This window comes from Aulostomus chinensis, chromosome 4 (assembly GCF_037954235.1).
Source record: "Aulostomus chinensis isolate RoL2024-O1b breed Wild chromosome 4, RoL_Achi_v1.0, whole genome shotgun sequence".
Classification (NCBI taxonomy): Eukaryota; Metazoa; Chordata; class Actinopteri; order Syngnathiformes; family Aulostomidae; genus Aulostomus; species Aulostomus chinensis.
The window spans coordinates 23,165,746-23,237,834 of record NC_141323.1 but is presented as its reverse complement, the minus strand read 5'-3'; the positions used below and the strand labels follow the sequence as shown (position 1 = coordinate 23,237,834).

Genomic DNA, 72,089 nt, shown 5'->3' with positions numbered 1-72,089 from the left:
CTTGACACTTCAAAAGCACGAAAAAAAAAAAAAAAACCTGCCTTGTAGCCTTTCGATTGATGGATGTTGACTGTTAAAACTCTATGACAAGCAGTGTGCCTAAATCAACTCCAGCAGACCTACTACACCTTGTCGGTCACACTGACACCCTCATTGAGATTCAAATGGAATCTACCATGACCAATAGGTTGCCCATTAGCTCGTCTGTATGCCGAGAGCCGTCTACACGTTCCAAAGGGTGCTCAGGGACATCGTGGGACCCTTTGAATGATGTCCGCTGGTCATTTAATCGTAACGCTGATGCATGTTCTTTTTCTTTACCATATGATGTCCCATGAGAGACCTGAAAACAACAGCATTTTTCATAAAGGCATACACACACACACACACACACACACACACACGTCTCTCATGACAGTCCCAGGCATCAGCCATGGCAGGCTCCTGTTATCTCCTCAGCAATGGCGTTCCAGAGCATTAGCTAGCTCGCAAGGCACACATCTTCCGTGCTATTTATGCACTTGGAAGTGTTTGTGAATTCAAGTGAGGGATTGCATACGGAGTGCAACAAGAGCCGCTGTGTACTACACAACATCAGAGGGAGCGCCGGCATTAAAGTGTGAGAGCGCCTGCTATAGACCCTTCTTTCAAAGGCCATGAAATAATAATGGGTTGTGGTTAGAGAGGTATCTGTGAGTCACACTGGCTGCTTTTCATAAAGTGGAGTTATTTACAGTGCGATGAATAAAAGAAAGGGTAGTTGGTGATGCAAGCCTTTTCCACATGAATGATGGGGGAAAGAGGACCCTCTAATATACTGTGGCAGTGAGGTATGGGACTGGGGGAGAGAGAATGTGCTGGAATAGGAGTCGATTTTTGAAAAGGCAATTCTCATTGAAACAGTTGTTGAAGCTTCAAAAGTGTTATATGTAAGTATTTTAGTTGAAAATGTTCAAAAGTTAAAGGGAAGATTTAGAATATGGCGAAGAAGTATTTAACTTCTCTGTAGCCAGCATCGCACGATAGTATTTTCAAAAGTACTTTCAGTCTGAGCTGTATGTAAAAAGTTTTTTTTTTGGGGGGGGGGGGGGGGGGGCTCCGACGGCACCATGGGCTCTTCTCCGTTATCAGAATCTGCCTAGGAAGGCAACAAGCCACTTTGGATCCTGTCAGCTTTCCACCATCCGTATGAAAGGGAGTGCCACTTTTTCTCTGTTGTCTTTGGTCATGCAGGACCAGTTTTAAAAAAACGAAATTAAAAACAACCTGTATGGACAGTGCAGTTTTACAGAAAACTTTTAATAAAAAAATAAAAATAGGTTTCCCTCGTACTTGTACTTCAGGAAGTCTCACAATAACAGACACCAGAAATCTCCAAATACCCAAAAATCTGGAAGTTCTAAAGACTTTGGATTGGTTCAGAGTTCAACCAATGAGATAACAGCTAGGTAACCAGATGAGACGTGGACTTGGTAGTGCTTCGTAAATAAGAGACTTTAAGTTTGGGACATTTTGTGGTTGTAATGCCATGGTCTCGGTTTTGATCTCTGCATTATCAACGTGACCTGCTTTTTTTTTTTTTTTTTGGAACTCCTGCCTGTTCGCTGTACTTCCTATCATTGTCTGTTTTCCCACTTTGTCAGTCACCTGTGTCTCAGCCGTTCATCGCTCTTGTCCATCCATAGTCCTCTTCCCAGTGTCTCTTATCCGATCAGCTCCTTCCCTCATGTTCTCCGACCTGATTGTTGTTGCGTAACAAGTTCGGCTGTATTTTGTCATTTTTCGTCATATGGTGGAATCTTTTGCTTCCATCTGTTGTTTCAGCTCCAGTTGTGTCCTTACTTGTATTTATTAATGTATTTTGTAGTTGAACAAATAATCATCCAGTCACTCAAACCCAGGGGTTAATTTGATCCTGCCGGATCAAGATCCGGCACCTCTGAATTTTGGCCTCCCTGTGTTCCGGTACTTATTTGGGCACCTCTTGTATTAAAAGAAAATATGAAAACGTTTTAAAAATGTTTAAAATACAACAATAATGTGCATAGATAAATTTACAGACCAAATCCTTAGAATTTCATGTTGTTCATTAAGATTCAACGTCATTTGAAAGAGTCGGAGATCCGTCGATGCACTGACGCCAACAAACCACGCCCCTGACACAAACAAATCACCTTTCGAATTTCGCCGCCTCTGAGGAGCAAGCAGAGAGGAAATAAACAGCTGCAATTTCAACGCCAACATGTCAAAAAGACAGTTAAATTTGCTGTTTTTTTTCAAAAAGAAGGAAGAGTCGCATGACGCTTAAAACGAGTCAGAAAAGCCTCCACAAGCGGCGACGAGGGCAGCTGCAGCGGTCATGTTGACGATCAAAAGCGGCTGCAGCAGGAGGCTAGCGCCGCCACAGCTAGCCTGGCTCACCTCCAGCTCGCCAGGTTCACCTCCAGCTAGCCAAGCTCACCTCCAGCTAGCCTGGCTCACCTCCAGCTAGCCAAGCCGGGTCTAACGTGATGTGGGGTGTCTAGAACAACTAAATGGTGAGCATACCGTCTAATAATAGGCCGCCGTGCCAATCTTTAAATACCGTAATAATAATAATGGATGATTTGTGTGATTTATTGTGAGCTCTTTTTTGTTTTACAAGTTAGACCTGTTGAGAATCGAATTGCTGACTGTCGACTCCAAGTCCCACCTGTGGTGATGTGGGCATTCACCTGTGCTGCGCAGAGGAGGCGAAATAACTGTGAATTATTGTCATAACATTGATACCATGGATATTATTTGAAATGGAGGCTTGTAAGTCCCACATCATGCCAAGTGGGCATTTGTATGTTGTTTTCTGTGTAGGATCCGGGACCTGTGCCCCTCTCTCACCCCTGAGCCGTCATATGTACTTAGCGTTCCGGTACCTTATCATTTACAAATTAAGCATTGCTCAAATCCTGACTGTTTTTGGGTCCACGTACTTCCTCCTCCCAGCATGACAGATATCTTGTGTGATGATTCCCTAATTTTAACACCACCACATTAAAAATCACAGGAAAAATGATCGCTTTCACAACAGGAACAGCAACAAATGGTAAACGTCTGCAACCGTGTCATAAAACCTCCTCCTGCTTTGTGACTCACGAATCTTTTACAAACTTGTCTAAATCTGACGATAAAGTTATCGTAGCCGTTCATTAATTCATCTTATTTTTTTGTTTGTGTTTTTTTTGCCTAGGAACCTACGTAGCATTTGATGGTATAACTTCCGCTTTGCCTCTGCACCACCGTGTCCTGCACCCTACCTCTGGGTGAGTAAAGAACAAATCTTTTGAATCTTGTGAAGTCTGTATCTCTGTCTCTCCATTCTGCTCTCAGAGCAACATGAGAGGAAGCAGTGCTGCCCGAGTTTCATTCTACGCAGCAAATTCATCTGGTAGACTGACATTGTTTGGATTCCTGCAAAAGGAAGTCGTGAAGGAGAAAACCGTCGCGATGCTAAAAAACCGTAGATTAAAGATCGTATGTGAAGATTGCCAGCCGTTTGTGCTGTCTTGACCAGCTCTTTGAGTTTCAGCAGTTGGGACAAATATTGTGTAGGGCAGGGGTGGGCAACCACGTGCCATGGAGGGCCGTGCGTATGCAGGTTTTCCTTCCAACCAAACACTTTAACGGGTGATTCCGCTGTTTAACACTCTTCTGTGGCTGAAGGTGTGTTAATCAGTGGAATCACCTGTTAAAGTGTTTGGTTGGAAGGAAAACCTGCATACGCACGGCCCTCCATGGCACGTGGTTGCCCACCCCTGGTGTAGGGTATCGTCGTGATTAGTTGGTGGATTTGTTTATGGAAGAAAAATGGAGACACAAAATTACACGGAATATATCTGAAGGACTCCATAGCTATTTAGGAAAGGCATTTAATTAACTTTTAAAAAACAGGACTTTAAGTTATCAGCAGTAGATAACTAGCATAGCTGTCAAAAGGGGAAATAGCTCAGGTATAGCCAGCCAAGGAATGGATCATACAACTTCTTCTAAAATCATGTTGTTGTTGTTGTTTTTGTTGTTTTTGTCTCGTCTCTGTCCTTTATTTTAAGGGAAGCGAAACAGCTGCTAGCTCCTTTCGCTTCCGATTCACTGTACCTACATGAGTACGGCGTCAATCTACTTGGCGAGACAATGAAGAAACTTTTAAATGTTGCACCATTTCTCTTTGACATTGAGCAGATCTCTGTGTAATGGTATGAGGCCAAGCGCTTTACGTTCCACCTCTCTCAATTATATGCCACGTCCTCATATCATCCATTTCATCTTCAACACTGACCAATTAGGTCAGTTTATGAACCATTGCCTTGCGGGATTGAGACGGTAAATAGTCTCACAGTTTATTGATTAAAAGTGCAGACTTTCTCTCTCTGTCTCTCTCTCCATCCCCTCCTGACCTGACGATGCGTGTCAGCTCCTTAGACCCTCGCCCCCAGGCTGCAAAATTGCCTGCTAAATAGTCCGAGGCAATGGCAACGCTAATTGAGATCATCATTATTATAATTGCGAGCCCTGAAAAGCGCGTCTTAAATAATTTGCATTGCTCTCAAGTTGATTTTGGACTCAGTGCAAAAATAATTGCATAGCTTGGAGGCATGACACTCGGTTTGGTGGCAAGCAAAGAGACTCTTGTATCCCATTCCCCACCCAAGTCCTCTAACTGGTTTGGGTGCCATCATAAAATCTGCTGGCCCGCATTTTTGTCGAAACATCCCTTGTTTAGCCTTTTCAGTCAGCAATTTTTCACCTTGACCGAATAAAATCCCATTGAGGTCAGACTTTTAATTCTGCCTTCCACTGGCCGCTGCAGCTTAACAGAAACCCAAACCTAAACTCACCTGCCCCGTCGCCACACATCTGAATTTCCACTGTGCTGAAGGCACTGTGCTGCTGAGACAGGCAAAAAGGGGGGGAAAAAAAAAACAAAAAAAACCCTGTGACCTGGATACATGAAACTTCACTCATCATTACATCAGAGTGTCTTAACGTAAAGGTACTTTTCACTTTGTGTGGATGCGATTTGCAGGAACCGGTGTAATGTATGCAAGAGCAATGTCTATTTCTGCAACTGAAACACGGGATTAACCCAACAAAATGGTGAGAAACTGCTGATATTCATGAATTCTAGCCTGTGGCATTATCTACCACACACACACACACACACACACACATTCCCATCCTATCAGCCTCTCTGTCTCTCACACACACAAGCCCAGAGGGACTTGACAATAGCCCTAATGAATACGATATGGTAACTTGATACAGTTTATTTGTTGACACTAACAACAACAACAACCTTTCTAAGCTGCGGGTAAATCTTGCGAAAACGAGCGGATCAAACAGGAACGATCAGATTAACGAAATCCTCTTAGAAACAACACTCCCCTGAACACACATGCTCACAGACCTGTGCGCGCGCGCACACACACACACACACAAACACTTATCAGCTGTGTTTCCTCTCATTTTCACACATTTCATCCCTCTTCCAAAAGAACTCTCCTCCTTTACACGTTATTGTGATAAATCAAGCTGTTGGAGCAGTTAGCTGAAGAGGTGATGCTTGAAAAAAAAAAAAATCATCTTTAATCCATAGTAATCACATGTGGCCTTAATCACTAATTCATAATGGAATTTATAATGGAAGGATTTCAATTACCTGCCACCACCGGCACAAACTTCTGCAATTAAATTACGACAATGCAATTCTACGTCTTTGTCTCAAACCTCAACATGTTTAAGGAGTCTGGTGCTTTCTTTTTTTTTTGTTTGTGGAACTTTTAAAAGAGAAGTTTGGCCTCCTGGAAAAGAATATTTTTAATAAAGAAAAGAAAAACCAAGGGAGATCATCATATTGGGTTGGGGGGGGGGAAGCAAAGGGGGGGGGGAAGAAAATCTAGCATTAGTGAGGAATGGTGGGTTAAATCACTTACTGAAGATTTTTAATGACATTTCAGTGTTCCTCGTATAATTACTCTTCATCCGAGATGGGCCGTAATGCTGTTGGACAGTTGCGGTTCAGGCTCGCTAGCTCGCTTCATTAGCGTGTCATTCCTATTTCACATCAGAGGCTTTAATTGTAATGCTGAATATGCACAGCTCTCCACAGAAGCCTAATCAAAGTGGATCCACTTGTATTATTAATATCAGAAATCAGCCCGCTTGCTATTTTTTTTAATAAATAAAAGAATACAGACGCATAAATCAGCTGTCATTTATTAGCATGGCCCTGGCATATCCGCCAGACATGCAAGAAGAACAAACCCCACCTCATCTCCGTTCCTCCCCTCATCACTCATCAAGATTTAAAAAGAGGAAAAGACAGAGAGGAGGAGAAGAAGAAGAAAAGGCTGCATTAAATATACATACTAATTCTGCTGTGAAGAAATCCGATTGCAAAGCAGGTGACGCCAAGCGCAAAACATTCAGATGGATGGCAATAACAACGGGATGGAGATGTTCTCGTAGAGGGAAAATAATGGAGGGATGGATGAAAAAAAGGTTTTATATTCAAAATGCCACAATATAAAGGGACTAGAAGAGTGTTTGATGGGTCAGGATGAAGACCGAGGAGAGTGGCCCTGCATAGGTTGTGCTGACCAGCCATAAAATCCAGCTGTGTTTTGGATTTTGCGAGAGTCAAAGTGCAGCATACCGCTAATCCACATCAGTGATGGGCCTCTATGCTGATGCAGATGACACACACACACACACACACACACACACACCTGGGCTGAGTAGCAACTGGATACCTGCTTTGTTTCTGAAAAGGAGATACTGGAGCTCTGGAATATTAACCTTTACTCTGCAGAGGAGGGAGAAGTGTATTTCTTTTGATGTGTCTGGATATTTTTCAAAGTTGCAGATGTGCAGTGAGGTGCAATTTGCTGGTGGCTTTTTTGTGTTTTGCATAAATGAATAAGTTGATTTAAAGAATATGTGGAGGGGAAAGGAGAAAGAAATTGGTCCTCATCACTTCAAATAGGAAATGTTCTCTCTGCCACAAAGGGAACCGTCCAGCCCTCTCGGGTCATCTGAGACCGGAGGTAGGCAGTAGTGAAGTACAAACACTTTGTTATTGAAGAAGAGTTTTCATTTATCAGATCAGATATTCAGCATTTTGATGATTGAAATAAAAACAAAAGCATTACTCCGTGAGCACTGTTGCTCCCTGTGTTCCGCCCACACTCCCATCTGTCACAGGTAATAGCCAATCAGTGTGGAAGGCTACTGTGCTGCAATCACACAGGAAGAACCTGCTACGTTTTCGTAGATTTGACAACACGATTTTCATTTCGTTTTTCATTTTTCTTTTCTTTTCAACTGTCAACTCCAAATAAGGTCAATGTCAAAATGAAAACTACCCCTGAGGGGAAAAAAACAACAACAACAATACGCTAGTTGACCTGTACATTCCATGATTTCAAATTTTCGTGACAATTATTTCCCCCAAATTTAACACAAATATACGTACGCTCTACAGCTCACGATTTCAAAACCGGCTCATTAGTCGGAAAGCATTCGGGTCGATTTTATACGTATATATGATCATCCAACAGTATCCAAATCCACCCTTACCTGCCCACATCTGCATGCACGTTCACTCCACCTATTTTACATTTAAATCATGCTGTGAAGAATACAAGTCCAACCTGTTCGGTGAAGCGAAGTAAACTCGGTGTAAAAACAGTTTTCAGAGCTGCCCTTCAAATGCTCACTTTCTAAATTCTAGCGTAGTTCCAGAACGGTGTTACAGGTTGGTGGTCCTTGGGTGGTTTATTTCAGTCAGCATTCCCCATCCATTACACGTGCAACTTCCTGCCGCTACATAAAGCGACCACATCTGTGCTAGCGAGCTAGTAGCAACCTACACACCGAAAATGGGACGACCCGACAAAGGTTTGCATCGTAAAAAAAATCCCAAATCCATTCAAAAACCCGCCCCCTACTACAGCGCTAACAGAATGGCAGGTGTCATTAGTCAGACATCTTTTTTTTTCCTTCACAAAAACAGCCTGTCGGAATATCCTTGAAACGCTAACTTTGCATGTTTATTTTTTTGCGCACATTCCAGAGCCTGTACTTTTTCCGCTCTTACCTGAGTAAAGACATTGAATGAGTAAATTTAGGAGGTGAGTGTTTGCTCAACTACCCGTTCCTTCAAAATAAGGTCACTGATTTAGATCAAAGTTGGGATGATCTGCTCAAGTGCTATACTACTTCATTATCCCTTCACTCTTCTTACTGGGTCAGGAAATATGTCAGACAATAAGAAAATAAGAGAAAACTATCGTCAACAAATTGATAGTTTGGGAGTTCCAGAATTGCACAGTAGAAATGCACGCATTACTGCAAAAAATCGTAAAAAAAAAAAAAAAAAAAAAAAAAATCCATAAAATGTTGATTTTAAATCTGTTTTCTTTTAGCAGTGCGAGACAGCAGCCAACAACAAAAGTCTTCTGCTGCAAGACAATACTGTCACATCTGATGTTCGAATACAAGGAAAGTTATGACAGCGGCAGGTGGATGAGACAGACATGAATTATTAATTAGACATTAATGGGGAGACAGACATTAATTAGGCATTAATGTGAAGAGTCTACCCTCACCTTCTTCCCCTCTGTTTCTATCTATAGCTCGCCCTTCCCAGTGCCCACACTCCTCCACCCCTTGCATGTTCCTCCTCATCTGTGTATATAGAGACAGATGTGAACGATGCTGCTATTTAGACTGAGGGACGAGATTTAACATCTTTTATTTGCTCTGGCAAATTTTGGGATGATTCCATTTGCTCGCCGTGTCTCGCCAAACAAAATCAAACACCACTCGAATATATCAAACATTTAAGCTGGCAAAGTTCTGTGTTTACCAGACACACATTACAACGCTGGTTGTTGTTTCAGATCAGGGGGAATTTGGAAGGGAGTTTGTGTCCGTGTAAGCTGCGCATGAAATGAAAAGGAATTATAAACAGAGAGGGTAAATTACTTTGTGGTACTGTACATGCTGTAATTCCGAGAGAAGGCAGGCGGGGAAATGATAGTGGCAGTGGGGGGCAGTGTTCAAGTACAGGTCAGCTCCATTACCTGGTCCAGCATGTCTCTGTCACATCCTCAACATACATATATAACCCCAGTTTGATGATATTCTCTCCCAATCTCGCTAGTTTCCATTCCAAACCTCTTTGATCTGTCATTTGCATTTTAGGGCCCACAGGCTGAAAATTATGTGGATGAGATTTTTTTTTTCTCCTCTCCCTCACTCCTTTCTTTTCTGCATCTTCTCACTCACCCATTCACTGTACCTGAGGCTTGTAAACTCATCCCTGCCTCCCAAGCTCCCTCTGTCCCCCACCCCCTCCGCCGTGCTGCTCAGGATCTTTTAATATCAGCCGTGGCCCCAGAACGAAACAAACAAATTAGCTGACGGGAAGGGAGCGTGTTTCAATCTTGGTTCGCTACCTGCATGTGATCCTTGGGGTGAACGAGTCCCCCACTCAGGAGGAGATGTGTTAAATGTTGGCGTTGGCAGAGGTGGGACGTAAATAATTACTTTTATTTAAGCGCTGTTGCTCAGAACAATACTATTGATGCTTACTGCTCGAATTATTTGGCCTGCAGTAAAGCCGTTGTGTCACAGAAATGAAGAACTCCTCGTTGTTAAACTGTTTACAAAGTTTTTCAGCTATCTCTTTATCTTTTAGTACAAATTGGCCCTAACAGGTTACAGAACAAACATCAAATGCTGCCCTTAGACTCTTAATTGTTTCTCCGAGTTCAGTGTCCTGAGTACTTCTCTGCATCCAGTTTGCACTCACAGACCGATGACGGTAACCAAGTTGAAAATCGGTCGATACTGAAACAAGACAGTGAAATTGGTGCATCACCGGACAGAAAAATTTCACTCTGTACCCCACTGTCTTTGTCCGATAGTCACTTTTCAGATTGTACTTAGAAATGCTACAAGTTATTAAATATTAAGGATTCAGTCAGTTTGCTGAGATCCACCAAATACAAATTTTCCTTCTGAACTTCCCAGATGACTCAGTTTAAATAACTTTGGCCTGCAGATGTTAAAAAAAAAAAACCAAGATCCACTATTTTACTGAAATAAGTAAGTTTCCATCTTCCCACAGCTCGTCGGATTCATCAAAATATCTTGACTTTCTGAAAAACTCGCAAGAGCAAACCTCTGCCAAAAAAAAAAAAAAATACATTGAGACATATCAACACGTCAAAATTTGTTCATAAGGGAATTTGTTCAACCTCTAAATGCATCACCAATGTGAACAAATTCAGTATTTGACAATTAAAGTCTCCCCCCTTAGCTCATGAATCCCGGTGGACGTTTGCGCTAAATTTGAAGATATCTTCTCCCGACATGTGAGGAGAAAACTGACCTTGACCTTCAACCCCCCCCCCCCAAAAAAATCCAGTCTGTGCCAAATGAGACGATTTCGCATTGTCCTTTGGTATCAGCAGACGTTTGTGTCGAATTGGAGGTTGAATTTTGAAGATACAGCTTTGCTCTTACATAACATCGGGACTTTTATTTGTTACAGGTGCCATAATGGATTCGAAACAGCCAAATAAATAAGGCACATCTACCAAAAGTGCGCACACACACACACACACACACACACACTTCCATTACAGTGAGACTTGTACCTTCTGTTGATGTCTTTAAATAGTTTATATTTGTCATCACATCAAAGAGGAGGCATGCATAGACCCTCTCCTGCTACATTCCTTATTCCATTTAATCTTTTTTTTTTTCTTTCTTGGGACTAATGTCACTAACAGCTCCCGCTAATAAAATGCTTGTTAGAGCCTGTGCCGTTGCCTCGGAGCACCTGCTTTGATACATTGTCAGGCTGTTCGCCGGTGTTTCCTGATTACCCCGCCACCGACCGCATGTTTATTGATTTAGAGTTAATAAAGCAAGGACCCTCCACTTATTTCGCCTTTGCTTCCTTCGCGAAAGGTGAGGCTCCCTTTGATGTGGAGGCGATAGATTGTCTGGCAACATAAATGCATGTGCTGTAATGTCAGCCCCCCCCCTCATTTGTGCACCGTGTGTGCTTTTCACTTTGAGCTGTGACTGTTATTGTCATTGTTGGGAATGAATTAAAGGTGTTAGCAAAAACAAATGACACCGATTACCTGCAGGCAGGAGGTGACTTTATTTTGCTATCTGTAATGCTGACTTCTCCACTAATCTTTGCATCTCTTTTTGTGTTCAAGCTTCTCTGTGCCAAACTGTCACAGTGAGCCCCCCCCCCACCCACCGTACGCACACGCACCACTTCCTCCACCCCTCACACTTTCTTTACATCTGCATGACAATATGGTGTCTCCATCCTTTGTCTTTTGTCCAGCATCTCCCGCCGCTCTTTATCTAGTACCTTCCTCAGCTCTCTGTGAATTCCTGTCTCCTCCTCGTGAACCCCTTCGCCACCACCTTTGCGAGCACCATTGAGCCCGCAGTCATGTCAAATCAAAATAACATCTTTAAAAATTCTGTAAAAAATTACCCCTACAAACAGCAAGGACCTCCTTGTTGGCTATTCATGTATTCAGGTGTACATTGTATCATTGTGGAGATGCGCTGGCCGCGCAGGGGAGTCCGACATGGCAATTCCATCAAAATGTGATGTTTTTATTCATAGTCACTAGTAAACTCTGTTTGTTTGCAGATAACTGGGATGTTTACCAGGGGCTGGGTGGACAGGGTAGAAGACAGGCACATGCAGATCAGTTTCTTATCTGACAAGTGGCAGCCCTGCACCTGGCGGCCATGTAACCCCTGCTAGGTCCCCAGCGGAAAACAGACCCGAGTTACATGAATATGCCCTGCTTTTCCCAGCTTATCACAATGCTTCCCTACCAGCCTGCTGCCTGACTGTCTCGATGTATTTCCGTGTGCAGACCTGCGACAAACACCAGCGCAGTCCCTTGCTCCTGATATTCTCCTGCTTCAGTTCTCACAATATTTACATCCTTGTTTAGTATCATATTTTGAGGGTCAAACCAAAGTGCCATAGCCTCAGGCCAGCTCCCAGGCTTGTGTATCATTGTTTGCTGATGGCTTCACTGCAATGCCTACAGGGGTCAAGCACTTTCCCATCTATATCTATATCTATCTATCTATATCTATATCTATATATATAGACTTTTTTTTTTTTTTTTTTTTTTACCCAGCGGTGCTTGTACACATGCAGCTTGATCACAAATAATATGTAAGGCTCTCGACTTCAGCTTATGAATGCAACCCCTGATTTTTCCCACCGCCCGCTGCTTCTCCTCCTCTCTATCTCCGACTCTTTCCTTGGAAGCGTCCCAAAATCTAATCGTGTCAAACTGCATTATGAACATCAAAACATTTCTGTTTACAACATCGCAGCCGTGTCAATTAAATCTGATAAATTATTCAAACATTTATCTTCCCCCACCAAGCCTGGGGAATTTTTAATCAAGCTTCCTATTTGCTTTAAATTAGCACTGTCAAGTGTGCATTTGTGTAAAATCCCTAGTATCATTAAAGATTTATCAATTGGAAATCTGTTTGGGTTGATTTTACTGTTAATTGGCTAGGAGGCGTGCTGTGGCTTCACACACACCTGCAACAAGTGCTGCTGAGTTAGGGATTTCCATCAGCTAGAGATTAGCAGCTGCAGAGGGACCGAGAGGGCAGAAAGACTTGCACTCTACATTTTTACATGAACATTTCTCATTAACATAAGCTTGAGAGTTTCCCCGAATTTAAAGTAAAACAGATCTTTGGCAGATTCTGTCATTAGTTTGTGTGAACTGCTCGTCAGATAGAAATATGCTGTAGAAAGGAAGTTGTGTGAAGGACGTTTTCTTGAAACGCTGAGTTGTTGTTGTTTGTTTTCTTTGAAGGTTCAAGGGAAGCCGTTTTGATCCAAGATGTTCTCGGCCTGTAACCAGATGGTTTGTTTCACAGGACCGTCGGAGAAGTAGTTTTCAGAAAATACTTGGCAGGTTCTATCGAGGGCGAAATCGAACCAATCAGATCAACCAACTGACACACAAGCGGAAGCCGGTCGGTAGAGGAGTGAAAATATCATCTGTGACGTTCTTTGCACTACTTTCATGGAGGACCTACGCCTCAGCTCTGAATAAATGATGCCATAGCGTCACGTATGCTGATGTCTTCAGGAGCAGCCGTAGTTTTTGTTTAGTTTTTGTTATTTTTTATGAAGGTTCTCACTGACCGCACTCACCATCTTTAAACCTGACAAGATTGTTTCTTGTGACACTAAGATCCAGCAGAAGCAGCTGCCTACAAGATGTTCAGGGAACCTTTATGGAACATTTTAGGGGAGTGCATATGTGTTCCCTGCAGGTCTCCTATAGAAAGTTTCTCTTGTGCAAACATTCTTGTAAGCTCTACATGGGACCAGAGAAGAACATTTGGTCCCACTCGTGAAATTATTTTTTTTTTTAAATGCACATACCTGTTCCTACACGCTACAGAACTTTTTCAGCCCCCAATTTGAGTAAAAATAGATATCAAAATCAAGGAGTTACAAACAGGCGTCAGGCTGGGCTTCCTCTTCGTCCGTCAGACAGAACTGAGAATAAGACCTGTTATTGTTTGGTCCACTGGAGTTTCCTGTAAAACCGTTTAGGAGCCAAAAAAAAAAAAAAAAAAAAAATAGACTCTCATGAATTTAAATCAAATCATCTGCAAATAAATATGAGTCACTTGAAAACATTTTTTGCATCTGAGATATTGTCATTATCAGAGAAACTAAACCCACCGAGAGGTAAATTAGCCTTAGCAGCACGTTCCACGTTTACGAATGAATCAGCTGGTATAATAACATGGTAAGCCGAGCCAGATGGCAACCACATGTCTGTCTAGAGGTTCGACTAAGGTCAAAGAGCAGGTCTGTGATCGTCACGCAACCCCACTCCCCTTCTTTCACTCCCCCCATCCATTTCCCACTTTCTTTTATCCCTGTTTTGTCTTTCTTTCATCACATCCTCACACTCATTGTCTCCAACTTTCTCTACTTCTGTCTTTATTTAGATTTCAGATATCAGCAAGAGTTTAACGCTCTATTGTACTCCTATATTTGAGTTTCGGGGCATGTTTGAAGCCATATTAAAGATGACATGTTTTCTGCATATTTTCAAACACTTTCCTTTTGTAATGCAAATGGTCATGACTCTGTCAACAACTAGAAAGGCAGATGCATGCTGACTGGAAAGCCCGTGACTTTGTCGGTGCAGAGTTTTGACTGAGAAGGATTGTAATGTTAACCGTTTGTGATGGGGGGGTTGTTTTAGCGCTTCACTGACTTGACTCAGCTACACTCACACATGATTTACAAACACTCACATCTTGTGTGTTCTCTCATCCGCTGCTTCCATCACCCCAAACACGCACGCAGGCCTCCTCATCGTCCAAAGAACCTGCAGCACAGCTGTCTCCACTGCATCCCCTTCCTGCTCCTCTAACCGTGGCCAGGTGTGAGCCCATAGCCCCACTTCTACATCTCAGCGCTGATGTAATCGCTCTCTCCTCTGATCCGTGAAAACAGATAGAGAGAGAGAGAGAGAAAGAGACGGTCTGTGTAGTAAAGTCAGAACTCTAGGTTAGGATGTGGTGAGAGAGGATTTATGTGTGGGTGTCCCTGTGTGTGTATATGTACGCTAGACCATTTATAGAGGGTGGAGTGTGTATGTTTATGAGAGGGTTAAGGAAAAGTTGGGCGCTGCAAAGTTGTAATATTGCGTCCAGGTGTGTATGGAGTCATCTGCACACACACACACAAGATCTCCCATGAGAGTTCCACAGCTCCACAGTGGGAGCGTGGCGTGCTTTTAGGGATGTGTTATGAGGCCGGTGTCAATTAATGTATTCATGATATTTATATATTTAAATATATTTATAAGGGCTTAAACCCATCGGGGAGGTGGCTTTCAATTTTCCTAATGACATGCAAATGGAGTCCTAATGTTTTTGTTCTCTCTCAAGCCCATTCAAACCAGTTCTGGTGCGATGTGGGAATTAACCACAGTCAAAGAAGGATCGACACGTCACTGACTTCCCGATATCATCAATAAATTTGAGGCCTGATTAAAATAATACAGACAACAAGCTTTATTCATCTTAGCAGTTCATGGCAGATGTTTTTCTTAAATGTGGCATGATAAACAACAACATTAAACTGTGCTCCACTTCAAATAATACCAGATCAAATATAAAAAAAAATCAAATTTTTGTTCATCCAGTGACACACACACACACACACACACAGCACCACAGTCTCTACATTGCATCAGTCAATTGTCAGATTTCCCGCTCCGCAAATTCACTCAAGTAAAGCATATTTGTTCCATCCTGAAACAAACAACACAAATTTAATAGTCAGCGACTGCAACAGTTAGCACAGATCCCCTGGAGTTTTGAATTAAGTGTTAGATTAGATTAATGTGTCCTCCCTATGAGGCTAACCTGCGGCACAGTGATGAGACGATACTGTATCAAATTAGAGAATCAGAGGGGAAAAAAGCTCCCGCTGTTAAAAGATCTAATTATTGCAAACACAATAAACAGCTTGATTGTTTTTAATGTCTGCCGCTGTGCCCTTCCCCCTCCTCGCAGCCTTGAGCTTGACTGAAGTCTGAAAGCACACGTTTCATTGCGCGCTGGGTTTTTTAAAAAAAAAAAATTATTTTGCTTTAAGAGAAGATGATCTTTTGTTGATGAATAAAATACAACAAACATTATCCGTTGATATAAATTGTTTTTGAGTTATTAACAGCCAGTGTTATTTGAAAAAAAAAATCCAGACAACAAATTTGATACGGACATAATTTTACTCAATGCTTTTCAAAACTTAAGGTCAATTTAGGGTAATTTACCGATCATGATTTTTTGATTTTTTTTTTTTTTTTTGACCGCAACCTGAAGTTTCACCGTTGGAGCCTCAGAAATGCTTTGACATCAACACAAACGCACACCGCCACACCACACCCTGACACTTGTTTGCTGCCTTTTAGCATGAATTTCAACAAAACGTAATCATTTCATTCCACGAAATTTGCAATGAATTCAAAGATCCCTCAAGCTAGAAAAATTTCAAAATCGTACAGTTCTTACTAAGATCAACCTTTAGTGGCTAATAACAGGAAACGGAGTTGTGCTTAAAAAGCCAGGATGTACAACATGAATGGTAGAATGATTTCGCTTAGCCTTGAGTTAAAGTTGTTTTCTGCTCTATACCTTAGTGTAAACAGGCTCCTGCTAATAGAAAAAAAGAATTATATGAGCAACAACATACAAAAGATAATGTTTTAGTATTGGGCTAAGGTAATTCCAAACGCAGCTTTTCTTTTTGTCAAGTCCAAGCTAAGTTAAGCTTAACTAGCTTAGCAGCTGGAATTGTACTATATACTGCAAAGTAATTGCTCATAACATTCTGCAAGAAACATTAATTGTATAGTTCAAGCTGTTTATTTCCCTTAAGAATACTCGGTTGAAGCACTAACTTCTATGACATCAGCATGTGGCTTCAATGCTGTAGCTTATTTTGAACACATGCTTTGTCATAGTATTTGTAGAGGGGGAAGGAGACATATGTGTCTATTCATTTTTCTAATTTGGCTGTCACTGCACAGATGGCATAGTTCTCTTTCTGTAACAAAACTTAATTTCCATGAATGCGGTGGAAATCTGTGCTGATTCAGCATAAGAAAATATTTATCTAGCAACAAATTGATTCTTGATTCATGTGTTCACTCTTGAAATGTGCCCAGCGACTTAAGCCGGCCTCTTTTGTACGTCCAACTTTAATTAATTAATGTCGTTACTCTCATTTTAGGTCCAGCTGATTGGTGGGTTCATCATTTACAGTACTCATTCCAAATCTCATCCTCTCCAGCAACGCTGACATTTGGAGAATTCTTGATTAACATAATTAGACAACTTTGATGGGAGATTTACAAAATCCCCCTTTTCTCCCATCATGACTTGTTTCCATGCACGTCTCACAATCCTCACGTTAATACTGTGAGTCCGTGGATTAGATGTGACATTTATAAGGGCATATCTAACCAAATGACGTACAGAAAATATTCTTAAAGAATAAATGCAGATGAGTTAGTGTTTTTCTTACGCCTGATCTTTTTTTTTTTATTATTATTATTTTGGAGGGGAGGAGAAGGGTTTATATAAAAACAAAAGGCTAAAAGAGGAGCGAGGGTTTAAAAAAAAAAAAAAGAGATAGAAGCCAGATAGACTCTGGCGTGCTGTTATTTCTTTGTGAAGGAGACCACAGAGAGCTCCAGCAGTGATTTTATTGATTTTCTGAACTGCTCTGCTCTCATTGTTTTCCCAGGGTGCTGAGCACTGTTCATTGGACACACGCGGCACCTGAGGCTGTGATCCCTGTTTGAGAAACCCCTGCTCTCGCAACAGGTCCTTCCCACAGCAGACAACCCCGCGCCCCATTCATGCCTATAGGTCTCTAAAGTTTCCACTGTGGATGTAGCAAGAAACCATATGGGGGCGAAGTGCACTGAGGCTCCCTTTGACATCTCTTATGTCTTTTGTGTTGTGCAGGGGAAAATGGGGAATTGACTCTTTTTCCAGATGAGATAATTAGAGATTCCACTGAGTCACGTCAGGCGGGGGTGTGTTGGTGGAGGTGAAAGGTTCAGATCAACAAAGCAGACACGTTTATTTCAGTTTCCTGCGCTGATTTATTCTCACTCTCGCCTTCGGATGAGCAGGTATTCTGACATTTGGACATGCTCGGTGAAAATAAATGCTAAATCACACAAAGCCCAAAAGAAAGTAACACATCAAAGCAATTTAGTGTCCACGATCAGCCTGTTCAAACCATCTGGGTGCCATTGTGAAGTGATGTCATGGCTGCTGCTCACCTTTTTTTCGGTTTGTCTTTAATTATTGTCAGGGAGGAACACACAGCCCAGCTCATCAACTGGATAAATATTTGACCGCTGTTCCATAAATTGGCACTGGGGGTTCATTTTAATGACGCATTCTGTCCGAGCTAGACATCTTGCACCGAGCGATGCTCAGTGAATTGGCTCTCGGCAGGTGACCACAGCCTGTCTCTGCGTGAGGTAAATTAAAACTCACATTGCTGTTCAGGAAATAAGAGATTTCATATATTTCTTGAATTTGTCTTAATTATAACCAATGTCAAAGCCTAATCTAGGTAGGGCATCAAATTAATCAAGAAACAGGTATGTTTTTGAACTGAAGGAAGAGTGTGTATGTATGCATGCGAGAGATAAATGCAGAGAGATGCAGCACGAACACGGTTGCAAATGTGATTTTTTTTTGTTTTTTTTTTGTTGTTGTGTACCATTTGGATACATGTATATGTGGGTGTCTACACATGCTTGTGGGAAAATTTTGATCTGCCTCAACCCGGGGGGTTTCACTAACAGGACTCAGGGGTATGTGCCAGCACCATGTAAGAAAGCTCCTAGCAGGACACACAAGCTATGAGGCGTCACGCCTTAACAAATAAGGATCCCACTGTGATTTTAGCCAGTGTCGCTTTAGCTTGGCTTATGGTTTATGCTAATCGCAAATCTGTGAAGGATCACAGAAATCCAAACAGTCTGACATTTTTGATTATCATTCCATGGACAACAAAGGCAGCAAAGGACGAAGGAGACATGAAAGTTTCAGGAAGAAAAGCTTAACATTTAAAGATATTAAAGTAATTTACTAACAGTACTATATAACTGGGGTTGCAAAGCGGGCAATGATTAAAGTGTGTGTGTGTGTGTGTGTGTGTGTGTGTGTGTGTGTGTGTGTGTGTGTGTGTGAGATCACATAAGCAGCTACAAATCAACTGTCAAAAACTTGTACCATTGCATCCGTTGTCACAATATGGTGTCATAAACCACTGTTTCTCTAAGCTTGAGTGGCATGTATGTGCTGTAAAGTAGCATGTCATAACTCCTACAGAGTGAAATGTCATATTGGGAGATGTGTTATGATGCTGGAGACATGACGGGGTGGGTAATAAGATATAGTGCTGGCATGCATGGTAGTATATTTTGTTCCTTACATAAAGAGCATTTAAACCAGATTCTACATATTATTTTCAGTAATTGAAACATCGCCATATGGGAGTGCAATGAGCCTGCATGATGGGTCAAGCACACTCCTGGTGGCTTTGGATGATTGTCAATAAAGTTAGATTAATCACAGATGGGTGTCAACTTTGATCCCATATTTCCAGGAGCTGCTGGAAGCCATTTTGAATCCTCTGAAGCTGGAGTGCAGGCTTCATCGTCACTTGCATTTTCTGGCCCCAGTTATTGTGATAACCTGCTGAGTGAGCTCTTTTGTTTTTAATGTCAGTATTAATCATCAGTCACCTGCTATTGTTTCTCTTCTCATATTTTTGAAGTCTGCTGCTTTTGTGTGGAAATTTGTAACTGATTATGGTCACTCTTCTCTCTCCAAGCTTTCCAGATGTGCAGCTACATGTGCAGAAAGTCATTATTCAATCCCTTGTTCCTTGAGGGATAGGTTGTTTATTTGCATTCAAAACCTAATCAATCGCAGTAACATGTCTCATTTTGATCAGAGAGATATTTTTCTTTAATGAGTCCATCAGTTGATGTCTGTTCTCCAGTCAGGCACAAGCTGTCAAGCACAAAGCCTGCCTCCTTTGACAGTTGGACCAATAAAATGTTTTGATCAGACAGCCTCAAACAGGCCTTGACTTGGAGGTAAAAAGGACTTATGGTAATGTTGTTAATCGTGTGAGGGCGTCAGGGTTCAGCTGATGTCATGGTCAGCTTCAAAAAGCCTTACTTATTAAATTCCACTCATTCTGCGTGGATGTGTGTAAAAAAGAAAAATCTTTGTAGATCTGAGCATGTACAGGTGCCAATTCTTGCTGTTCAAAGTGACACCTCAACTCTTTGGCCCAGCCATTAAAGACGTGGGCCAATTTTTGCATTTCTATGAGAATAACAGTTGGACAAGAAATGAGCTCATTAGGTACAGATCCTGCAGCCATGTTCTCTTTTTCAGCTCAGTTTATGAAAAATGCTCTGTAACAAATGCGGTTAGCAAGAAACTCGTGATAAGAGGGTTGTACTAGTTAAAAGAGACCGACAAACTAACTGTAATCAAACTCTTTGGATTCTTTATGCTGAGCTGTTATGGCAACAGGTTCCCACGATTATTTTCTATATGAATACGAAGGTGGGACAGATGTTTTACCAGAAAGACTCAAGTTGCCATAACTGCTAATCTGAATAGAACTGAATAGGATAATCTGTTACAGGATGGCAAGTGAGTTTACCCATTTTGTGCAGACCCCTAACTGCAATCCAGCAACGCTAGACTCAGATCCAGCTGGAACGAAAATCCTACCCCAGACAGGGATCAACTGGTGTCATGGGGGTTACCCCTTTGCCCTCCTGTAAGTAAGTTACACACTGTTAGACAAGCTTTTTTATGCAGCCAATTGACATAAAATCCTCTGATTAATTCCATCTAGCCAGTTAATAGTTTTGGTGCTTGTGCTATCACCGTTGTTGTACTACTTTCCCAGCATTCAGGTATTATTCTCCTTTTTCTTTTCTTTTGCTAGTTTGCTCGTATTAGCATGTTGCATTAGCACAGTGTGGTGGCAGGAAATTAAGGAGAAATTAAGTCATTTCAATATGCTGTGCCATTCATAGTGACAGTAATTTCACATTAAAAGCCTTCATGATGTCTGATTGTTATGAAGTGGAAGTGGGAGTGTTCCTCGTCAGGGGATGTTTCTTTGGCAACTATGGAAATGCACTTGTAGAGGCCCAGATACATATTTAATGATGATATTTATGTGTTAACATGTTATGTGGAATCTCTTTTGTATGAATCTTGTGTATGTTGATCGATATGTTTGAACAAACTGGTTTGTCTCATAAGGGGGGCTGCTGGTATAATTATACCCGTAATACCCCTATGGGCTGGTCCCCTGGTCCCACAGGGGTCATGCCCTTGTTTTAGCTTGACATAAATTTCCTTAGGTCAGTTTAAAGAGTTTTCAAATTTCGACTCTGACTTTGACTCGCCCCCCCCCCCCCCCCCCCCCATATTACTTAAATTACATTTGTTCAACTGCAGTTAGCACATGTGCATACAAGAAGTACCAGGTGAAAATGTGATGCCAAGCCTCCATTTTCTACAAGAATGAATGTGTCTCCCTGCGTATCAAACTACAGTTTTGGGCATATCTGTGTGTTATTCTGTTTACTTTTCAAGACGAGCAGCAAACACTGTGTTAGGAGAGGTTTACAGATGAAGTGTGTGTCTGTATGTGTGTGTGTTTGTGTATGCCAGGGAAAAGCCAGAAACAGAGATGCATGTTTGTTTTGGGCCAGATTCCTTTTTGTTCTTTCATGTTTTTTTTGTTTTGTTTTGTTTTTTTCTGAACAAGGATTAGGCTTGTCGGTAGTGTGTGAGCCAACTGAGCCACTGCACACTCCAGTAATCAGGCAGCTTGCCAAACAAACAGATGAAGTCAACAGAGAGACATTCCTTGAGTCTTCTGAGATGTGACTATAACAGATGCAACGCTGACACCGACGCTTGACACAGTGTGACAGCCTAGTGTGTCTACACAGTCGGCTCCACTTTGACTTATTTTGAAGAGAAAGAAGTGTGTGTGTGTGTGTGTTGGGGGGGGCTATGCACATGATCACACACAAGATAATGTTTGTCAGCAGCAACAGCGCTGTCACTATGTAAGAGAGACAATGGGGGAGATTTCACGGTATAGTCATGTTGCATGTACAGTCCTCTGAAGACTTCCATACGTGTGGGAGCCCACACAGTCTTTTCTTTTCTTTTTTTTGAGGTGCAGTCTTTGATTTGTTCTTTGCATGATTTAATGTCTGAGGTGAACCATGGCCATTACACAGCACAAGGTCAAAATCCCATTACTTAAATGCAATTTATCCATGATTTTTTTTTGGTTATAGGCCACATGTCTCAAATATATCTACGCATGGCCACCCAGATAGGCAGAGTGAAAGCACTGCATGCTGGTTAACGGAGTTCTTGGCTTTGAGCAGCTCTAGGGGATGGAGTGAGGGAGTATCTGTATCCAGGTAATTACAGTCTGAGAGGGCACAGAGGTCCTCTGTGATTACACATCAGCCCTGTAATGGATTCAACACTTATAGACGGAGAGAGCGCTGCATTCCTTACCTTCCCATTGCAAAGGCAAGGGACGGTGGGGCGAGAGCTGGCAAGGTGGGGCGGGGTAGCTAGGTATATCTGCAAGATGGATTACGTGGGGTTTGCCGAGTTCAACATTGACACAGATTCATCGTAAATCATTATGCTGGGGACCTGGAGTGATTTCTGCATTAGGAGCAGAAAATGGAGTTCAGCCAGTCAATGAGGGAGGGCATATTTCACATCAATCACCTCCACACTCTCATGTTACCAAGGCTTAAATCTCACTTATACTGTTACCAATAGGGTTCAATGGCTATGATGGCAATCAGCAAGACACTGACTGCACTAACAATACCCTACTGACTCTGCAGAGGACACAGCATGGAGCTCCCTTACCATTTATTTAAAGTGAATTATATATTAAATGAAATGGAAGGAAATTAAGAGTTCATGGTGGATTTTTAAATTACAGTTTGCAGAAAACTTTTAACTCAAGTTGGCTAACATTCACGCTTACTTCCCACAGCAGAGATAACAAGACTCCAACTAACCAAAACTTTGATACGGAAAAGTTCTGCACTCACTTCTATGTGGTGTCAGTTTGAGACTGACCTCTACTCAATAATGTTAAACAGAATAACAACCATCTTTGTTGACATATTTATTTTTTTGTGACCCAAACCCTTAAATGTAGAACACATGATAGAACGTATGATTTAACCAACGTCACATAATATGCCATTGTTAAGAACTGTTTCATCAGTTATGAATGAACAAGCTGTAAATACATTTGTTCCCTGACAATAATTTTTTTTATATCAAGTTCCGTTACATATTGTAACGTCCCTCATTGACTGACACGGAGACGTTAGCCAAGTTAGTGACGGTTTATTGTCAGGATTTACACCGGCTACTGAGGGCCGTGACCAACGGCACAAAAACAAACTGCTTACAACACCAACAGTAACAACCGCTGCACGACACGCATCCAGAAGCTGCCAACTCTCCCTGAGCCCCTGAGGCGTTCACTGGCCCTCTGGGAAAAACAACACTCAACTCACAGAACAGACGGCAATATTAACAGTTTGTTACAATATGTTCCTCCATAGTACTTCTATCCATCCAGTCAGCTGCAGGGCCATCAGGAGCGATGAGGGGTTCAGTATCTTGTTCAAGGATACTTTGACATGGTCACCAGGGGAAGTGAGGCTCGAACCAGCGACCCTTTGGTTGCTAGACGGCCACTCTAACAGTTCTTACATTTGGGTTCAAATATACCTGTGGTCTGCCAAACTTAAACCTTGATGAATGTTGTATATTGACAAAACCAAAATCAAATATACTTTTTTTTTAAGGGGCCACTGCATAAAACATGCTGTCAGCAGCACTCACTGATGCTCTCTGAGACCTTTGATTCAGGAGTGATTTTCTCTAGAAGATCTTGGGAACATTATCAGATTTGAATTAGGTTTCAATGCAATTTTCATGAAATCAAACAGTCTGAGCAGACTCAGACATTGGTCAGCACTGTTGCCTCACAGCAAGAAGGTTCCGGGTTCAAGTCCCGGCTCGGGTACGGGATCTTTCTGTGTGGAGTCTGCATGTTCTCCCTGTTCCTGCGTGGGTTCTCTCTGGTACTCCATCTTCCTCCCACAGTCCAAAGTCATCAAGAGAGGACGAGGCTGATTGATACTCTAAATTGACCGTAGGTGTGACTGTGAGTGTGAATGGTTGTCTGTCTCTATGTGTTGGCCCTGCGATGGACTGGTGACCTGTCCAGGATGAACCCCGCCTCTCGCCCGAAAGCCACTGCGATAGGCTCCAGCCCCCCTGCGACCCTTAACAGGAATAAGTAGAGGAAAATGGATGGATGGAAACAGTCCTTAAAAATACAGTTGATAAATCAGCTATTAAAGCTGACCCAGGGTCTGAAGTACCCTGACATTAGGTTTACTTCATCATGTCACTTTAAAATCCACAATATTTCTTTCTCAGTCAAATTACATTTGGAGCTATCCAGCAATGAGATTACATCTTTTGTTGCCAACCCAGAACGCCGCCTCCGTTTTGATCTCACCTCTACACCTGTTATGTTTCCTTTCTTCAGATTCAATAACTTTATTGTACTCGTGTAAGCACTAAAAAAAAAAAAAAACTTAAATGTTACATTACAATGATAAAAAGTTGTGGGCCAGGTGTGTAAAGTTCTCTACTTCTTAGCACTATCAGTGGCTTGGCTAACGCAAGTAATTCTTCAATCAGACATGGCACTGCATGGAGGCTGCAGGGCACATGGGTTTCTGTCCGGTGGAACTCTTCAGCCGATGAATTGTATCCACTGACAGTTTCTTTTTTTTGTTCCCATGGTTGTGGGAGAAAACCATTTTTTCATCTTCGAGCAAGTTAGGAAACGTATTGTGTGTTCAAGGGACTTCATTTTCTCACCTCAGAGGAAATGGACATAGGCCTACTGGTTACTATTCCCAGAGGACCCGCCCATGACCCCACTCTGCCTCTGATGGCCTTGTTTTTGGTGCCTATAAGCTTGTGGGGTGGGGCACATCAGAGTCTTAACCAATCAGAGACAGAGCAGGAGCCAGCCTTTGCAGAATGCTGGTAGAAAAGAAAAAAAAACTTCTTAATTTTTGACGGCGGATTCCGACAGGATACAACTTTTTTTTTCTTTTTCCTTCAGGTAACCCCTGATGTTAACTTTGCGTACCCCTGGAGTGCATAATTTAGTCTGGGCATCAAGGACATAAATTTGTAGTCATTTACGAGAGAGTTCTGCAAACACTTATCCACACGTCTTCAATCCTGACTTTTATCAATTGACCAAAAATAAACAATCAGCAATCACACACTGGGGTAACCTCTTTTTGTCTCCTAATGTACAAGTTGACACCAGTTCCATCCACAGACTGACAGGGGGAAGCAGCTTACCCCGCCCTCATTACCAACATCAGTGTGCCCTTGAGCAAGGCCCTAACCCTCATTCTATTCCTCTAGGTGTGTAAAAGAGAATATCATTCTTAAGGAACTACCCTCCAATAAATTCAAGAGATAAACAAAAGGGTAGTGGTCTTAGGTCTGATTTGTGGAGAACATACGACATGACTTTATATCAGAGGGCCCAAGTATGTCCCCCTGAGAGCCAGTGTCAATAGCAGACACATATTTTATCGTTCAAATTCCTATTGTGTCGGTGCCACTGCTTCTGCAACTTTTTTTTCTTCTTTTTCTTTTTTTTCTTACTTCATTCACATCAAAAAGCTTGTGTGTGCAAAGTGTAACTCTAGCAAGTTCTTTAAAAAAAAAAAAAAGAAAGAAAGAAAATGCATCCTGCATATATAAAAGGCACTTTTACCTATAAACAAACTCAAATAGCATTAACAGTGATATTCATTGTTTTGAATTATCCTGTCTCATCTTTGTCATCATTAGTGTATGTATGTATGTATGTATGTATTTATTTATTTTTTAACATATGATAGGCCAAATTGTACCTCATGGTGGGCCAGATTTGGCCCCTGGACCAGCTGTGTTTTATATCACTGATTTTCTTAGTATCAAAAGTAAGATATGTACACGAATGCATTATAGACACAAGTTTTCCTAGCAGTATTATATTATACTGTATGACACTCCAATGTACCAACTAAGTTTTATGTTGCTACATGACTGTACAAAGTCATGGCTTTAAGCATGTTTTGCGTCAGGACTATGACATTATGACATTATCTAACTTCACGTTCAATTTCGTGTTTTATGGACTTTATTATGGAGCAAACATGTTCAGTGAGGATTTTGTTCGCTTTTGTGCCGCCAAAGGAAGCAGAGGCAGGCACGGAGAGCCGTGTGTGGCTGCAGGAATCCGGATATGATGAAAAGCTTTCAGACAATCCTCAGAAAACTTGCGCTGCGGAACGTTGGGACCAAAACTACATCTACTCGAACCAATACTTGGACACACTGGCAACTTACCTATAACTTTTTGGATGCTTAGTTACTAACTTTATTGTCCTGAAAGAGAGAGACATAGAGAGAGAGAGAGGAAGGAAGGATGAGGATACGTCAGATTTGAAGTGAGGGAGTTGACATGTTGGAGAGGTAAGTTATGCTTTCTAAACAATGTGTCCGTTTCTGCTATAAACAGCACTTAGGAAGCGGCCGTCGCTTCCCGGGCAAAGACAGACGAGTGTTAGAACAAATGAGTTACATGTGGAGCAAGTTTATGAAAGAAAAAAAAAAAGCGAGAGAAGGGAAATTTCCACTAAGTTTTACAGCTTTTCGACGTCACTTTTCTCTGCGTGTGAATAAGCAGACGACTCTCAGCAGCTTGAGTAATGAGCTGCTGCTCCCGCGCCGTGTTGGTTTGTTTCTTCACCCTGATGATTGGTTTTCTCAGCACCGACGAGGACTGAGGGAAGACTTCTGCTTTGTGTGTCCCAAGAAGACGACTGTCTGATGTCCACGGAGACTGTCCTTCCTCCGGGTGGGCCGGCAGGGCAAGACAGGGGCTGTCAGCAAGATACAAGTCCCTTATTGTCTGCCACACACGGTAAGGTCACCCAGGACGAGTCAGACGGTATTAGCATGCTAAAAAAAAAAAAAGTGATATTCAGGTTGTCAAATTGAGGTCAGAGGCTTCATGAAAGGTGTGTTAACTTTCTATGAAATTAAAAGGTGCATAGAGATGTGAACCACAGGAGAAGCGCAATACCTAAATGTTTGGATTCCACAAACCAAAAATTTGCAATTATACTTGCTAGCAAACTTGCTAAACAGAGCTTATGTACATGAAATTCCCTGCTGTGAATGTTTATGGAGTGTTTTTCTTCTCTCCATGCTGTCAGTGCCCTGAAACTAATCTAACAATGACATAATCTGACAAGCATGTTGCCTGCATGGGCAAGGCCAATTTATAAAATGCACTTCTAGTGGGTTATTCTTAAACCCATATCTGTTTGAGTGTAAGGATGCATCGACTGATGGTGATAGCTGATGCCGATATTTTGTTTTTGTAAGTCTTTTATTTCCCTTTCTGCGTCAGGGAAACAAATATCATCAATAAATAAATCATAAAAACGGATATTTCACGGCTTTATCACTCCGTCTCAGAGAACAAATTGAATCTAAAACGTACTCCTCACACCAACGCATAATATTTGCCGCCACCATCTGTGAATGCCATCATATTTGCTGATGGTAGTTAAAATGGCTGAGACGTAACGGTAGTTTGTGCATAAATAAAACAAACAAATTAACGAAAACACAAGCTGGTTGGTAGAGGCAAATGTAGAAAGCGGGTAAGTGTGAATCAGTGGTGTATATCAGCTCTTATCAGTCTACTTTGGACAATACCAGCTGTGTCCTTCCGAAATATATGTGATCTTTTTTCTTTTTTTTTTTTGAATGTGCATCAGTATCTGTACTCCACAGTTAAGCCTTGATAATGTTTTTGCTTTTTCTCACTCAATAAAGTCTGAAGAAATGCCCTGGTGACTATTAAAAGTAACCACAGCCAATTATAGTTTTTAATTAACTTTCTAGTTACCCCTAAGATTATCACATGTAAAATAAGCTTACCCCCACACCCCCTTTTTTCATTTTTCTTCAAACAAGCAATGAACCGTTAACCGTCCTATTTATACCAAGCATCATTATGGCGCTGTCAAAAAATAGCAAAGTAGGACAAAGTAAGCAATCACTGGGGCTGCTGGATTGCGAATGGATTTTCGCTGGACCTTCAAAGGCGCTTGCAGTTAAGACTGGATTTTCCCTCTCAGGGGGCTGTAGATGTACTGAGAATAGAGCGATTCATTTCTAACTGAGATCACTAAATACTGTGATGCATCACACAGAAGTGCTGCTTACTCAACTGCTGCCATCTCTATCTAGGGCTGCTGGCCATCCATTCCATTCCCTCATCCATCACTGCTTACAAACATAGATAGCTGGCACAAACAGACCAATACCTGCTTTGTAAACATTGTTGTTATGTTTTGCTGAATCATTCTTCAATGTTTTTACTTCAGGTTCGCAGTAAAATTCTGATGAAAACTTGCAGGCTATGAGCAGTCATCTGGCACCAAACCAGTTCATAAAGTCATTGGTTTATTTATTGAACAAAGCAGCAGTGTGCAAAGTGTCAGAGAGTCCCGAAGACAAGCAGCCAAAGAACATGGGTTAGAGAGATGAAACTGTCTTTTGTGCAGCTATCAGGTTTGTGCCGACATACTTTTTCCAATTTAGATGAATGCTGCCTTTATGGCAGTAAAAAAGCAGCTTGGCTGGTAGTGCACACCCGGGAGCAGAAGGAGAGAAAATGAGATCCAGAGCTCTGGCAAGGCCTTACCTGAACCGCCCCACCATGTTGTGCAACCATTTGCCAGGAGCCTGTGTTTTTGCTGGCACAAATCGGCAGAGCGGCCTCTAAAGCCCTGGCTTGTCCAGCTGTCCCTCATATTTTGTCCACAGTGGCTGACCTTGCAGTAAAAGTTTACATCTGTTTTTGCAGGAATAGCCATAATTCCTGTTAATTTAGGACAGTTGAGCTCATAATAGGATAACGTTAACTTAAACAACCAGAGCCCTTGCCGTGAGTCACTGCAAAGCATAATATTTTGTTGTTGAACTTTCTCTGCAACAGGTTTTCCTTCGCCAGCCATGTGTAATGATAAATGCTTGTGACCATAGATGCTTGTGACACCGAATCATCTGGAAGAACATCGTCTCCCAGGAAACCAGCCAGTGAAGGACAAACTCACGTGACCCGGGAGAAGTCTAATTATTGCGAGCCTGTGAGAAGTAAGTTTTAACGAGTGGGAAAGGTGTGGGCGGACAGCAGGATCTCTTCGTGTTATATTTAATGATAAACAACAATCAGCCTTTTAATTGAAGCGACTTCAAGCCATTCACATATAGTCCCCACATTCAGGGTGGAGCAGAATTGCAGTAGGTGTCAAGCAGTGGTTTATTGAACTTCTCAAAAATGTTACCCTTTTTTTCATGAGCTTTGTCAGGCTGTCAATAGCAGTTTTGGTTGGGACATTTGCACAGTGTCAAAGCATGAGGCAGGGTTGGTCGGCCAACCAATTAAAAGGATATCAGGATGGCACCGAGGTCTCTTGGCAGTTGAGCGGTAACACGTCTGCACTCCCATTCTGCCATCGTGACCATGACTTGGCTGGCTTCTTCATTTTGCTTTTCCTTCCAACCCTCAGTCTAGTGTTTTGGAAGTTTGGGAAATCCTGCTTTGTGGTTCTGGCATTGACTGTCTCAACACACTGATTGCATGTTAGCCACAATGTTTTATCCTGTACCAAACATTTATCTATTTAAGGAGAACTGTACCAGCTGCTAGAGGCAGGAGTCTTTTGAACAGTGACAGAGGTCCGCAGCGTAGTCGTAGCACAAGAAAACATAGCACAGTTTTATTGCTTGTGCCGTACATCAATTCTAGTTTTATTAATTATTACGTTTGCCCGCATTTTTAATTTTTATTTTCAGGTCAATAATCATTTGCAAGGTTTCGATCCAAATAATAGCAACTTTTATTGGAATCTTGTGAAGCCTCATCTAAGAAATGTAAATTCATATGTTTGTGTCCACCACTCTGATGTCTTTAGAAAGTTAATCCCCCAAATATTTTTTCTATGTAACTGCTATCTTATGGTGGCTTTTTGGAAAGAAAAAAAAAACAAACGCTGATACTTTGGAGATGACCAGTGGATTGCAATCTGAGCAAGCGTGCAGTCGAGAGAGATTTTTGCTCTACCCCTCAGTTTTTTACATTTGCAAGTTGGGGTGGGGCGGTCAAAATTCTTCTAAGATGGATAGAAGAGCTGTCTACCCTCAAGTTTCATAATGTATCATCTTAGTGCCATGTTTTATTATGTATTAGGGGCCATTTGTTCAAAAAAGCATAAACAAATGCAAAAAAAAAAAAAAAAAACCCCAAAAAAACCTCTTGCAAGTCTCTAGTGATTATGTGTCTGGGGTTTTTCAGTGTTGTAAAGTTCTTCAGGGAAATATTTGGACAACCTCCCTTTGTAGTTCCGTTCCGTGGGGCAAATCATGGAAGCTGGGGCCGTTCAAAAATGATGGGTGAAAAAGAAGGGATCGGGCCTGTGTGCTTTTATATGAAATTGACGTACGAACCGAGAAACTGTGGAGGTGGCTGTTCTCCCTCATCTGAGATCGGTTGGGATGATTTTACTGTCCTCCTCCATATCTCCACCCTAGAAATGGTATTGCTAAAGTGCTAAAATGTGCAGGGGAGGTTGCACAAAGCAACATTTTGGCAATCAGCTGCTTGTGGTGTTTGCAGATCGAATAAGCTGCTAAGCAACAGATTGCAGGTAACAAAAGGAAACAATCTACTTTAAAAGCATCATGTTTGTGTTATTATCAGAAGAGTGAGATATGTCAGGAGAGGTTAATAGCAGCTGATGGCTTCCATCCATGGAGGTGCTTCACTATAACATTGTGTTTGACACAACAGTTCTTTTGTTTCTTGGTTGTTAACTTTTCCAGGGCGTTTTTTTTTTTTTTTTTTCCTGCCTTCTTTTGGTATTAAGTTTAATGACTTGCCAGTGGCTTGTTTACCGAAGCAGCAAGGGGAAAGAGATTTGGTTGCAAAAAAGAAAAAAGAAAAGAAAGAAAAGATTTTCTGTCAAGAGGTCTTTCTAGCTTGGCAGGTGTGTGGAGTATTGCACTTCTGGAGGGAGGCATGCTTTTCTTTCATCTCAGCAGATAAGCCCCTGTGACAACAGTTTTGCGTTGTAATTGATGTTGCCCCCCCCCCCCCCACTTCACACACTTCTCGCTCACACACACACACACACACACACACACACACACACACACACACGCAGTCTTAGAATGGAAATTTTAAGGGAACATACGCTACCTCTCTTCTGATAGAGGACATTAAATATGTAAAATAAAGACCAAACCCCTAAATTCATGCTATGATCATCTTTGTGACACACATTTAGGGCAGCTCATGTTAACCTATTTGTGTCATAGACCCTCACGGCCTCACGGCCTGGATTTGTGTGTCAAGGCGACCAATCAGACTGTTGCTAGCAAGGGTAATTGAGAGCCCTCTTCACTGCAGAAACAGGAAATCAATAAGAAATCATCTGCCTGGCTACATCCTGCCCCCCCCCCCCCCCCCCATCCCTGCTGGATTTAAAGCTTGTGTACAGTTTGTAGACTGTGACTTTTCACAGCAAGAGGAAGCCTATTGTATTGTTGTAATAACAACACAGATCCAATTTCAGTAATGAAATCATTGTTTTGACAAGTTGTCCTTTTAAGCAGCAGGCTCTTTTAAAACAGGAAAGCAAACATGTCAGCTGTTTGGTATTAATTTAAAACTGATCTTCACCAAGCACAACATGCATTTGCTTGAGAGTCCTGTAAGCTCTAATTGAATCATACCAAGTAACTGCAGATGAGTCATCATTTTGTGAGCTAAAAAGGCTTAAATGATCAGTTAGAAGTGAAGTTTTCAAAAATACACAAAGTAGATAGTTATTGTAGGGCTGGTCAACCACTGAAGCGATTTCTCCCCTTTGCCAGTGAACGGTTCCTCTGTGGTTCCACCATCCTGAGGGGAGGAGGAGAATCTTGTAGGGGGAGACAGACATTCCTCACGAGACCGTTCTGGGTTTTTCAAGCAGCTGATATCTCTTGCAAACAGGGCCTCGGCTTTCCAGCTTCCCCTTGAAATAAATTGCTACCAACCGGCACCAGTTTCAGGAGTTTAATCGTCACATTATTCACCGGATTGTCAAATACTTTTTTTAATGCTTCTGTGGTTGATAAAGATGACCTTACTAGCTGCTGAAGAACAGGTCGTATTTTTTTTTTTTTTTTTTATCTCCAGCAAGTCTGTAGTGAGGAAGGAATGTCAAATAACATGACTCTCCATTTTAGAGAAAGACATTAGTCTGGCCTTTGTGTGAATCACTGATTGGGCTCTTTAGTGGCACACCTTCAAGGTTATTACCTGTGTGCACAATTGACCTTTGTAGAAGTGAATTTGTGACCCTTAATAAATGGATTTCTTAACAGACGAAGAAATACGACAAAAGAATCTTTCACAGCGCAACAATTAAGATTTACACGGAAAAATACGACGTGTTTTGGTACTAACAAGTTGAATTCAAATGGGTCCTGAATCAGCATTCACAACCTGTCACTGTGCCCCCTTATGTATATTCCAAAGTTACTTTTAAGACTTTTTAACCTCATGTCTGTTTTTTTTTTTCTCCCCAGATTATTTTTTCCAGCTGTAGGAATGCATGATGATTGTTGTTATGCAAGATTCATATCTTTATTGTAATCCTCCGAGGCTTGTCTATGCAGAAATAATGTGTCTGAAGCCTAAGACCTATTATAAACTGAACTGTTATTTTCAAGTGATTACTTACCAGTGGGTCATGGAATCAAAAACTGAATAAATAGGGTGAAATGCTAGTGTAGGGGTTGATTAAAATGGCCATTGTAATTCTACCTCTGTTGTAATTATTTTCTCATTGTCTTGCTGGAGATAGATTTCATATGGGAAATTTCAAGTGTGTTAATTAGCATATTTTACCCGAAGTGCCCGAGCATATTCACTGTTAATTTTTTTCTTTTTTAAGGATATTCAAAATACTTGAGCCAATGATTAGATATCCATACCTCTGTTCAAGAACGGCAGACTTTTGAGTTCTTATGTTTGATACAAGGCTATACGGATTTTGATTGTGGAGGAAGAGCATGTTTTTTTGTTGTTGTTGTTGGGGGTTTTTTGGTTTTTTTTTTTTTTCTAATCATCGCAGATAGTGTGGGTGTTGAGAGCTCTCTTTCCAAGATGGTTTAACACCAGTTGACCTATGTGTTAAAAAGCCTCTTATGCAGCCCATTACCACCGAGTGAAGAGGTAGGGATTAAAAAAGGACCATTATTTTATTGCATTTTGTAAGAATTTTTGCTTGTAACATCCATAATACTAGTGTTGTGGATGCTGCTATTTGAGATTGGTGTTGGGTTTACAGTAGGTTAGTAAGGGTTAGGGCAGTCGGACAGATACGTCGCTCGCAATGCATCATATGTTGTTACTGTAAATTCTTAATCAGCAAAGTAGTTGTAACTATAGTTAAATGATAATATTACGATAAAATACTATTGTGACAATCATTATATTGCAATTTCAGGATCAGGCAATTCACCTTCGGTAAGTCACAGCATCTCCGTAAAGAGAAGGAGACAAAAAAATGTAAGGGAGGGAGGAGTCTTCCTATTTGTATTTTTTTTTTTTTTTTTTGCAATTTTCTGTCATAGTTCTCTTGGAGCGTACAGAAAATGTTGATAGTTTTGAAATGTGTATTTTGCAACCTACAACACACATGGTGTGACACTTGCTAATATTTCCGGAATTGCGCGTCATTGTTTTTGTGTCGTGTCTTCATTTTTTCATGCCTGTGCTTTCACTCAGGCATTCTTCATACTGGAATCTGTGCTGTTATAGGTGTTGGCACAGATTGTTGGGTTTGCCGCGGGAGATAGCAACTTTTAACTTTTCAAGTTTCGCTCAACACATCTTTACATTTAATGCAACCATCTAATTATCGCCATTTAACAAAGGTTTTTTAATTATTATTTTTTAGCAATGAGTTCAACATCATGCTCCTGCTCATCAGTTTTCATGTTGATCACTCAGCGGTCTTCACAGGAAGTCATGTGACCATGCACACATATTAACAGACTCTACACATTCAGAGGATAGTTTGTCACTCTCAGAGACACACATACATTTTACTTAAATTAGATCCTAAATTCCAGCATGTAATCACACAGGCTGATGTCACAATTGCAAGTAGACGAATTGCGCGCCACGCTGAACGAACATGAACACTGAATGAATGAAGTGGGAAACAAATTAACATTTATGGCTGTTAATGAATATTTTAAACATAGATATCAAAGCAGGCATGGCTTGAAAAAAAAAAAACAGAGCAACTATCTTAAAAAAATGGAGAAAATCATTTCTGGCATTGCTTGCAAACCGTTTTTTTTTTTTTTTTTCCCAATCATGCCATGTGAAAAGTAGTTAATTAATGCACATTGGGGAAAGTAGAATGGTTACAAAAAACAACTTGTACTTGTGGTGACAAGGCAAATAAGTTTGTAGTTATGTCTGTTGTATTATAAATATTCATGTTTATGTATAGATCATTTATCTCGTGTAAAAGAATACAATTTTAATTGTGTTAAGAATAGGAGACTAATTATGTGTTACTCTCAAGAATAATTGTCATTTCTTGTTTGTTTGTTTTTTTTACCCCCAGCTCAATGGTGGTCTTGTAAATTTTGTTATTTTATCTGTTTGACAACTTCAGTTTACATACTTAGTGCATTGGACAGTTAGTAAATAAATCTGACTTTCCTCACCTTTTTAAACCAAGCCAGAAAGGTGGACTGCTGGCTCATGTTTGCTGCTTCCCTTACCAATGCAGCTGTAAGTGCTTCTCCAAAGCTACTCACCGAGGGAGGGAAAAAAAAAAAAATCAGCCAGTTCAAATGAGAGCAGCGCAGAGGGGATTACTTGGCCTCTAACAGGGTTTTGGCTCCAACATTAAGGTTAAAACCCTTTTCTATTACTAAGATCTCTGCTGATGTTGCCCCCCTCATGTTTGCAGGTTCAGTGCCTCCCTGGTAGGTCATTCTGTCAGGCCCCCTGATCAGTAGAGGGTGACTGGGGACCAGGGGATGGCTCCCGTCCAGACACACAGACAGCCAGAGCAGACTCTGGCCCAGGCTAGTGCAATCACCTCCCACCCACCTCCTCTCTTTCAGGCTGGAGCTAAAATCGATACGGGCGTCTCCGTGTTTTAAAAGCCATTCAGAGGCAGACGAGCACCTCTGGCCTAAAGGCTGATCTCTCTGCTTAAGGCCTTGATTGGCATCCCGAAGATGTGAGGCAGTGACCCACAGCTGTCCCATTAGCAGAGGGTTAATGCTGAGATTGATACTGAGCAAATAAAGGAACTGGGTGTGAGGGTGTTTTGATAGACTGCCTATCCTCCCTCTGACTGAAAGATAGTACATCAGCTGTACTTTGGCTTTTAGGCAGTAGTAATGCTTTTACTGGCAGATCCCCATCCCTTCGACCCTTTATTGGCTTTGTTGGTGTCACAAACATATTTGCTTGTCTGTCTTTTTTTTTTGCATGTAGTACGGTGTGTACACATATGAGTGCGCATGTGCATGTCTCCGCGCCTACAGTTGAATTTCAAACAAGTGAGCTTCCTGTGGAACTTCTCCTTCAGCAAGGAGATTTTGAGGCTGGTGGAATATTCGAGTCATCCATGTAACTGAAACTGAACCCCCAACCCCCCTTTTTTTGCCTCCCGTTCATTCCTGCTCTGTTTCTCAGTTTTTGTTTTGAGTCGTGAGTGAGGAGAGGGTGGAGCAATGTTTTTGGAGTATGGAGTCTGGCAGCTCCCTCAGGCCCTCTCTGAGTCATGTCATAATTGATCTTTCTAGAAATTGTGGTAGCTAGCTGTGTAAATCCTAAATCCATGCAAGATGTGCAGCTTTTTTAAGATACTCTACTTTCAGCTGTCTTCATACTGCTCTCTTTTTCCTCTCTTGGATGGTAAGAAACAAATGAGGGGGAATGAATGGCATTTGACAAAGCTTAATACAGAAACACGCTGGTATAAATTCATCTCAAAAATGAGGAAAGGGAGAGTATAAGGTACCAGTTAGTGTCTCTCACAGCAACCAGGTTGTAAAGCTTTGAACGCTCCTTGATGTTGGCTGTATTAGTAGCACTCAAATTAGCACTATGCCAAATTCCACAACACAGTGAAGAGACTTCAGTGGCCAGAGCTTGGGGGTGGGAGATGGAGGGGTTGTGCTGAGTGTGAATGACTTCCTCCTCAATGTGATTCATGTAAGAGAAAATGGCACCTCATTGGGAGTTTCAATGATTTAGATTGCAGTCAGACATATTAATCTGAGAAAATGTTCCGTTTTGAAATCAAAGGATAATTGATGACCCCCTCCCTCACCAACCACCTCTCAAGCACGCACACACACACACACACACACACCACAGCTAGTCATGTTCGCTGAGAGGTTCATGTTGTCAAGTCAAGCTCTTGTCTTTCAAGTTGCCGTCGCTACTGTAAAAAGTAATTAAGCAGAACAAGGTCCGAGGGGTTATTTTTTTCCCCATTCTATCAGCCGCAAAATTTGAAATTAGTAAATCCCTAACACTGTGCTTCTCTCTTTGTTGGTTGGAGGCGATGGTGATAGTGGGGTGGGGTGGGGGGGGGGGGTATTGGAAACAATATTAAGAGCTGTCTTCAAGTGTCACTTCCCCTTCAGGAGGCTGGAGAAAACCAAATTTGAATGACACCACATGGGGGGGGGGCAAAAAAGAGGGTCACCACTGAAGACTGTCGCAGATTGGCAAAAAATCTTTGGGTGGGGTTGGGTGGGATTTGGGGGCTGTGGAGGAAGAATTGAAAACCAGACAAAAAAAGGTGATGTTTTCAGCATAAATGAGATGCTACACCATGTGATCTGCCTTGACAGGTGAGGACAGCTAATAGAGTTCTAATGCAGGGTGCCATAACACCCACACATCCACATGAAAAGCATGACACTTCCCAATATCAGAGTTCCTCAGCAGCCATCATTATCTTCCTTCATCATCATTATTTTATCTTGGATAAATACACAATATGATATTTCTTGACTGGCAAGGTTTTGCTTTGTGATGTCACATTTCTACCTCATTTGATGGAAAAACTGCTACTGCTACTTTTCTTTTTTTAATCTATTTTTGCCCCCACCCCCCGTTTTTCTCCCCAATTGCACACACTGTCCTAGTCATTGCTCTACTCTCTCTGCCCTTGTGGGGACCTCTGCTCCTGCCTCCTGCCTCCTTACCTTCTCAATCACATGGAGTCTTCTGCTCCATTATTTCATGTACTGGTGAGATGCTTTACCAGCAGAATGTATCCTTCGAATGTGGGATCCTCAAAAACGGACATTTCTGTTAGCTTGTGTCTGGTGCCTCCAATATGGCTCCCCACACCTTTGTACTTAGGACGAACTATGAATACAGTTGGCATGTTTTTTTCTCTTTATTCATACTAATCAATTATTTTTTGTGATGGGACTCGCTTGTTTGTTTCTCCCAACTCATCCTTCCAGACATTAAAGGAAGTCCTTGTCCGGGAGCATGGAAGGTCAAATGGTAAACGAGGCTTTGATACGCCCAAGGAAAATTTCAATCAGAGCCCTTTTGTAATAACATGCATTGTACTATTTTCCTGTCTGTCCCTCTCGCTCTCTCTGCCGTCTAATTCCCCTGGTTTTGCGTCTATAAATATGGACAGGGAAGATGTATAATTTCTAATGAGAAAATATATCCCTTTGGATTGAAAGGCAGGGACTGTTCCACGCGCTGGTATTTGTTAGGAGGAGAGATGATACCTCAGGCTGTTTTGGTAGAGGAGGGGGTGGTGGTGGTAAGAGGACTCTGGCTAGGTCATTGCACATTTACAAATTAGCATTTCAATCATGCAGGTACATGGACAGCCAAGCAGAAAATGTACATGCTTTTCTAATACATGGCATAAAAGATAAACAAAACACTGGTTGTGTTCGAAGAATTAGCATTTCAGAGCTACCTGGTGCTCTGCACACTTTCTGTGTGGGACTAAAAATTAGGGTGCCGATTCCATTCAGTGTTAACTCACAAAATCATTGCATTGTGTAATAATGGCTATTAGGAGATGAATACAAGATGTGGATTGTGGTGTTTATTTGGCTGACATGATGTGACATTTGAATAACTGTATGCTCTCTATGATGGGCATTCTAATAAGCCTCAGCAAACACCTTTCGTCTCTCCTCTCCCTCGTTCTCTCCGTCTCAGGGGCATTAATATTAAAAAGGACTGAGCTTTAGAAACACAGAGCTTGTGGTTGCTCCGGCGGCTCCCAGCCTTACCTGCGACTCTCTACACAGTGATGTGCAAATGAGAATCTTTATATTGCCCTGTTTGACCTCTGTGTTAGACTTTCATGTTCTTGACTATTTTAGAATTCTTGTTTGTACAGCTCTGTTTCAGTTGACATGCATGCATGCATATTTCTTCCTGGTAGGTCTCCTGCTGTGTGTGTGTATGTGTGTGTGTATGTGTGAACGTACATACGTACATGCTCCTCCTCTTCTTTCCTCTGTCTTTTGGGTGCAATTTCCACCTCCCTCCTGCAGGACCTATTTTCTGTGACAAAAACTGAGGTGTTTATACACTCAGTTTTACATACAGAGCGATCCTGCTCTCAGCTCTGGTGCGGCTCCAGTGCTCTCCAGGCACTGTGGTGCTTGGTCCCTGTGTGGCGCTGCCACTGAAGACTCCGTGACAAATGGCAATTATATTTGTGTGTTCTTCATGAATCCATCAAACACTGGCCTTTTAAAAATGCTCCCCAGATATTTCAGCCTGTCAGCTACTAGTAGCTGGAACCAAATTGGGATGCTGCTTAAACAGTCAAGAACCACTCACCCCCTAGTTTCCCCTGTGATGTGTGTGACAGCGTGTGTAGAGGAATACCATGTTTTATTCAACTACAAATGTACACTCTCAACAGTTGTTGATGTGCCAGAAATAGGGCGGTTACAAGTCCAATTTGAAGCGTGGTTGTGTGTGTTTAAGCGTGTATGTGTCCAGTTCTTCCTCCAAAACTTGGTGTTTTAATGCAACCTGTCAGGTTGTGCGCATTCGGTTATCTCAGGACAGTTACCCATCTCCGCAAGCCTGTGGCAGCAGAACAACTCGTATAATTTTTTTTTTTTTAAACTCACTTGGAGTTCAGGAGTATCAAGCTTTGATGCTATGTTTCCTGCTGTGTTGTAGGAGTAATGATCCAGTGCCTCTTATCAGGCCCAGCTAATATTTGCATGAATCAGTTTAATGCTCCTCAATTGAGGCATCTAAATGAATGCTCACAACTTTGCTTCAAAATTTTGATGAAAGTTTGTACCTGCGGAATAAAATAAGAAGTCTTAAGGATTAATATTGACTTGAAAAATACACAGTGGTTTTTGCAGAGCATTTTGAAACTTGGTTACTTAATTCATACGGTGAATAATGAAACAACGCCGTTTTTCTGTGATCCGCATGTATAGTGAAAGTTTCTCCAACTCAGCAGTGTAGCACAATTTGCTGGACTTACATTTTTGCTTTCTCTCATTATGTCTTCATTTGTCTCATGGTGACTGTACAAGTCTGTCACTGCCATCTTTGACAGGATTATCATTAACATGATCAATGATTATGAATATTACTCCATTGTGGCCATTCATCTTGGTCGACGTGTTCATCAGGATAAAAATAAAGACTGACTGTGTTGAAACTCTTTGGGAACCTGCCACTTCTCTACAGACTTCAGGTCAGAAACCTGCTCCCCTGCTTAGACGCTCTTGCTTTAATGTAGTGGTTTCTTAATAACTATTTATTCTTTAGTAAATTGAAAGCTTGACTCCCTCAAAAGGACAGGTAATTATGCCTGCTACTCTGCTTTGGTCATTTTGGGCCCGAACATGTGTGTTTATGTCTGTGTTAGTGCGTGTGGCTCGTTCTTCTGAACCTAAATGGGGAAAAAAAAAAAACTGTCTGCATTGTTGCGCAATGTGCTGTGGTTAATGGATGTGTGAAGGAACTGCCAACTGTTGCATTAACTTGGAAATACTCAAGACCAAGAAATATGATTATTACTGTGGGAAGAGTCTTTAAATAACTTTTAAAAGAGAGATCAGAAATCTGTCAGCCAGTGATGCTGACATAAATGTTAAAATATGGAACAACCTGTGCCCAAATGGCATCGTTGGATGATGTGGCTTTCTGTTTTAGTTTCTGCATGAAGCTTTTGTCAAAGAGCAGAAAAAAACAAAAAAAACAGTCCAACCTTTGTCTTAATGTCAAAATTGAACAAATATAACTTGTTGGTTGACTTCAGCAAACTAGTTTGTGATCCTTGCTAATAAGAAAAGTAACAGAGTGAATGATTTTGTTTACGTGGACGCCATGACAGTCCGACTGATGACTGAGGATGCACACCCACATCACATTCCTATGTTCTTTGTTGGACTGTCTGCCTGGAATTTGACCCGAAACTATTTTTGTAATGTTGCTTTCGTGATATATAAACTTTTCACAACACTTTTCTTCAACTCATTATGCAAAATACCATGCTTTCAGCCAAACACTCACTTGAAGCTGGAGATGCATTGGTGAGAAGTTTGATTTCATGGCTGCCAGGGGGGACTTAATCATATGTCAACAATGCACTTGAATAATTTATGTAAGGTTGGAATATTCTGTTTTGACTCAAAACACACTTATTCCAAATAGGAATTTATTCAGTTTAAGGTGGTTAGAAGATGTTGGATGAAAAAAGGCACACCACTAATCTGCACACCCCCGTGTGACAGATGCACACCAAGATCTCTATAATCACAGATTCAGACATCTTCTTGGTAAGGGTAACTGTTCTTTGTCACCCAAATAAGGACAAGTGTGTTGCATAAAGTCACACTGTGGTGTGTGCGTGTGTGTGTTCCTACCTTTCTACTGTATATGATAATGGGTTATTAATGCCTAAACAGAAAAAAAAGCATAAGCTCAGTTACTAGGGAGTGAAAGGAAAGTTGCAGGTGTCAGAGGTAAAACCCAGGCGCCACAACAGATACTCTGAGTCTCCTTGTTAGTACGCTTTCGTCTCTCCCCACATTGTCATGGGCAGGCTGCACAGCTTTCGTCTCCTAGAGAAGAAAATCCATCAACCTGGCCTTAAATCACTGCATAATAAATTCTATCGTGTGCTACCCAGTTGTCTAATTCCAATTGCATGAAAATCCTGATCCCTAAAGTCTATATTTGTTTATGGAAGCAGCATGTAGAAACCTGAATGAGGAGGAGGCAAAACCCAGTGTGTGTCTTTAATTGCTTTGTTTTACATCCACATTCACATCCGGCCTCTCCCAGGGTGATGTGTTGTTAAAAAGCGTGAGGCCTGATTCCCACACACTCTCCCTCCCTTGTTAACTGTAATTGCATTTGTTGGTGAGCTGACAGAAAGAAAATAGAGATGGAAATAAATTAGCGGCGTAACATGAAGTTCAATACTTGAAAACCATTTTGGAAAACTTGTTGATTTTTTTTTTTTTGTGGAAAGTTGTAAAGGGTTGATCTCCTGGTTGTCCCATCTAGCTGTTAAATTAGGAAGAAACCAGGTGAAGATACGTGTACCCAAGGTATAGAATAGAAAAGAGGAAGTGTGTTTCACACATACACACATGGAGATGAATATTTCACAAAATCTCAAGTTAACTATGCACTAGCAGGCAATCGAATGCGTAGTGGCTCTGATAATGTAGCAGTAACTCCCAGTAGAGCTGATTGTGCAGGTGTTCCTCAGTAAAATGCCACCTCCTTTGCTCGCTCTCATCCCTTGCCTTCTCTCTTATCAGACAGGTCGCTGTCTCCTGACTTTCTGTGGCTGTCACACATGCACTTCGAAAGACTGGTTGAGGCCATCTCTAAGCTTCATTACTGTTGCAGACAGCAGCTATTTTGTATATGCACAGTATCACAGGCTGCTTTTCTCTTTTTTATCCTCGACATTCATCTCTCGTTCTTTGACACCGTCTTCACTCACCTGGCTCCCACAAATGACTGCCTCAAGCGCTGGCTTTTGTGATCCTGTCACATAAAGGTTCCTATATCTTTCTGCTTATGTCTGTCATTCTGGGTTGAAATGTTTGCCATATTATCAATATCATGTTAGGAGGTATTTGAAAGATTTGCTGAAAATGATTTAGTTGAGATTGCGTTGTCTCCATTACCGTGTTCGGTTTGTGAGACCTGAACATCACAAGCAGGAATGACTTGTGTATGAATAAAGTCTGTGAAGGTGTAGAGAGTGCTGACAAAGTTCTCTTCAGTCTAAATAAAGTTACTGGGTTTCAAACGTTTACACCCATAAGGGTGAAAGGAATCTACAACTTTTCCAGTCTTGAAATAGATACTATAAATACTTGATAAATTATTCAGAACAGAAGGGCATTTGGTAAAGTGCATACCTCTGACGATGTAAAAAAAAAAAAAAAAAAGGCGAGGGGGGGCCTGTTTTTCACAGTATCAAACTGATCTACATACACATACAGCATACATGTTCCCCCCTCCTCTCAGTTTGGAGCAAATTGGGTCGGTACTTTTCGTGTTAAATAATTTATTGAGATGTTCTTATGACTGTTTTGGAATGTCATTGTCATTTCCATCAAATATTTATATGCAAATAAACAAGCAACATGTCTGATGAGTTACACTTAATGTAAATTCTCACTTCATTTGGAAGTATTTTTTTAAGCTTCCTAGTTTTTTTTATCCCAATTCAGTATTTGGTTTTAATAGTTTGATAATAAGAACCTTTGCATGCAGGTGTTTTTGCTGAATAAAATGCAGCAAAGTGAACTCGTTATGTCTGCTCTGAATTTGAAATGTGCTCTGTAATTTAAGTAATTGTGTTGAATCCACACACCCAACTCTTGAGTAAATAGCAGTGAAAATGATATCTTTTCCTCTCTGTGTTTCCGTCTAGCTCAACCTCAGACTCAGCCCCTGGACCCTGACAAGGCAGACGCTGCCAAGGACCAAAGTGACATTCACCACAACAGCACTGGCGCACCCGGGCTGAGTAATAATAATGGAATCCACCCTGGCATCAATGGAGCCAGGACCACATGCACGTGCTCCTGTGGTCACATCAGCACGGGCGCCACAGGGTCGTCAGGCTCGGGCACAAGAGTTGTGACGACAACAGAGCAGCCAAGAAAGCAGCCGCCTACGCTTGTGTCGCAGAGGATGCAGAGAAAGTTGAGGTCGAGTTTGTCAGTCAACAGTGACAGCAGCCGACGCAGTAAAGGCAGTTCCACTGGGTCGCAGAAACCTCCTTTACCAGAGGGTGAGGATCCATTTGCCAGGGACCATTTAGGAGAACACAAACCTTTGCCTCACTAAAAACTACTAACACTTTACCATTAAACTTCTCTTTTTGCACCCTCCCCTTTCTCCTGTTGATGATAAATCTATTCATCTTTAATCTCAAGACTTTAGGGGCAGTCATGTATAGTTGTAGAAAGTCTTGGTGACTGAAATTGGACCTACAACTCAACTAATCAGTTAGACATCGATAGATGATGGCCACGGGGATTTACATTATTTCTATCTTTATGTCAATTGCAGAAGGGGATTATAGTTCACCTCCCCAACAGAAATGTGCATTTCTAACTCAGTGTCGCACAGTGTCTTGCACAAATACCCTAGATCTGCATATGTCCCTCTTGCCTTCCAAAATAATCGATTGGTCATGGAAGGTTATTGAGTTGTCCAACCTTTAAAGAATTTGGTTGGAAAAGAGCAATATGAGCCAACCAACACAGAGACAACAGCCCTTCGTCAGCAGGGTTGTCAATGGCACACCATTAAAACAATTGAAATTACTTTGCAATATAAAATATATACAATAAAATATGGTAGGCTTTATAAAAGTATGTGCATTTTCTATTCAATGTATTGTTTTATTTTTTAAAATAGGAATAATTCACCACTTGTTTCTTTGTCATACACACATATATTTTTAGTTCCAAACCAGTCAGTGCCATCCATCCATCCATTTTCTCCATCTTATCCTGTTAAGGGTCGCGTGTGGCTGGAGCCTATCCCAGCGGCTTTTGGGCGAGAGGTGGGGTTCACCCTGGACAGGTTGCCAGTCCATCACAGGACCAACACATAGAGACAGACAACCATTCACAGTCACACCTACAGTCAATTTAGAGTATCAATCAGCCTCGTCCTCTCTTTGGACTGTGGGAGGAAGCTGGAGTACCAGAGAGAACCCACACAGGAACAGGGAGAACATGCAGACTCCACACAGAAAGATCCCGTGCTGGGACTCGAACCCGGAACCTTCTTGCTGTGAAGCGACAGTGCTAACCACTGCGCCACCGTGCCGCCGAATCAGTAAATGTAGAAAAGAAAATGAAAAGATTAAGAGGTACAACAAGAAATCCCACAAATGCTTGTTTCTGTAGAGCTCTGTTATGAAGGGAGATATCATTGTTGCGTGTGACCTGATCACGACCTAATCAATCATCCCTAATCTGTAGTCGTACTGTGGCTTGAGAAAGCCATCACTCTAAAGTCGATCACTCTATAGAAGTGGTTATTCTAGGGAGGCACCCCTGAAAATTTTTTTTTTTTTTAAGATATTGATAGTAATCTCTCTGCTTCTCTCACCTTTTAATGATGGGACTGCATGACCTCTTATATTTATCACTCCTGTCAAGCAAATGACATCTTATCCTGCTCCCGTGGCCTTTATTGTCTGAACAACAAGCCAGAGAGTCCGTTCCCCATGCAGGGAAGCCATCACTTTGTCAGGTGCAAGGCCGAAGTGAGTCAAGTAATGAAGGCAGTTGGCTGGTCCTTTTCCATTTGGGAGATAGGTGTGACTGTCTAACAAGGTCTGAGAGCACAGGGTGCCTATTAAAAGTCGTGACCAGCCTTGCTCGGGCCCCTCACACCTCTCTGGGCCCTCTCTGGTTCTCTCTACATCCCGTCAGCACCACCCTAGCCCTCATTAACAGGGCCCCCTTGCGTCCCACCTCCAACTACTGTGCCCACTGGCTGCGTGTATGTTTGTGGATATGCATATGCCTCCTATCCTTCGGTAGCAGCAGGCAATGTGAAGGTTCACAGGAGTAACTCTCGCTCCTTGATTCATCCCTTTGTTGTTTTTTGTCCGTGTTTCATGTAGGATTTTGCTCCTGGTTGAAGATGAAAAATGACATCATTTTAGGTGATATTAAAAGACTGGTAATTGTGGGGATGAGATATTGGCTTTAAATGAAGGAGAAAAGTAGTTCGCCAGATCTGTATTTGATGATATTTTGCTTGAAATATGCATTACATTGTGTTGTAAGGGAACAAAAGAAGCAGGCGCTCACACATCCACAACACTTTGAGCTGGTAAAGGTGGGATACATTCACTAGAGATATTCCAGACATGTTTTCAGCATCTTAATTGGTAAACGAAAGACAGAGGGTGAAAAGAAAAAAAAAAAGAAAACAACAGCAGCTCAACAAGTCTGTCTCATTATGGCTTTTGTGTTGCTTATTTGCAGACATGAGCTCTCAGAATCAATATGCTTGTTCTCAACTATTTATTTCCCCCCGGAAAAACCCAAGCTGTTGTGTTTGAATGTTTACATGGATTAACATAATCTGTTTGCCTGTGAAATTAGCCTCCTAAACAGCCCCCTGTACACAGGAAATAAAAGGCGTAAGCTAGCACGAGCTAGCTCTAGGGATTCTGCTCCTCCCTGTGTTTCTTGGCACATGCCATTGGCACCGTAGCCAATCTGTGATAACACCACAGCTTCATAGAGGAAGCTAAAGAGTAGTTATTTACCGCACTGCTTTTGTTCACGGGTAGGATGCTCAGTGCTTGTCATCCAGCTGGTGTTTTGCAAAATTGTGTGTAGTCATCAAAGGTCTTCAAGCTGCTTTAGCCTCATTTAGAGATGCAGGGCAAAGGCATTGTTTCTTCTTTTAATGCCTCTGGGCATGTAACAGCTGGGGCCAGAGGCATTTAGTATTTGTGTTGTCCATTTCATTCTCATGAACATGATATCGAAGTAACACCTTGAGGGAATTCCTTCAAAAGATATCTTCCAAGGATGAAGTGATGATTTTGATGGTCAAGATTACTGGGACTTCAAAAAGCACATCCTTTGGCCATAATTCTAAGAACTTACATGCTAATAGACTAAAATGGTGACATGTGAATTGGAATCCCAAAAGGTCAAATATTACCGATAATATTACATAATATACAATAAAGACAGTTGTCTGGCTTTTCCTCAGTGCGATAACGTAAAATTTTTGAGGGAAGAAGTTTAATTTCGCCCCCCAGAAAACCTAAAAATTTTCTTTCTTTCTTTCTTTTTTCAACTGCTTATTTTATGAGTGAACAAACATGGATGACATTGTAACTGGCCCGGTCAGTTATTGTAGGTCTTAAGCTAAAAACATTGGTGTGTTAGTGTCTAAGGTTGAATCCTCCAGCTTTGACGTTTCCCTCAGGCAAGTATTATAAACAAACCTGCTTTAGTGCATGTGGTCAACCACCATCCATCATCCAGCACACCCACCCACCCTCTGCCCTCTTTACCAATGTGTGCCCTCTCTGAGTCTCTGAGTTCCCATAACCAGCTAGGCTTTGTCTGTTCAATATCGCTCTTTATCTTCACCCATCCAGCTATCTCTTTCTCTCTCTCTCTCTCTCTCTCTCTCCCTCTCCCTCTCTCTCTCTGAGTTTGAACGTTTTGCACAGCTTGCTGCTCTGAGGCCCATCCAGCTTGTTTTGTGTCAAGCCGTCTCCTCCCTTTTTTGTGTCAGCTTTCCAGATGTCTCAAACTATTTCCTCAGAGGCACCGGACGCTGTTTTTGGCCCTGCAATTTCTGGGCTTCATCGCAAATGCTCTGACATTAAACAGGAGTAGTGTCAGTGTGCACTGTTGTCTGTCTGTTGGTTGGTTTCACTCTGGCTCTGTCTGCCTTTCTGTCTGTCTCGTTGTTTTCATGGATTCGTGCCTTGTGTCCGTCTTGCTTGTGTACACGATATGACCCCACTCCCCCCTTTCCCTCCTGCTTGCTGGCTTCTTTAAGATCCAGACTAATCGCTGGTGGTGAATTATACATCCAAGTGAATATCTGAGAGGCCCGGCCGCTGCTTATGTACTTTGTTTTTTATCGTTTTCACGGTCTACTGTTACATTCTGAATGCTGTCATGGCCATACCCTCTGGGTCCTTCAAAGTTTAGGCTGAACTTTGAGGCGTTGTGCCTGGAACTGTGGCAGTGCTTATTGCTCACATTGGCATTTTGTGGTACCCAAATGCCAAAGGACTAAAGTGGTTGCCAGTATAGAATAAAGTATGAGTTGGTTATGCCAGCATGAAACTAAATCACGCTCTCCATCTGCCCAACAGCATTTTACTGTGTCCAAGCCAGATGTTTTAATAGTAATGGATTTATTCTCATGCATCTTCCATCACTGCCAGTGTTATGGCCTCAGATAAGGATAATAAGATACATTCAAACTTCAGGCACCCTCACAGGACACACGCACTGACTCGTTTCATGTTCCCCTCCCTATCTTGCTTATATCACAGTTAGCAAGCGCTTCTGGTCAGCTTTTCAGCCCTGAGCACAGGAAAATAGCACAAGAAAAAAAATCTCCTCTGCTTTGATTAATCAAACATGAGCATCCAGCAGTCCTCAGCTTGCCTTCCCATGCTGCCCTCCACATTCCCCTCCCCTCCAGCCCAACCTATAACAGCCTGCACTGACAACTCAAGATGGGCTGATGAAAGTTATGCAAATGTGCCCTGTTTGTAATGCTATTTTTCAGCATCCATCCACATCATGTCTTTTTAACACTCCAAAGCACTGCACTGCGCTGGCCTGGGTTCAAAAGGCAGACAACTAGTGCAAGGAGGGTTGGCCAGGCCAGACTCCCATTGAATAATCTTTAGTAGGAGTTAACAGCTCACTCTTATTTGTGTTAGAACAGCGCTTGTGCTGCAGCTCACCTCATGTACCAACCAGCTCAAGTTCTTTTGCCACATCTAACTCAACTAACACAAAATTACTTTCAAAAGTTATATTTTTACGCTTAAGAACAGGTGAATATTTTTGATTCAGGTTTTGCTTGTAAAACTATCAAATTGGATTAACAATTTATGTTCCTCTTTGCTTTTTTCTATCAACAATTTAAAGTCTTACATTCTGCGCTTATACCACATATCATTATTGGCATACCAATTATGTGGAGTTTCTACGTTAAAATGCATTTCTTTTTTTTTTTTTTTCCATCCAGCCGTTTCATTCTCAACTATTCCAACCCGCAAAGTCGCATTTTTATGCAGCATCTGACTAATTCATCCGGTCATAAACCGAGCTGTGATGGTTAATGAGCACATTTGTAATTTTAAGGGAGAGTTTTTATTGCCGTGAAACAACAAGCTGAAACTTTCCAGCAGCCATGTAAATGGGGTCTGTGAAGAGGTTAAATGTTAATCAGAGGTGTGAGCGTTGCTGGCAGTAATCTACCTATTTGATGGGAGAGACTCTTGGACTTGGCTAATCATGTCCTGTGTGGTCAGCCTAGCAGTTTGCATGATAATGCCACAATTATTTAACAGTCCGTTAATCAAAGCTGCAGGTGAGGAATTCATTTATCTTAATTTCTCATATTTCCTTTTGCCACCCTGCCAAGTTGTCTCTTACCCTTCTTCTTCATTTAACCAGCCTACTCAGCATGCAGTCCTCACTGGCAACACTAACATTTTGTGATTAAAACACATTTACACTTACGTTTTCTGAAATGATTGAATGTTTTGAAATGTCACATATTGATTTCACTTTTCACCCTGATTGGTTGGAGCCAGACTGCTGTGTCCACTGCATCTTGGCCTGCCTGTTTTGCGAGTTCCTGACACTTTGCAACATGGTGGTGGCGCAGGCCTCATGTGGCACGTGCACGTCCGAGGCTTGCTGCTGTTGCTGCTGCACCGAAGACATGGGCGATGACTGCAACTGCCCCTGTGATATGGACTGCGGCATCATGGATGCCTGCTGTGAGTCATCAGATTGTTTGGAAATCTGTATGGAGTGCTGCGGCATCTGCTTCCCCACATAGGGACACCTGTGCTGGTATGGACTGTCGTGTCTCTGCAGGGGACAACTGGAGCCTGGATGGAAGACTATTAAAAAAAAAAAAAAAAACTGCTGCTGCTGCTGTCACTTTGAATTCAGCAACAGACAAAGGGAACAACAATTTTTGTGTGATGCTAGCATATGTGTTTGCCAATGTCCTTTTTTTTTTGAGTATGTGATGACTTTTGAGTGTGTGAAGTTGTGTGGTTGAGAGCAGCATTCTTTGAAAGATACATCTTGACACTGGGCTTGTTCACCAAAACCAGCTCAGCAGGGGCTAATAGTAACTGCAGATAAACATGCAGGATGAACTTTTCAGTTAATCTTTGAGTGTATAGTGTATTCTTCTCCCCAGTCTGCCTGTAATTGTTAGATCAGGAACGCTGCTTAATAGCATCTTGCCTCTTATTCATTTTGATAACTGATAATGTTGCATACGCTAAACAAAATGATTGCATTTAGCCTGTTTTTGTTTTAAATATTTGGAGTTTATCTTGATGCTCAAAAACTGAGGTTACATTCTTAGTACCGTACAACACTGTAAAACGTGACAGTTCTAGGTGCATACTGTCGGTCTGCGACACAGATTTTCATTGACACATATCTACTGTAGCACTGTACAACAGTTGAAACTGGTGAAATATTAAAGGTGAATCAGGATTATCATTTGCGACTCGAATGGAAAAGAACATGTTTAGAACAAAACCTTTATTCTTTTGCAGTTGTTGGCGGATATTGAACTTCAGTGACCTATAATTACAGAAAATAACTGCACAGAATTGCTGATAAAATCACATTCGCTATATGATAATTCCTACATGAGGCCTGTGTCCACATAGCATGTGTTTTTGCCAAGTGCCGTGGCTCAGCTAAAAAGTGTTTACAATGAGAAGCAAGTATAAGTGGCTGCCTTGAGAAAGCATCTTTGTTTAGAGCACTGCATCCTTTTTCTTGCGTCCGCTTCCAATTTGAAATCTTTCGTTAACTGTTCAGAATGCCCTGATGTTTTTCATTTCGCGTCTGTTTATCATGAACTTCGTGTGATCCGAGTAGAAAAATAAAATGCTTTTTGCGGAGCAGATCAGACAAATGTTTCCTGTTAACGTTTGTGTTTATCAATGTCTCAGATGGATTGTGTCGTACACACGTTGACCTCGCTCACAGTTGTCAGCCTGAGCAGTGACGGCTGGTCATGGCCATTTAGCTCATGTATATACTTCTTTCATTTGGTGCTCATAGTGGAAACAAACAAAATATCTTTTAAAAACAATTGAAGTTTTTGGTCGATCAATAAAACTTGTGTAACTTTGAGAGGGGCTTCACTGCAACGCTCCCCGCTATCGCTTTCTTCCAGAGATCAGTGCTACGTGTACACAGGCCCTAAGAGTATACATATTTTAAACAAAGAATCTCATCTCACTCTTCCTGATGCTTCAATCTTAAAAGCATCGAGTTTACTGGAAATACAGTGCAAACATGTCTTAGTCAGAAGGACCTGACCACGCCACTGTACAGTTTCCTGGTATGTTAATATGTGTACAGCTTATGTCCTCCTCTAATTTTAGCCATTAATAAGTAGGCTTTGTCAGCTGCAAATGGTACAAGTCTTTTCTGTGATGCTGTTATACTGTGTAAGTGTGACTTGTTGAACTGCACTCTGTTCAGGAAGGGTGTGATAAGGAATTAAAGAATGGTGACCCTGGTTGCCATGTAAGCGGCTTTTGGGTATCAAGCCCAGTGACTCACAATACAAAAAAGGAATCACGAACTGTCATGTTGAAATCGTAAACTAATGCAGGGTAAAGGCAGTTTTCCTCTTCTTTTTTTTTAGTTCCTTAATTCTGTGTATCTTGAGATGAGTTTGTGGTGAATCACAAGTGGAGTCATCGTCTTGTCTGAGATCCGCTTTGATGTTGTTTAAGTGATGATACTTAATACTGGCCCTCATTAGCACTGCTTGCTAAATGGAAACAAAAAGTGTCACTGTGTAACGCCAACAAAGATAATGTGCTGTCATGTACAGCTCATCTTCACAGCACGTTGTTTTTAGTGAGGTTGTATAAGCACCTCTGCAGAAGATAATGTGCAGAAAGTAAACCTCATTTTCATTTTTATGATGAACTCAAGCCACAAGAGTGTCAAAGAAGCACTTGATAATGTGAAGAATTAATCTAAAAGAAAAATATGTGTAAATGTAACTCATGCAGTTGTTTCTTCATTATACTTTTGCCATGTCTGTAACTTACACAAACCTTTTGTTATTGCCTTCTTTTCCAAATTGGAGTGTATTGCTCTCTTGGTAACTTTTTTACATTACCTATAATTGTAAAGACAACATTCTTTTTTTAGAAATAAAACATTTAATAAAATGTCTTTTTTTCAAGTAATTTTACGTAGAGTATTTTTTTTGTTAATCTGTTCTGTGTTTGTAATGCAGTGCTCCTCCTGCCATAGCATTAGAACAGCAGGTTCAGGCAGTAACCCCTCCACCTCCTGCTGTTCCGGTTGCAGGTTGAAAGCAACTGATACCTGATTTGATGGAATTTTTTTGTGTTCAGCAGGCTACGTCGCTGTTTCTCATTGCAAGGATGGTGGAGTTTTCAAGGCAGCAACTGAGTCAAGATTTCTAGTGAATCAACGATAAAACCAATTTTGGCCTTAATAGTCGTTTTTCGCATTGATGATTGACACCCTGTAGCCCTTAAAACTGAGCAGAAAATGAAGGGGCTACACCCTAAATCAACCTGCAAAGCACTCCACATTTTCCCTCTTCTAGCTGTTAGTGACAAATGCTTTTGCAATCAATAGTCACCTCATAGGAATAACAATGAGCTGTTTTATTTTAAACATCAACAGGGATGTGGTCCGACATAACTGTCATCAGAGTACAAACTGACTACATGGTAGTTTTCGGTCGGTAAAGTGACAGTAGATGCTGGGATGCAATTTTCTAAATGTATCAGACTCAGCATATTTTCTGCTTCAAGCTGCTGTTGTGCTTCATGATTCATATTTCAACTGGTGCCAACTTGTTTTTTACTGTATGTTTTGGACCAAAGTTGGAGCATAAACTACAGAAATACAGTCACTGCAGTGTAGTGTTGTTGTTGTTTGTTTTTTTTAATGGCTCCAAGTCATGTAAACTGCTGCCAGTCCTGTCGGAAATACTGTTTTCCAACCTTTTTCGGCACATCAGTGTTTTCTGAATGTGACTTTTCAGACTTCCTCCTCGACCCCAGCAATTTTTTGCCGTAGAGAAGTGATACTTTGAAGTACAGTCATCTACCAGTTTCTTCCCACATATTCTCTACAGAGTGCGAGCCTCTGCTTGGACGTGCCTGACTCTGTGGCACTGTTGGTGGAAACCAAAACATTGATTAGAAATTACAACGGCTACAATTAGCTCTGGTGACTTTATACAGCAATAATGTGACAAAGACTTTTAGAGAGGGATTTTTTTTTTTTTCACTTGGGACTGGAAATATCCATTATGCATTGTGGATCCGGCAGCAGACCAAGACGGGGGCCTTGGTGGTCTAATCCCTAGCTATGGAAGCTGGCTTTTGGGACATGGAATGTCACCTCTCTGGCGGGGAAGGAACCGGAGTTGGTGGAAGAGGTTGAGGGTTACCAGCTAGGTATCGTTGGTTTCACCTCGACACATAGCTTCGGTTCCAGAACCCAAGTCCTTGAGAGGAGATGGACTCTCTCCTTTGCTAGAGTTGCTTCAATTGAAAGGCAGTGGGCCGGTGTGGGCTTTCTGATAGCCCCCAGACTCTCTGCCTGTATGTTGGGGTTCACCCTGGTGGACGAAAGGGTTGCTTCCCTGCGCCTTTGTTCCTGACTTTTGCCCGAACTTATGCGCTGAACATCAGCTCAGAGTACCCACTCTTTAGAGTCCCTGGGAAGGTTGCTGGATGGCACCCCAACTGGGGACTTCATTGTCCATTTGAGGGACCACAATGCTCACGTGAGCAATGACAGCGTGACCTGAAGGGGTATGATAGGTGGGATGGCAGGCCTGACCTGAACCGGAGTGGTGTTAAGTTATTGGACTTCTGTGCAAGTCACAGAGACGAGCTGAATTATCACCTGATCACCATCTGCTGGTGAGTTGGATCAGGTGGCAGGGGAAGAGGCCGCGCAGACCCGGTTGGCCCAAACGAGTAGTGAGGGTCTGCTTGGAATGCCTGGCGGAAGAACCTGTCAACATGATCTTCAATTCCCACCTCCGGCAGAGCTTCCACCGTGTCCTGGAGGCAGTGGGAGACCTGTTCCACTGTGCCACTGCTGAGGTGGCTGTTGTGAGCCGTGGCTGCAAGGCTGCTGGGGCAAGTCATGGCAGTAATCCCGGAACCTGCTGGTGGACACCAAAGGTGAGGAAAGCTGTCAGGCTGAAGAAGGAGGCCTATAGGGGATGGCTAGTCTGTGGGTCTCCATAGGCAGCCGACTGGTACTGGCAAACTAAGTGGTGTGCGGCAGTTGGAGGAGTTTGGTGAGGCCGTGGAGAATGACTATTGATTGGCTCTGAAGTGGTTCTGGTGAACTGTCCGTTGCCTCAGGGGGGGAAGGTTGGTAACTTGCTCTGACTGTCTGGGATGGGAGGCTGCAAATGTCAATTAGGGAGATAGTTGAAAGATGGAAGAAATACTTTGAGGAACTCCTCAATCCCACCAACACATATTCCATGGAGGAAACAGAGTTGGGGGGAGGACTTAAGGAGGGGTCGTCTAATCTCTGGGGCAGAAGTCCCGGAGGCAGTGAAACAACTCTGCGGTGACAGGATGAGATCCACCCTGGGTATCTCGAAGCTCTGGATGTTGTTAGGCTGTCGTGGTTGACACGTCTTTGCAACATTGCATGGAGATTGGGGGCAGTGCCTTTCGAGTGGCAGACCAGGTTGGTGGTCCCCATCTTTAAGAAAGGGGACCAGAGGGTGTGTTACAACAATCAGGTTATCCCACTACTCAGCATCTCTGGAAAGGTCTACGCCAGGATACTGGAGAGGAGGGTCAGGTCCAAAGTTGAACCTCAGATCAAGGAGAAGCAATGTGATTTTAGTTGCAGCCATGGAACCGTGGATCAGCTCTTTAACCTTGCGAGGGTTCTGGAAGGGGCATGGGAGTTTGCCCAACCAGTCCACATGTGCTTTGTGGATTTGGATAAGGCTTACAACCTTGTTCCCTGGGGCATCCTGTGGTGGTACTCCGGGAGTATGGGGTGGGTGGCCCCTTACAAAGGGCCATTCAGTCTCTGTACCGAAGGAGTGAGAGCCTGGTTCACATTGCTGGCAATAAATCAGACTTGTTCCAGATAGGGTTGGACTCCAAGGCTGCCCTTAGTCACCGGTTCTGTTTGTAACTTTTATGGACAGAATTTGTAGGTGCAGCTGGCTGGTGGAGGGTGTCAAATTTGGTGGTGGGAGGATGTCGTCTCTGCTTTTTGCGGACGACGTGGTCCTCTTAGCTCCATCAAACCATGACTTCCAGCTCCTGCTGGGGCAGTGAAGAGGGAGCTAAGCCAAAAGGCAAAACTCTCGAGTTACCAATCAATCTATGTTCCAATCCTCACCTATTGTTGTGAGCTCATGGTAATGACTGAAGGACGGTCTGGGTTTCCTTGCAGAGGCGACTGCCCCCGCAACCCGGACCCGGATAAGCAGAGAATGACGAAGACGATGATGACTGGAAATATCCACAACTACCAATAAAGGAGCTGCTGGTTGAGGCTCACAGCTGTAAGGACTTCTTGTGAAGATGGAAAAAAAATGGCTGGATTGATTTTTTTGTGTTTAATTGGTTAGTTTGTTTAGTGAAGATCATGTGACCCGGAGTTTAAGTGCTCCAAGATCCTCCCCTGTCACAGACTTCAGGCTACACTGACTGTCTCTTTCCCTTCTCATTTTTCTACATTTTACAGTTAAAAAAGGTTTTAACCTACTCCTGTTTGGGAGAACGTGTCTTGACAGTTAAGTTTCAGATATATTCTATCTATTGGTATTATTTTTTTGTTGATCACTTTCCCATGCTCTGCTGTGCATTAATCATCTTTATATTTTTACTGTTTAAAACATTTGTTCAGTATTTTCTTTCTACCCCCCCAGCACAGTAGAAACAAAGAATGAGTTTCCCCAACAGTCTAACAGTAACCTCTCCCATCTGCCCCTTAGCAGCTTCATGTTCCACAATTCTCATCCTCTGGTCCTTCCTCTATTAGTGAGGGTGTTCACCTGGCAGCAGCATTAGCACTAACATAGAAACACGGCCAACAACACTCAGTGAGGTCATCAGGGAGCAGCGCCCTCCTGCTGGCTGGAACAGCGGTCTGACCTTCAGCTGACACCACCCCCTGTTAACCCCTCAATTAACCTCCACATCGGCCCCCCTGCTGGCAGAGCCCCCCCTCCATTCTATCTTTATTTCCTTTTATCATTTTCTGCCTGGATACACCCCAGCCCCAGGAAATTAACATCTTATTTCACTAATGCGTTTGGGAAAATGTTACTGTCCAGAAAGTCCGTAATCATACAGGAGTTCTACTTTTTCCGTGAACCAATTGCACATTGAGAAGATAGAAAGTTGAAAATATTAAAAACTCCAGGTAGAGTGTGTGCAATGACCTTTTCCTCTGATCACTCACTGTGTGCTGGATTGTAATGCCACAATTAGAAATGCTCCATTGTTTCTGTTTGCTGTCTGGGGAGACAAAAATCAGCACCTGTTTGATGTCAAGGTCATTTCTCTTACAATGTTAGATACATTAGAGCGTTGCAGTAGCAGCAGCCACCTCCTGCTTCAAGTTGCTGGGTATTCATCCATCCATCTTTCCCTTCTTTCTGCTCAGCTGGGTAGGAAACAACTCTTTCACACAAAATGAAAGTCCGCTGCCCTCGGCCATGAGAACAAATAAATGTTCTTGCTGTTGCTTTATACAAGAGGAAAAAAAGCAGATGGGTACATTAAAAGTGTTTTGTTTCCTTCATTTTCACATTGGAGTCAGACCTGAGAGTTGTATACAGATCCGATTATAAGTGCACATAATGTGACTAATTAGACAGGACAAGAGGAGGTGGCAGTAATGTGTGACACTTCTTTGTATCGCCATCTGTCTTTTTTCCCCTCATGGAACATCACTGCTTCTTTCTGACAAATGTGACAGTGTTCACTCTCATGGTCCTCTGTCAATCCACGAGATCCATAATAGCCATCATCACTTGCTTGTTAGCGCCAAGGTGGTTCACCTTGATATATTTGCAATATTGTGTTGTCAGTCATTAAAGATAATCATGCCTAAATAATGTCTGTCAGCATCCGAGCACATTTATGAAGTGATATGCGGTGCTGTTTTTGTCATAATGATTTCTGAGTGTGCAGTGGTATTACTATCGATCCTGATCATTTAGTAGGAAAACACATAAAGCAAAAAGGAAACCTATTCGCGCACTGTCAAAGTTTGAGAAGACTTGAACTGTTTAGATTTGTGGCATGACATTAGAATAAGATGAGGGGATCTTTCAGAGGTCTGCAAGGAAAAAAGAAAAAGAGTTCAAGTCATGTCACTTTCAATTAATCTCATCAGGTATGAGCTGTCTGGCACACGTGCATGGTTTACAATGCAAATAAGGTCGTTACCTGAGGACTCTAATTGACTTTGACAAGAGGCCGGAGAGGCCTGCTGCCTTACGCCATGTGTTATTTGTTTGCATGTTTTCTTTTTAGCCATGCAAATCATTGATGTGCTTGTCAACCTGGAAGGTGTGTGAAATTGAATTTGCATCGACAGAACGCTGACACGACGCACCTCTATTTGTAGGCAGGAAGTGCCAGTGAAAATGTGTCTATTTTTTTTAATGCAAGAACGTGTAGTTTGTATTTTCGTGGATGAAATGAAAAAATATATATCAGTGTCAGAACGGAGTCCCGGCAATGAAATGTAAATGATTTCCAAGTGAAAGATTTGTATTCTTTGTTCCACTCATCTTAGAGTAACAATGTGTGATGGCACTCAAACCTTAAATATTTAAAGACCCCCTTTTGCTAAAGCTTTGCTGAGGTACAAGGGCCTCTGACTGCTTCTAATCTCCTTGTTACCTGGAGGCGTCAACCCGGCAATGTGAAGATAACATGTGGCAGCTACAGCGAGATCACGAGACTGGAGCTTGAAAAACCTCTGGATGGGGCACGGTGAGGTTCAAAGATGTTGCCACTCGTCGTGCCCCGAGAAGGCGGCGCCGACAACATCTGCTTGAAAGAACGAAAAGTGTTGGAGAAGCTTGAAAGGAGAGAAGAGATGCTGAAATGTTTTCCAATCATTTCCTTTCCTGCCCAATTTCACAGAACCCCTCTTTCTCCCCAGTTCAGATGATGCAAATAGAATATTTTTGTTGAGGCCCTGTTCATAGAAGTCTGCATTCACAGATGCCTACACAGATAGTAACACAAGCAGGGGTCTTGGACCTGTAAATAAGTCATCAGCTTAAAGTTCCATGCTCTAACTTTTCTACTTTGCTTCCGCCCGTCCATTTGAAAGCTAATGGACCATGGTAGAGACAAATTGAGAAGGACGTGCGGACCAGGGATGCCTGTTTATTTGCTTGTACATGCTCCTTGAGCTATAAATTAGATGTCACCATTGTTTCATGTCATTGGTTGATGTGGACGTGTTGCGCTCTCCCAAGCAGTGCTTATGATTGTTTCTTCTTAACATTACTTAAATGAACTGGGGCCGCCACTGGCCTGCAGTCATGTGGACTACGGGGGTGATTGGCAGGTTGTTTATTGGGAGTGTGTTCTGTCATTGTTTACTTGAGCATGACAACCACAGGAAATGTTAATGAGGAAATCAGCTGCTTGATTTGTCTTCGATGGATTTGCAGTACAAAATAACCAAATATGTTAGATAGTGAAGCAGTTTGAATTTTAGTCAGTTTCTTTCAATTTTCAGTCGTTGCCAAGTGAAACCGTTCATGCTATAACTCCAAATGGCAGAGAAAGTCAGTTTTGCTGTTGCATAGCAATCTGTTTCAGACATTGAACTGTTTATGTGCTTTTGAGACCAACTGTGACTTCTTTGTACATCAAACCGTATTTATTTTTCACAGCTTCCACCAAAAAAATGCTTTAAATTGAGCATAAACATGAGCCTGAATGGAAAGCTTCCCTCATGGTGGTTTGAAAGGGCTTGTTTACAGAGCCGAGATGTGTGTTTGTGTGTATATATGTCTCTCTAACCCGAGCTACCCTGCCTAGACTTGTAGCGATGTGAGCATGAGAGAGACAGAAAGAGAAAAAAAGAGAGGGAGAGGGAGAAAGCATCTAGTAGCTTACCTCCCTTCATGCAGAAAGAAAACACGGATCAAGGTCTTAATAACACCAGCCATTGTGGCAAATATATAGGACTCAACTTTCCGCTTGGAGCAGCCTCTTCACATTGAGTTAACATGACTGACAAGCAAAGCCTCACCCACACACACACACACACACACACACACACGCACACACGCAAACATGCTGGCTTGTAACAGCAGACAAAAGCAGATCAGATCAAACAAACAAGTGCAACCAGGTGTTTTCTCATATTCTACTCGTGCAGTCTCAAAGCAGTTGTTTGTCCCCTTTCTTTATAAACAAACAACAAAAGCAATAAATGATCGTCAGATCTGCGTGATTGTTTTCATGCTGTAATCTACAGCACAGATCTCCTTTCAATAGCGAACATAAACAACACAGAAGCGATAACCCCCCCATCGCACCAGATGTTTAGCCTCGATGTGTTTATTTACCCGTCAGGCCTTGTTAATTGTTTCATCTGCTACAAATAAACACATCTCCTGTTGCATCTTTGTTTACATGGTGTTCAGCAAACGGCTACAGTGACAGTTTGTTTACGGTGATGTGAAGTGCGCGGCAACACATCAGTGGAATCATCGACGGGGTGTTTAGCATGCAGGGAATTCAATACATGGAGAAGGATTACAGGTGTGCATCGGCAGCACCTTCTTACATTTTCATCCCAGAATGAACGTCATCAGAAGTAGATAAATGCGTAATTCAAGGCTGCATTGTGATACGAACTGTGGCGTGCACTCTCATGCAGAGATTGAAGTTTCTGGAATCAAGTTCATACGACACGGAATTGCGAGCTGAACCAAAAACGTGACGATAATGCCACACTGTTTTAATTGCTCATCATTGTTGCAGTTAAAACTTGACATTGTGCCTATGGTTTATTCATCGTAAGTGGGATTTGAGCCACTGTGTCTGTCTGTCTGTCTATCTATCTATCTGTCTATCTATCTATCTATCTGCCTGTCTGTCTATCTATCTGCCTGTCTGTCTATCTATCTATCTATCTATCTATCTAGCTTCGACAGTCAGTCCTCATAACTACATCTCTGACACTGTACACCTCAATGTTTCAGTGGGGGGAGTTTTCCGATGTAAAATATTGCCGCCTTGCTGGTATGTTTCTAACTCCATCCTATTAATGTTACATAGTAATCAGATGTTCTTCTAGTTGCTACTGGAAGCAGAGCACAAATTCTTGTGTTGAAGAATTGGTTTCCTTGGAGAAATACTGGTTGAAGCAAACAGGAAAGTGGCGGGGTCTCTCTCCAAGGCTAATAAATTACTGTATATAGTACCGGAGAGGTGCATTGACTTGCGTGCTTGCAAATAGCCAACCACCAATTTCCCTTGGTCAACATTGGCATAATCAGAACAACATCAGGTGGTTTGATCACAACAGTTTGAGATCTTACGACCGAAGGCGCTAAAATATGATTCAAATCATTTCCCCGCTCAACTCCATGTTGTTCATGGAAGTTGTAATTGTTACATTTCTACACTACTTCTTTTTCCCTTCTGTTTGCCACCCATCTGTATGTTCCTGTCACAAGATGTAGTGTCGACAACTTTTTATGGAAAAGTGGGAGGGGGAAGCTGTTAGTGTGAGACCCTTTTTTCCCCTTACACACACCTGTTTTCTTAATCTCCATTGTCTGCTGGGTGATAACTGACACGTGTTGTTAGAACATGGCTGATGTATATATGAATATATAATGTTACTTCTTTTTTCCTTCGTATTATGAACAAATAGTAATCCATGTGTAACTATAAAAAACAACAACAAGCGTTTATACCAGCACTGGGGTACAGATTAGAGTGCATATTATACATATCCCAGACATATCTGGGAGTATTCACTGTTACATATTCCATCGAGTGTATTGAAGCTAAATATGAATAGTTCATTGGCACTTATTAATACTGTATGTTTGCTCTTCTTTAATACAAAAGTCCTGGGGAGTCATCTAAACAAGCGAGCGCGTAGTATTTGAAGCTGTCTGAAAGCAGTCATAGGTATCTCTTTGAGGAAGCGAGTGAGAGTGCGAGCGACAAGGAGGAGGAGGAGGCTTCAGATTGGAGATGCCAGATCTCATATGTTGCAAGGTGATGAAGTGCAGATATCCGCCCTTAAAGAATATGTGCCCCGCGGACATGCGTGAAATTTATGTCTTTCTCCTATTTTTCTTCTTCATTCTTCAAAACTCAAACGTAGCGCAACAGAAGGCGGTTTGAAATATACTCAGCCCCCCGAAAGAATATTCAAGACTATTGAGCTCGCAGGTTAAAAATGTATATGCAAATGCAGGCTACATTAGAGCATGCACAGGTTGTTAATAAATTAACACGTGGCAGAAATAATTCAGTTTAGCGTGATAATTCTTGGGTGCGAGCTGTCAGCTGTCGCATTGTTCCGGATAGAATGTGACGCTGAAATGGCAACACGAGCAGTGAACTGTGATGTTTTAGTGTACCAAGCTCTTCAGTCTCAGCACTCTGACACAATAACTGCTTTCGGCTCGCATGGCTCTGCTTTGTGTCATTTCGGAAGAACAAAAGGTTTAATTAAGGGTGCTTTTCAAAGATCGGTTAACATTATATTTGCTCATACACACAACCATTAAGGCAATAGGCAGTTTGGCGGGGCTAAATATTAAGAGCTAAGATTACTGGCCGCCCATCTTTACACGGACCTGGAATGGCCAGAAAAAGAGAAAATGAATGGCATAGAGAGAGAGAGAGGCCGTGAGATCAACCTTGTTCCTTCCGTTCGGTGACTTTAAAGTTATGAGATAGAACTTTTATTTCTTCGCTGTCGTTATTTTGATGGAGCGAGATAAAACTTCCTCAAAAAATATTTAACCATTCATCAGAATTTTTTTTTTTTTTTGCTCTCGTAACCTGGAAAAATCATGGAACTTGAAAATGGCAATTTTTCCACAGCTGGAAAAAAAAAAAAAATTGGGGAAAACCAATGGAAATAACTCATAGTTAAGGTTGACTCTTAGTTACTCTTCGTTGGCATGTTCACATTGTATCAACCCGTGCAGCTTGTGAGTGATAAAAGGTACGCTGGTGTATTATGACATGTTTTCTTGGCTTATTTTGTAAAGAGACATTTCTGGGAATGTGTCAAGAAAATATCCTCCAAATACACAGAAAAGTCCATGAAATTAATTGGTGAATTGTTCATGCGTCACTGTGCCCATGAAAAATGTTCTTGGCCACTCCACTATTACAACTTTTCTATGACTATTTCACTTATTTTTAGTTAAATTCCGCTTGCTGATAATCAAGAAGGTGGCGGGGGGGGGGGGGGGGTTGTCTCTGGTCTGACTGTTGTGGCTGCTAAGCCGCTGATTGTAAAAGAGCATCTTGGTGTTCCAGGCAGGGGTGTTGTATGACCAGTTCTCTTCCTCTCTTCTCTCTTTCTCTTTCTCTATTTCTTCTCTCTCTCATCCCTGAAATTTGCACAGCATCCAGGAAACCAGGGAGCTGACACTCTGTTTATGTAGCTCAAGGTGCAGGGGATATATGAGGTGTCAAGTGACTCACTGTAAAGTTTTTAATAAGTGCCATTTGTTCAATCTGCTGTTTAAACACTCTGTATCCTTAAAGACTGTATGCCCCGCTATCTTTTAATTAAGTCTTGGGCTAATGTGCTACTTAATTGACTAATCTGAGAGATTTTGTTTTCTCCAATTTACTTGAAAAACCATCGCCAGCTAAGCTTTTTAATATGAGGGTTGATACATAGTGGATGCTTCAGAAGTGAGAGCAGGGGTAGGGGGAGTACTTGAAGGAGAGAGAAACAAAGTCGTGTTAACTCTTTCTAATTCCCATGAGGTTTGACAGAATGCTGATGGCTAAAAACCACTGTAGGACATTATGTTGTTCTTGTTGAAACGTGGGGGGTTTTTTTTTCTCCTTTTTACAGGTATATTTGCTGGAGAATAAGGTTTGAATCTGTGTTGTATTGCTCCTTTCCATGCATCGCTGGAGTAATATGTATATTATTGTGGGTTGGTTCCAGGAAGCGAACTCTCTTCTACAGCCTGTGAAACAAAAGACTAATTCAACGGTACATTTTTTCCAGCTGATTCGCCATAACGCCGAGAAGGAACATTCAGCAGTGGCATGAGATTCCATTCTCTCTTCCAATAAAATGTGTGTATACATATTTGTGTTTGTACTGAATTTGTTTTTTTGGTGGTTTGAGATTAAACTGCGGTCAAAGTGTCACAGTATTCCTGGTTTCCTTCGAAGGTAACCCTCTTAATTGTTTTCCAACTCAAAAAACAAATGCTGTACATTGAATCTCTCAATCACGTTTGTTTGTTTTTTTACATTTCAAGTCCGAACAAAAGGGTGTGTTGAGCTCACAAAGATATTTTTAACTGGGGTGTTACTTCTCTATGACTCCAGAATCAAGAAAAGTCTGGCCACGTACATTTCGCTTGACTCTGATGGCACCTCATAGTCAGCAAACATGAAAACAAGCAAAATAATGCTCTCAGTTTGGTGCCACCGTGAATGAGAGCGGACAAATGTGAGCTGGTTCGTTCAACTAAATTCATCCGCTGGTCATGCTCATCGTTTTTGTGAACATGTGCAAACCTGGAGGTCTTATTTGTTTGTTTGTTTTTAACTCAAGTGAGAATGTTTGTGGTTCCAGCTGGGAAAAAGTTATGGCCTTTACGTGATGTACGCTTGAGTTTGTAAATGTACGTTTTGAGCATTTTATTGCTATTGTTTTGTTGCGGGAGCTTTTTTTAGAGGTCAGTTGCCATTAGCTTTGGGCTAAATATATGCTGCTGTAGCTCTTTGTGAATTCTGGAGTCACAAAGAAGTCGTGCAGTGGTTAAGAAAATGTCTTTGTGGGCTCAAGACAACTATTTGAGGATTTGAAAGGCACAATAAACATTTTGGGTGAAGTATCACTTTAAGACATCAGTGCTAAAAAAAAAAAACTCCAGTCAGTTGGTCCAGGAGATGGTTCAAGGAGGAAACACAAGGCCAAGCCTGGTGTCATGTCCCCACATGAAGGGGCTGTGATCAAATGGAAAAGTAGTGTCAGAGCAGGGCGATAGGACAGCAGAGTGAAAGGCCGGTAAACAATGACTCATTCTGCAAGCTGGTGATGAAGGGGAAGGAAGGAAAGGGATGGCCAAAATAAGTCTGTGCTGTGTGTGTGTGTGTATGTGAGAGAGAGAGAGAGAGAGAGCGAGGGCGAGAGACAGCGAAAGAGAGGGAGGGAGCTTTGAGAGTTTGCTGCAGCAGACAATCACGCCTCTGTTGGGACGTCCTTGCAGACTTATAACTGCTGCTGATAGACATTCATACACTCTTACAATTACAGCAGAGACCCACAGATGCAAATATCCTCAAATAACCCCATTCACACACACAGCATATGCCAAAAATACACATGCGTATACACCAATCCAATAAATAAATTAATCTCCAGTGGCTGCCCTTAGAACTACAGTGATACATTAATTGGGCAAAATTAGCATGAATTAAAGCAAATAAGTGTAACATGTAATTTATTACTTATCAAGCATAGTTTAGCAAAGGAAGGCTCCGATTTCCCTCAAGATTGCTTTAACAGCTATAATGCATTTCTTAATTTACTCTGTGGAAAATCAATTTTTTTCAGAGTTCATTAGGCACCAATATGTTACAATGCTGCTCCCCTGAGCATCCAGCTACAAAAAACATTATGCAAATTCCTGCCAGTGCATCTGTATGTAAATAGCAACCAAGGCCGCAGTCAATTCTCCATGGGAAGCTTTTGTTAGCGGGCCCTTTGTTTCTAAGCCTTACTCTTGTTCATGATAGTCTGGAAATTAGGAGATGTCTGTGTGTGACAGGTGAAAGAAAACATCTCTAACTCTGCTTGAGACAGTGCAAATCTGTGCTGCTACTGACTTCTTTGTAGTGTGTATCATTAAAATCTCTGCGCTGTAATTGTACAGTCAAACAGTTTTAGAAAGGTTGAAAAAGTTTGCTTCCTTATATTACTGGCTCAAAGAATACAGATTGAAGACCGGTGCTCTGTTTCCACTGTGGTAGAACCTCAAATGACAAAACCCCCTCATAAAAGGGAAGCTCATGTCATTCAGCAGTCATGGAAGCCACAGCATAATCCCACCATGCTTCTTGTTGATCATTGGTTTACCCTCAAATATGCACTGTTCCATTCCCAAGACATCACTCTCATGTACCCATGTGGATCTCTGATCCATGTGTGTCCAAGTCTCAGAACAAACACAACAATGTTTACCTTTTATCCAGTCAAGTCGCAGTACTGACGTGATGGTTTTAGATGTTGTGGGAGGATGTGTGTAAATAGAAACACATTTCAATATGTGTAATCACAGTTGTCACATAAAAGAGCCATGCACAATCACGTGCAGTTGTGTAGTTGTTGAAAGGGAGCCGAGTAGATCCTAAATATGATGCTTTTCTGCTTCATAAACAAATATTCATCACTGATTCATCATTGGTTATAGTACCTTGAAAGAGAGTTGCTTCTTTGTGTTTCAAGTAAGTGCCCACGTGCCCCCCCCCCCTCCCCTGCCACACACAAAAAAGTGGAAAAACTAAGCAAAACCAGTATTTGAAAATTCTGTATCGTTTTGCCTTTCCATTTTAAATCATGAAAGGATAATTTTCTCTATACATGGTTGGTCATGTCAGAGCAAGGGAAACAAATGAAAAAAACAGATGACCACTGATGAAGGCCACCCAGGTGTTCCAATTCCAAGGTTCGTGTTATTGAGCATAATGACTGACTTGTGCAGAGAACTGGGACACTAATATGAAAGCGACTGAGCTATCATCAGTGTCCAATTCTGGCTGTTTTTTTCTTTCCTACAATGGCTAATCATACTTTCCAAAGTAGAAAAAGTAATTTTACATTCTCTAACTGTTTGAAGTCACTGTCTCTGGATTATTTTAAACTTTCTTACAGCCATTTTGTCTTGCTATGTTCAGAGCTTTCAAGAAAGACTGATGTGCTTGATTTAGCTGCTAAATTTAAGCCGAAGATTGTCTCTGCTAACAAGTTATGACGCATGCTTTGTGTGGCGTGAATAATACTTGTTAGCTAACATACTTGTCTTGCCATAAATTTAGCACAAAACATGCTTTATGGGGTGTGAAAAGTATATTAACCAAAATGATAGTTGGTTCAGGTTACTGTCAATCAATGTGTGGTGTTAAAACTATCAATTAGCTATTATGCTAATTGGTTTGTAATCAAGAAAGCATGGAAAATGTTGTGTGAAGAAGACCTGTTAGCAAACATGCTTGTTGCCTTGCTATCAAGTTAGCATCCAACATACTGTGTGTGGTGTGAACATAATCCCTCGTCTTTCCTGTTGTGGTGGAACATATTACTCCATGTGGAAATAATTTGTATTCATCCATTTTTTTTTTTTTTTGTTTCTCAACAGAAGCCAGCCATATCATGTCACTTGTTTCACTTGGCTACCAGCCTCCTTTCATTGTTCTGTTCAGTTCTGGGTGTCTTTTTGTAAGAAAGTCTTCCTCACTCTGGCATTTTCGGTCTGACCTTATTTTTTGAATCATTCTCCGGAACAGTCTGTTTTTTTCCACATGGGTATTAGAAATATATGTTCTTCTCCGTCTATAAAAGCTGCCTCTACACTGCAACACAAACATTGCTTCACCTGCTTGGCTTGGACTCTTGCCATTAAGTAATCTCGCAAAGCCCATAGGCCATATCAACCATATGGCGCTACATAGTCAGCTAGTTAGTATAACATAACACACCTCATAATGGTGACTTGAAAAGGAACTAATTAGTTCAGTCTCTGGAAACTTCATTTAATCTAAATTCAAGCTAATTGAGTTGTGTATACTAGGAGTCTTTTAAAGGAATTTTCTCTTGAAGGGGCATAGCCTGAGCTGGATTGCTCTGGAGAACTTGATTTGTTGGTATTGTAAGTATGTGGTAGCAAATGCTTGTTATGCTGTTACAAATGTTTGTGGTTACGTCATGTCATTTTTTTACCGTCAATTTTTTTTTTTTTTATTCAATGTTATGTTTCTTTTGTGGTGCTTTTAAGTAAATTACCGCCATGGCAAGTTCCCCTGAGTCACCTTGCCATAATACATTTTAGTTTTGTAATTAGGTCTTACCTCAGCTCACAATAAGGATGTGATATCTAAGCAACCAGGCATACACACACATATGAAAAGCCCTGGCTTTTGTTCCTGACAGATACTCAGACTTAATGGCAGGAAAATGTGACAGGAAAACACTCACGGGTATTTTTACTAAACTTGCAAAAACATCGCAGTCGAGTGAGCTGTTACATTCTGAGTCAGCATATTTCACCCTGTTATTTCCTTCCATCCATCCATCCATTTTCTTCCGCTTATTCCTGTTAAGGGTCACGGGGGGGGGGGGGGCTGGAGCCCATCCCAGCAGCTATGGGCGAGAGGCGGGGTTCACCTTGGACAGGTCGCCAGTCCATCGCAGGACCAACACATATAGACAGACAACCATTCACACTGACAGTCACACCTACAGTCAATTTAGAGTATCAATCAGCCTCGTCCCCTCTTGATGTCTTTGGACTGTGGGAGGAAGCTGGAGTACCACAGAGAACCCACACAGACACAGGGAGAACATGCAGACTCCACACAGATAGATCCTGTGCCTGAAACGGAACTTGAGCCCGGAACCTTCTTGCTGTGAGGCGACAGTGCCAACCACTGCACCACCGTGCCACCTGTTATTTCCTTCCCCTTTTTAGAAAAATAAAAAACAAACAAAATGAAAACCAATTTTCTGGAGTACAGGAGAATATATCCCCTCAGCATCAAATGCTTTGTGTTATATGTTTGTGTTAGGTAGGCAGATGTAGAAATTAAACTGGGTTTATACTGTAATGAAAAACCTCAAAGTCAATGGACAGAAATTGCCAATCCAAGTGAAGTTTTTGAAAATAGATACAGCCATAAAATGTTTAAAAAGTACTGGAAAAAAGCTTCACGAACACAAGGTTCTGTTAGGATTGACTGAAAAAGAAAGTTCTATTTCATCCCTGCTGACCGCCAGAGGGCGGTGCTTAAAGCACTGAATGTTCCCTTCGCGCATGCGCAATCCGTGTATGAATACCAACAATGTCACCTGTGACCCACGGATGACCCGGAAGAGGCAATATCTTCTGTTGTCTTCAGGGGTTCTGTTCCTTTTTTTCTTCTCGTGTGCAGTCCGAATGCATCTGGTGGCATCGGCTGACCGCTCTTCTAAACTTGTTAGACCCTGATTTCTTCGCTCTACATTTGTCCTCGGTACTGTCGCTGGATGCCCTGTGACCGTGTTGGTCGGAGCAGCGAACCTCGCCCTCCAAGGGCTGCAATGGCTGTTTGTCTTTGGTTTGTTTTCCAGCATCTCACGGTAAGCTTGTACCCTGCTAACTTTGTGTCAACAGTTGTCGGTGTAGGCAGCGTCCGCGGTCCCTCCCCCCGACGGCTGTTAATTTTGTTTGGCTCTGATTAGCTTGCTTGTGATTGCGGCGGCGTTCACTACATTTTTTGTTTTTTACTTATGGCTGTGTAAGTTGCGGTCATTGGCGGTGAAGGTAGCGTTGCGCTCCCCGCTCCCGGTATTGCGGTGGCTAGTTTTGTGTTAAAATTGCTTTATTTCTCATTAGAAAAGAGGAGAACAATTCCTGCCGAAGCGTTCGCAGTGGTTGTTCTTTAAGTTTTCTGATTTGCTTGGAACCTCTGCTGGTGAAGGCAGCGTTCGTGCCCCCTCTCCCAGCCGGTGGTGCCCTCCTGCTGCTGTGGTTGTGCTCACATTTAGCTGACAGGAGTCTCATTCGCCCCTGTGTGCACCAAATACTGTCCGTCACAGGCCGACCTGAGTGCTGTCGGCGCTAACCTTCCGCTGAGCACTCCGACCTCTCCTGAGTAGGCGGCGCTGCGCCCCCTTCCCTCAGTTGAAGTGTTTTGTTGATGAATATCGTTTGCCGCTATGGATGGTAGTCATTGCTGTGTTGGCTGTGGGGCTCTTCTGCAGGCTGGTGATGGCCATGACCTCTGCCCAATGTGTCTCGGTCAGGATCATCTGATTGAGGCGATGTCCGACAGTCAATGCATGAATGGCAGCTACGTGCCACATACGCTGAGGGCTGCTAGATTGGCCCAGGTGGTAGGTGGGCCCTCAAGTCAGCTACCTCCGGCTCGCTCCACGCGTTCAAAACGCAGGGTTGAGCCTGCTGCTGCTGCAACCCTCCAGGAAGAGGGCGAAATCAGGACATATGCTTTCTTCAGAAGTCAGTCGACTGTCTGCGGAGTTTGCTCAGATGAGGTCTCTTCTACAAGCTGGTCACTCTGACGCCCCTCTGGAGGCCCCAGGGGAATCCACTCCACCAATGCCTGTGTTGGATCCAGAAGACTACGTTATCTCTACGGCAGCGTTGGCCTCCCACTTCCAGGACGACGATGGAGACGGGGCCTCTCAAGCCTCAGACCCTTCTTCAGGCGCAGGCGGGCCCCCACCGCTTTTGGAATATCTGAGGGAGTTACACGCTTGTTGGAGGGATACTGGGGCTCTTTCACGTCTTTTAGCTGATGGTCGAGCCCCGAGAACATGGTGCTGCAGAAGCTGGCCTGGACCGCATGCCTGCTGTTGAACCAGCCGTCGCATCCCTCATCGTGTCTCCCGACGAAGCGCTGCGAGTGGCTGTCAGGTGCCTGTCAGGTGCCCTCGACCTCAATGTAGGATCACGGACGAACTTCTCACAAGGGCTTCCAACGCTAGAGCACATGCTGGCCTCATTGGCAACACCTTGGCCCACCTTATGTTTGCGCTCTCCACTTCCCTGCAGGAAGGGGGGGTTGAGGCCTCCATCATCAGGTTCAGCGATGCGTCTCTGCAGGCTTTCGCTCTCATGTCCAGGGAACTCGGGCGTATGATGTCCTTCCTGGTCCAGACTCGCCGCTAAGTGTGGCTTGCTCAGTCCCCCCTGACGTAGGCGTGTAGGAGGACCCTCCGCAGCATTCCAGCCCTGGAGCCAGGGGAAATATTTGGCTCTGCCGCACTGGAGGCGCTGGAACGGGCTGTTTGAGTCCGGGAGACCAATCAGCAGTTTTCAGGTCTCAGTAGGAGTATGCCCCCCCCCCCCCCCGGCAGGTCTGGGGCCCCCTTGGCTGCCATGCAGGCCCCTCCATCAGCGCAGTCTCGTGCTACTGGCGGTTATGGTCCTCAGCGGTCTGTGCAGAGGCAGACGAGGAATTTTCGGGGTGGTGCTCTCGTGCCCACTAGGCCATTTCGGGACCCAGACCCTCAAGTTCCGGACCTCAAACCACCGCCGAACCCCGAACCCTGCCCGCCGCACCTCTAGGGCCCCTTGGGGTCAGGGGGCTAGGGACTGAGGCTCCGGGGCCGGCCGTCGGATACTTCTCCCACCAGCAGCTCAATCACTGAGCTGCTCACACTTTGGACCCTTGGGTGCTGTCCACCTTGTCCCAGGGGTACAGGCTTAAGTTCCGACGCCGGTACCCCATCTCCAGCCAGGTCAGAATGACCATCATCAGGGACCCGGCAAAAGCCTCAGCACTAGACTAGGAGTTAGCCACCCTCCTTGCCAGGGGCGCGATTGAGCCCGTGGACCCTCTGGTGCACCCCAAGGGTTTTTATTCAAGGTATTTCCTCGTCACAAAGAAGAATGGTGGATTTTGCCCCATTTAGACCTGCGGGGACTAAGTGGCAGTCCCCTTCCCCTTCCATATCAATCATCAGGGAGGCACCAAGTCTGCATGACTGTTGCAGGTGTCCCAGGGCCTCCTAGTGGGACGGCCCACCATCTGAGCAGCCTGAGGGCAATGTATGTACCAGGGGAGCAGAACCAGCTGGCAGACCTCCTCTCCCGCCAGAAACCACCACCGGGGGAGTGGCGTCCCCACACAGAGGTGGTGCACACAATCTGGGACCTCTTCGGCAGGGCAGGAGTTGATCTTTTTGCCTTGGAGGACTCTACCCACTGTCCCCTCTGACTCCCTCTGATTCGGTCAGTGCTCCCCAGGGTGCTTCAGGAGGGTCACAGGATACTGCTTGTGGCCCCCTTCTGGCCAGCACGGACGTGGTTTCCTCTGCTCTACAAGCTCTGTTGCGGCATGCCATGGCCCCTCCCGGTCAGGAAGGACCTTCTATCTCAACTGGGAGGGCAGATCTGGCATCCCAACCCTCAGTGCCTGCATCTGTGGGTTTGGCCACTGGAGGGCCCGAGCCACTGCTAGGTGGGTGTACTGATCGTGTCAGGCAGACTATCCTGAATGCTAGAGCACCATCCACCCGGTTGCAGTTTGGAAACAGGTGGAAGCTGTTCTCTGCGTGGTGTGCAAGCCACGGTGAGGATCCAGTGCATTGCTCTGTGCAAATTATCCTCGACTTTCTACAGTCCCTCTTGGAGAGGGGTCACTCTGCCTCCACGTCAAAGGTATATGTGGCGGCAATATCCTGTCGACACAGCAGGGTTGAGAATCGCACAGTGGGAAGTCATCGCCTGGTGTCACTCTTCCTGAAGGGGGCTCGTAGGCTATGCCCCCCGAGAGTCCTACGGCATCCAGAATGGGACCTGCCTGTTGTGCTGGATGCCTTGTGCCAACCCCCCTTTCAACCCTTAGAGCGGGCTGGGCTCAAGTGGCTGTCATATAAGACTGCTTTTCTGCTGGCAGTTGTCTCGGCAAAGCGTGTTAGTTAGTCCCTCGTGCCTGAGATGGAATTCAGATGGCTCAGGGGTCACATTGTGACCGAATGTGGCTTTTCTTCCAAATGTGATGACCCTCTGCCAGGGGGAGGGGGGGACAGGCTGGAATTGTTGTGCCCCGTGCGGGCCCTATCACTATAAGTTGCAGCTACCGCTAGCATCTGGCGCTCAGACCAGTTCTTTGTGTGCCACGGCGGCCATAACATTGGTTGCACACTCTCGAGGCAGAAGCTCTCCCACTGGATACTGGACATCATACGACACGCGTATGAGGTGAATGGCCACCCCCCGCCATCTGATGTGAGGTGCCATTCAACCAGGAGTGTTTCAACCTCATGGGCTGCCCTGAGAGGAGTGCCCCTGGAGGCTATATGTGCTGCTGCTTCATGGGCATTGCCTACCACCTTTACCAGGTTCTACAGGGTGAATGTAGCCACTCCCCATTCCCTGAGTACGATTTTCCTATCGGAGTCCTCCGAGTCAACCCAGTGAAGTGTGTACCGGGGATTCCTCGTGACTCTGCTAGTATGAGTCATTCAGTGCTTAAAGCACTGCCCTCTGCCGGTCAGCAGGAATGAAATCGAACAAGATTTACGAATGTAACTGCGGTTCCGCCAGAGCGTTCTGTCACTCAGAATCCTCACGTTGTCGCAAGAAGGCTCTGTAGGAACAGAACCCCTGATGACACCGGAAGATATTGCCTCTTCCGGGTCATCCAGGAGTCACAGGTGACGTTGTTGGTATTCATACTCAGATTGCGCATGCGTGAAGGGAACATTCAGTGCTTCAATCACCACCCTCTGGCGGTCATTCGGGATTCATGAAACCGCAGTTACATTCGTAACTCTCGTTTTATGTCTTAATATTGATTGACTTTGATCTGTGTTTA

The 72,089-nt window shown here is 42.7% G+C and overlaps 1 protein-coding gene across 4 annotated transcripts; it reads left to right on the top strand.

Moving 5' to 3' along the window:
* The first annotated feature begins 26,086 nt into the window (after window positions 1–26,086).
* Window positions 26,087–51,506, top strand: LOC147263932 (myoD family inhibitor domain-containing protein-like). Of its 4 annotated transcripts, none has more exons than XM_086202306.1 (5): window positions 26,087–26,349; window positions 26,693–26,800; window positions 28,939–29,049; window positions 42,924–43,286; window positions 48,837–51,505. In XM_086202306.1, the coding sequence occupies exons 2-5, from the start codon at window positions 26,707–26,709 to the stop codon at window positions 49,085–49,087; spliced, it is 819 nt and encodes a 272-aa protein (XP_086058432.1). In that variant the 5' UTR covers window positions 26,087–26,349; window positions 26,693–26,706; the 3' UTR covers window positions 49,088–51,505. The 4 variants fall into 4 exon arrangements, with proteins under 4 accessions (XP_086058432.1, XP_086058429.1, XP_086058433.1 ...); XM_086202303.1 differs by having other exon boundaries at window positions 26,090–26,349; window positions 26,648–26,800; XM_086202307.1 differs by lacking the exon at window positions 26,087–26,349 and having other exon boundaries at window positions 26,411–26,800; window positions 28,892–29,049; window positions 48,837–51,506.
* Window positions 51,507–72,089: the final 20,583 nt, after the last annotated feature.

Excerpts from the sequence above, each read along its gene's own strand:
- LOC147263932 (XM_086202306.1), top strand. The coding sequence starts at position 26,707 with ATGTCCACGGAGACTGTCCTTCCTCCGGGTGGGCCGGCAGGGCAAGAC. Across the intron at positions 26,801-28,938 it reads CTTATTGTCTGCCACACACG|ATGCTTGTGACACCGAATCA; the intron begins GTAAGGTCACCC and ends TTGTGACCATAG. Across the intron at positions 43,287-48,836 it reads GAAACCTCCTTTACCAGAGG|ACTGCTGTGTCCACTGCATC; the intron begins GTGAGGATCCAT and ends GGTTGGAGCCAG.